At 38.8% G+C, this 71,013-nt stretch overlaps 6 protein-coding genes across 7 annotated transcripts in view; 3 read left to right on the plus strand and 3 right to left on the minus strand.

Moving 5' to 3' along the window:
- The first annotated feature begins 5,761 nt into the window (after window positions 1-5,761).
- On the plus strand, window positions 5,762-12,460 carry LOC115752928 (cellulose synthase A catalytic subunit 8 [UDP-forming]). Of its 2 annotated transcripts, none has more exons than XM_030691350.2 (13): window positions 5,762-6,089; window positions 6,679-6,755; window positions 6,939-6,990; window positions 7,107-7,248; window positions 7,898-8,164; window positions 8,603-8,948; window positions 9,093-9,230; window positions 9,479-9,604; window positions 9,686-9,898; window positions 10,330-10,585; window positions 10,671-10,870; window positions 11,099-11,452; window positions 11,767-12,460. In XM_030691350.2, exons 1-13 carry the CDS (start codon window positions 5,912-5,914, stop codon window positions 12,352-12,354), a joined length of 2,937 nt encoding a protein of 978 aa, XP_030547210.1. In that variant the 5' UTR covers window positions 5,762-5,911; the 3' UTR covers window positions 12,355-12,460. The 2 variants fall into 2 exon arrangements, with proteins under 2 accessions (XP_030547210.1, XP_048141109.1); XM_048285152.1 differs by having other exon boundaries at window positions 6,685-6,755.
- Window positions 12,461-13,750: 1,290 nt separating this feature from the next.
- Window positions 13,751-15,562, plus strand: LOC115752945 (rho-N domain-containing protein 1, chloroplastic). Its single transcript, XM_030691383.2, has 3 exons — window positions 13,751-13,897; window positions 14,412-14,738; window positions 14,934-15,562. Exons 1-3 carry the CDS (start codon window positions 13,783-13,785, stop codon window positions 15,278-15,280), a joined length of 789 nt encoding a protein of 262 aa, XP_030547243.2. The 5' UTR covers window positions 13,751-13,782; the 3' UTR covers window positions 15,281-15,562.
- A 204-nt stretch (window positions 15,563-15,766) lies between these two features.
- Window positions 15,767-17,814, minus strand: LOC115752946 (60S ribosomal protein L11-1). The gene is made up of 5 exons (XM_030691384.2): window positions 17,675-17,814; window positions 17,461-17,568; window positions 17,322-17,364; window positions 16,834-17,029; window positions 15,767-16,161 (listed from the first exon to the last, which is right to left on the minus strand). Exons 1-5 carry the CDS (start codon window positions 17,675-17,677, stop codon window positions 15,963-15,965), a joined length of 549 nt encoding a protein of 182 aa, XP_030547244.1. The 5' UTR covers window positions 17,678-17,814; the 3' UTR covers window positions 15,767-15,962.
- Window positions 17,815-19,062: 1,248 nt separating this feature from the next.
- LOC115752964 lies at window positions 19,063-23,178 on the minus strand. Its single transcript, XM_030691397.2, has 2 exons — window positions 21,876-23,178; window positions 19,063-19,844 (listed from the first exon to the last, which is right to left on the minus strand). Exons 1-2 carry the CDS (start codon window positions 22,541-22,543, stop codon window positions 19,628-19,630), a joined length of 885 nt encoding a protein of 294 aa, XP_030547257.1. The 5' UTR covers window positions 22,544-23,178; the 3' UTR covers window positions 19,063-19,627.
- Window positions 23,179-36,575: 13,397 nt separating this feature from the next.
- LOC115752947 (nucleobase-ascorbate transporter 2) lies at window positions 36,576-41,744 on the minus strand. The gene is made up of 14 exons (XM_030691385.2): window positions 41,174-41,744; window positions 40,890-40,987; window positions 40,000-40,176; window positions 39,771-39,871; window positions 39,609-39,684; window positions 39,443-39,502; window positions 38,929-39,113; window positions 38,186-38,282; window positions 38,010-38,096; window positions 37,756-37,814; window positions 37,585-37,676; window positions 37,428-37,505; window positions 37,158-37,318; window positions 36,576-37,005 (listed from the first exon to the last, which is right to left on the minus strand). Exons 1-14 carry the CDS (start codon window positions 41,271-41,273, stop codon window positions 36,793-36,795), a joined length of 1,584 nt encoding a protein of 527 aa, XP_030547245.1. The 5' UTR covers window positions 41,274-41,744; the 3' UTR covers window positions 36,576-36,792.
- Window positions 41,745-70,772: 29,028 nt separating this feature from the next.
- LOC115752936 (CBL-interacting serine/threonine-protein kinase 12-like) overlaps window positions 70,773-71,013 on the plus strand; it is a 1,676-nt gene continuing 1,435 nt past the window's right edge. The window contains exon 1 of the mRNA XM_030691372.2: window positions 70,773-71,013. This exon is cut by the window's right edge and continues 1,435 nt beyond it. Within this exon, the coding sequence (XP_030547232.2) occupies window positions 70,783-71,013 (231 nt within the window). The 5' untranslated portion in view covers window positions 70,773-70,782.

A 71,013-nucleotide genomic window follows, 5' to 3' on the forward strand; every position in this document is an offset into this window, starting at 1 on the left:
ATTGATCAATGGACTTGACCATTGATTTTTGTTATGATATTTGTTGATTAATAGAATATTTCTGACACATATATCGTTAAGTTAACTTATTCTTCTATTGCTACTGCTTTCTCTTCTCCCCTAGGAGTTGAGAGGGATTCTAGTTGTAAGATATCTAATTATCGACGGCATGTGTTCTCGGAAGAGACCAAGCCTTTGCGCTCCAAGACTGTCTTGAGATCAATTAAGTTGGCCAAATTATATTATTCATTTTTATCTTATATGTGCATTATACGTTTAGATTGAGAAAAAGGGAGTTTTGATACGATTATTATTATACATGTGCACAGTGGATACTCGATGTGCTTAGAAGAGATATGTATTACTCATTGAGTTATGGTTGCCAATTCCATTCATCTTACATTTTTCAAGCTCTTCAGTCAACGGCAAGTAGAACGAGAGCGCTAACATCGGGGACTTTTGGGAGTCGGATTATGGATATGATCTAAAGGTGTTGTATATATGTATGTTGATAGTGGTAGGGTTTAGTTGAGTGGTGAGATGTAAATATTCTTTTTAAAGATTGTAGAAACTCTGATGGAGAAACCAACTTTAGTTTTATAACAAGTTTATGTTGGTTTTCGTCCGAGACTACGTCATTCGAGTATGAGGACAGTTGTGTCATTTCCCTATTCATTGTAATACTTGAGGTGTGACATTTATTGGTATCATCGAAAAGGATGGGAAATCTTCAAGCTAGACGTGGCCAAATTGGAACCGGGGTCCAGAACCGACCTATTGACCGGCCCGGAACCAGCCCGTTGACCGAGCCCACGGTTCCATAATTGTGGGAACCGGCTCGGAACCACCGGTTCCGACCCGTTTAATTTAAAAAAAAAGGCCCGGTAGGGCAAAGAGCCCAGCAGCTTTGCCCCACCCCCCTCCACGGGCTCCACCCGCCCCAAAAGAGCCGTTGCGGCATGCAACGGCCAATTTGGCCGTTGCTTTTTTTTAAAAAAAAAATTTATTTATTTTTAATTCTTCTCTATAAATATATATATCTTTCCTCTTTCATTTTTCTCACAAATCATATCAACAATTCTCTCAATTCACTCAATTCTCTCAATCCCGCCTCAATTCTCTCAATCGGATTTCCAATCAATTCTCTCAAAAATGGCAAGTGGAAGCAGAAATGCTGGCAAGGGCAAGATGATTATGGGAGATTCCGAGTATCCCATTCCTGAATATGATCCTCGTGAATATGCATGTTGGGAAGACAACGACGATAATATCAACGTTATCCCGATTCCGAACGTCGAGCACATCCCAACACAAGAAAGTCTTCATCCTCCTACTGGTGTCGAAGAAACGTCAACGGCAAATGAGCCGAAAAGGAAGAGCCGAGAGAGTACATCCGACTTGTGGCTGCACTTCGACAAGGTACGTGATGAAGGTGAAGGTAAGTATAATATAAATTGTAAATATTGTTCGCAAATATATAAATTTACAAAAGGAGACGGTTACGGAATATTCCGTCGGCATCTGACGAAAAAACATCCAACGCAAGCGGGGATCGACACTACGCAACAATAAATTTCCGGGTACGCCAATTCTAATTCTTATCCTTTATTCCGTTACACTGATGCACTTTATAAACAAACATTAGCTGAATATGTTGCCTTTGATCATGCTCCGTTTACTACTGGTGAAAATTTTAATCTGAAATATTTGATAAATACTGCGTTGGTTCCGCAAGCACCAACTATTCCAAAAATAACTCTTAAACGCGAACTTTTTCATCTTTATAAAAAACAAAAAAAATCTTTAGCAAAATTTTTTGCGGAATTCAATGGACGTGTGCATATAGGTAGCGATATTTGGAGTGATCATTGACAAATTCATTCTTATATGGGTGTCACGTGTCATTGGATAGATGACGACTGGACCATTCAAAAAAGACTTATTGCATTTCAAGTTTTTGATCAAAAACATTCGGCTCATAATATTTATAGAATAATTAGGCAAGTTTTAGAAGAATATAATTTGATAAATAAAGTATTTTCAATTGGTTTTGATAATACCGCTGCAAATGCCGCTTTCATTCTCGAATTAGAAAATATTTGCAAACCCTCTTTACGCGGATAATTTTTTCACATTAGATATGCTTGTCATATTTTAAATTTATGTATACAAGATGGTTTAGAACTCTTGACACTTCTCTCGCTCCAATAAAGGGTACAATTAAATTTTTATGGAGTCGTGCCCATTTTATGAAAGCATGGGGAAAATTTTGTAAACAACATGTGAGAAAGGCAAAAAGATTTCTAAAAGATATTCCGACTCGTTGGAATTCTACCTACGAATTGTTTCGTCAAAATTTTGATTACAAAGATTTATTGTGTATGTTTATTTCTTAAAATATTCCCGAAATTACTTTACTTCTGCAACATTGGGACGTTTGCAAAAAAAAATTAGATTTTTTGAAATTTTTTAATGATGGTACTAATACTTTATCTGGTATTTATTATCCTACTACGCATTTATTTTTAATAGAGTGTGTTAATATTGGTAGTGCTTTTAGTGAATATGAAAAAGATACTGAATTAGCTCAGACTATTTTAGTAATGCGAGAAAAATGATTGCATTATTATTTCCAAATTCCTCTTGTCTATTTTGTTGGTATTGTTTTTTATCCACGTATTAAATTAGACGGTTCACTAGATTATTTGAATATGTATTATCATGATTGTTTACATTTGGAAGATTCAATAGATATTTCAAATATACAATGAGATGTTAAAGAATCTATAGTAGTATTATATTGGGAATTTTCTAGTAGATATGGTTTAAGTGATTTTTGATCTTTACAATCCATCGCCTCATGTAGCGAAGCTGGTAATTCACTTAGTAGAGGGTACAATATGCTCAAGAGTAGGCAAAAAAAATAAAAAGGGGCAACAGGTAGTATTTTTGAATTAGAAAAATATTTAACCACTCAATTTGAGTTTCGTGATGCAGAACATAGTACGGATTTCGAAATCCTAAAGTGGTGGAAGAGTCACTCAATTGATTACCCAGTTGTCACCCTCATCGCTCGCCGGATATTAGCAACACATTCTTCAACAGTTGTAGTTGAACAAGCATTTAGCGTTGGAGGATTAGTTTTGGACTCTCGCCGTTCAAGATTAAGCCTGAAGTCCGTGAAAACTCAAGTTTATGTCGACGATTAGACGAAGGCGAAATTTTGATACCAAGAGCTGGATCGAGAACATGAATTTTTTAGTGAGGATTGTGGAGATACCACCACCACAGGTACCATAACGGGTAGCGACGATTAACGATAAGGTAAGTTGGGGTTATTAAAGGTAAAAGAATTACATGGGCTTTGATTCTTCTATCCCCAAGAAAATATGTAGGTGCTTAATGATAATTCATTAAGTACAAGCTCATTCCTCCTCTCTCTCTTTTTTCCCCACATTTTATTACAATGTACAATTTGATTATATTTTATATTTTATAATTTATTATGTTTATTTTATTATTTATTATTTTAAAAATTAAAATTAAAAAACGGAACAGGAATCGGTCCAGAACCGGAACCAGCCCCTTCAAGGGCCGGTTCTGAAGAACCGACCATGTCTACTTCAAGTCATCGCCATGCTTGCACCACCGTGGCTTTACGCCCGGTTAAGACACTATGAATGATGACCTCGGTCGAGGTTGTCCAAAATTAAGATGCCTTCAAGAACATCGAGGCCACTTCCCAAAATGTATGCAAGACTGAAATCTAAAAACCAAGGCCTTTCGAGCCCTCGTTCGTGGCCGGCGAGGCCGCGATGGCCTTGCCCTGGACCTTCACAACCCCACCGGCCATCGGCGAGGTAGCTCTCGCTAGCAAGGATTTCACGACCGACGAGGGTTGCTGGTAACCCTCGTCGACACGGAAAAAATGAAAACAAAGAAAAAAGGAAAATAAAAATAAATACAAAATCATAAAAAAATATTTCAAAATATTGAAATATTATTAATTGTCCACGTCAACACCGATCGTGCCACATAAGACGGTCGACGTTCATGTCGGTGATTTTCAGTCAAAATTAACCGGATCAACTCAATTGACACAATTGAAAGGTTTAGGATTGAATTGACAAAAGCTCAATAGATTTAGGACTTTTTGGACAATTTTCCAAACCTTACGGAAATGATAGAGTATTACTGCTTATATTAAATTCTTACCCAGAAAACCTAAATTAAATGGCATGACAATCTATATGGCATTGCAATGTCATGAATGTGAAGTCAACAATAGTAATGAATCGGAAAGGAGGGACACAAATGTAAGTAGGGCAAGATCAAATCAAGGAATATGGCTTTTTTCACGTTAATTTATATTTAATAGTTCTTACTACCCTGCGTTTCGTTCAGGTTGATTTCTTTCAATATTGCTTACATTAAAAAAAAAGGAAATACACTCTATCTGTGGACTAAATATGAATTAACGTGTATCATATGAAAACCTTCTACACATCTGATGAAACTACTGAATTTTCTCTAGGAAACTGCAACAAAGAATTTCCATTGCATTGGGGTCTCCAATCAAATTCTTCATTTCTTTAGAATTAATGTCATATTGTGAAGGTCTAAGAAACTATTAAACTCAAACAAGAATTATTGAGTGAGATTCTGAAGCAAGCTCAAACTATTGAATCACCTCTCTCTTTGCTGATCTTCTTTATTATCGCCCCTTGGGTTGTTCATTAGGACCAAATAATTTCATACAAAATATGACTTGTTTGCATTCATTTCTAATGAATGATTCAAAGATTTAGGATGCTAATTGCATTTTGTACACATAGTTTAAGACTTGATTGTGTTTTGTCACGTTACAATATTCGAAATAAAAAGGTTTGTAGCTTGATTATATTTTCTACATTGTGTTTAGGACTTCCTGGATTGCTGCTTGATGATACAAATAAAAGGATGCATGGAGGAATTCAAACGCGTCAGCAACATTGATTGTAACAAATTTATCTCAAACTAACTTTTTCACCACAAAAAGCTCCAAACTAGTATACGGGCGACAAATTTATCCAAAATTATTTTTTTTACCACCAAAAATCTCAAATCGATGCACCTGTGACAAATTTACCTCGTACTAGTACATCTATGACAAATTTATATCACACTGATAAATTTATCACAAATGTACCAATTTGAGATTTTTTTTATGGTTAAAAAATAGCTTTGGGTAAATTTATCACATATGTACTGGATTAAAGTTCGTTGTGGATGAAAAAATAGTTTGGGATAAATTTATTACAAGTGTACTAATTTGAGATTTTTTTTTTGTGGTTAAAAAAATAATATTGAGTAAATTTGTCATCGATATATCAGTTTGAGGCTTTTTGTGATATTAACCTTTATAATAAAATTTTCAGAATACTCGATGAGTATTTTTTTTTTTTTTTTGGCCGAAATACTAGATGAGTATGCTCAACACAAAACAATTATAAGTTCTTCTTAATTGTTTTTTCTCCATTTCTTTTAAGTCGTCCGCAATCTTGGAGTCGCTATTGAAGATGTAACCAGCCCAACAGAAGCCTTTCCTTCATCTTCCCGCGACAGTTTCGTGTCATCTCCCTCCTCTGTATCACGAACCAAACCTCTGCTCTCTCTCTCTCTCTCTCTCTCTCTCTCTCTCTCTGTGCTTAAACACGATGACACCAACATCGCACCCTCCTTACCTTCCCAACCACCGCCATATCATCCCCTTTAAGCATTTCAAAGAACCCCTCCTCCACCGCCTTCTCCCTGAGCCTTCACACTCTCCCTCTTCTCGTCTCCCTTTCTCGTATAAAGAAGTGGCAGAATACGTGAATACTCCACTTGGGTGTCGCCGAGAACTCATTGGGTGTCGACCAGATTGGCCAAGATGATGGAATCTGGGGTTCCCCTGTGCAACACTTGTGGAGAGAGGGTTGAGGTTGACGAGAAAGGCGGGGTCTTTGTGGCTTGTCAAGAGTGCAATTTCCCCATTTGCAAGGCTTGTGTCGAGTATGAGATCAAGGAAGGGAGAAAAGTGTGTTTGCGCTGCGGCACTCCATTTGAAGGTACTACGTTGCTTTCTTGCTTCTTCTTTCATTCTTCTTCTTTTCCAAGGTTAGTTTTGATAGGACAAATGCATGCTCTAACAAATTGTTCTCCTCTTTTTGTTCTATTTATGTTTTTCAGGTGTTGTTTTGTTTAAGCTTGATAGGAATGTTGCCCATTCATGGCATTATTGTTTTCGTAAGACGTGAATGTTGCCCTGGGAGTGATCTCTTGGGTATTGATCATGATGATGAAATGGGAAATTCTAATGGGTTAGAAAAGAATTTGTGACGGTGTTTGGTGTTAGGCTCTACTAATGTATCTTTTGCAAGTTGAAATTGAGTTGAAGATCCATGTCAACTTTGTCTTCGCTGTTCGCTCTGATTTTCACCAAAAAAACGGGCAGATAGAACTTAAGCAGAAAGAAAATTTTAGCATTTTCTGCCTTCATGTTGATAACTCTTTGGATGAGTTAATTTAGAAGCTTGACCTATCAGATGGCCATTATATATACACCAGTTATGTGTTGGGTGTGACTTGATGGAGAGTATGAGCATTCCAAACATGACATGATCTTATCTTATTTGCAATGGTTTCTTTTTTATTCAGCGAACTCGACGGCTGATGCTGAGAGAAATGAACTGGGTAGTCGATCGACAATGGCAGCACACCTGAATGATCCCCAGGTATAAGCATTTTTTGGCAGCTCTTGCCGTTGCTTCTTCAACTTTTAGATGAGAGCAAATTAAATGGACTCTAATATCAGATATGTGATGAATGAATTATTTGCTTTCAGTAGCTTTAACTTATGTCCCATTTGTGTATAGAAGTTCAGAGTGTGAAGACTACGTCTATTTTGGTTCTTACAGGACGTTGGGATTCATGCTAGACACATCAGCAGCGTGTCTACATTGGATAGTGGTACGTACTTAGCTACTGTAAAGGAAATTTTGATAGATATGTATGATATGGTGCTTGTACAGATCGATTTAATGTCAATGTATGTGAAACTATCTTGTCTCATGTTTTTCTTGAAGAATACAATGATGAATCTGGGAACCCTATCTGGAAGAATAGAGTGGAGAGCTGGAAGGACAAAAAGAATAAGAAGAAGAAGGCCCCAACAAAGGCTGACAAAGAGGCTCAAGTTCCACCAGAGCAGCAGATGGAGGAGAAGCAGTGAGTACTAAGAAACCAGAGATGTAAATGCAAAAATGGATCTCATGTACGAGTCAGTTGAGATAAAGCAGAATCTTAATAAAGATCCAAAGGCTCCAAAAATGATGATTAGTTTGGAATTAGGTTTAAGAATTCTTAACAGCTTAAAAAAATCTCACGATCTTTAGTTTGAACAGCGACCTTGGTCCATGAATAGACACTTGTCTGGTTAGTTTTTGATTTGTATTTCTCGATTGATCATCATTGATCGATAGAAATTGCTTCAAAAAAAAAAAAAAGAGACAGTGTAGTTGTCACTTGATTTTTGTTTATTTGGTCGTTAATGTTTCCAGTGTCAGCAATAGGACGGATTGGGCCTAGTATATTTGCTCTCTTATTTATGTTCCTACTTCTCTTGATTGTCCAGATTGGTTAGTGTTAGATAGATCTAAATATACAGTGTACTTTGATAAAAATGAGCTCCATTTTCAAAGTGAACGTAGTTGTTGTTTTAATCTAGGAAGTTATGATCATGCTGACATGGTAACATCACTCCATAGTCCATTTAAATTTTTTTCTCATGCCTTTTATGTAGATTTTACTGATTCCCTGCTTTTACAAGTTTTGTAATAGATTAACAATTCCACGATTATGCTGGTTGCTTTTGCAGAATTGCTGATGCTGCGGAGCCACTCTCGACCATTATCCCCATTCCCAAAAGCAAACTCACACCGTATCGAACCGTGATAATAATGCGATTGATCATTTTGGCGCTTTTCTTCCATTACCGAGTAACACATCCAGTCGACAGTGCCTATGGATTATGGCTTACATCCATAATATGCGAGATTTGGTTCGCATACTCTTGGGTGTTGGATCAGTTTCCTAAGTGGTCTCCCGTAAATAGGATCACTCATGTTGACAGACTATCTGCAAGGTATGCATTTAAACCCCAAAACAAAGAGATGTATGTTAACTTCTTTAGAGGCAGTAAATCTAAACACTTTATCGACATCAACACGCTTTGCTGATCATCAAATCTGCAGAATATGTATCTTCTCCTGGTTTATCTCAAGGTTTATACTAGAAATTGGGCTTCAAAGCCATAGGCCACTGTTGAATAGACAGTTTCAACTTTTTCTTGTTTTCAGATCATGCAGACTCAAATTGGACAAAGTCACAAATAAATCGCCTGACTGTAATTTGGTGACTTTGTGAAGATAATCCTTAATTGATTTCACCAAGGTTTTCTTAGATAGACTTTTATGTGAAACAGGCACATGTTCGTAATCGTCAAAACTGTAAGATAGATATAGCTCTCAAACTTGATATTGAAAGTGAGATTCAGAATTTTTTTTGTTTATTCCCACAACAGGTATGAAAGAGAAGGTGAACCTTCAGAGCTTGCTTCTGTTGACTTCTTTGTGAGTACAGTCGATCCACTGAAAGAACCACCTTTGATCACTGCCAATACAGTGCTTTCCATCCTTGCTGTGGACTATCCTGTTGATAAAGTATCTTGTTATCTTTCTGATGATGGCGCTGCGATGCTCACATTCGAGTCTCTTGTTGAAACGGCCGACTTTGCAAGAAAGTGGGTACCTTTCTGCAAAAAGTTTTCAATCGAGCCCCGTGCGCCTGAGTTCTACTTCTCTCAGAAGATTGACTACTTGAAGGATAAAATTCAGCCTTCTTTTGTGAAGGAACGTAGAGCAATGAAAGTAAGTTTTACCCTGTTCTTGCTTTCGTGGGTTGATGGGGTCAATTCAAAGCATTTAATTTTTGAACAGTAATGGACATAGTTTAACTATTAATCTTTTTTAATTGACTCTCATTTTCATTTGGTATTTGATATGTGGCAACAGAGAGACTATGAGGAGTTCAAAGTTCGAGTTAATGCTTTGGTAGCAAAAGCACAGAAAACGCCCGAGGAAGGTTGGACTATGCAGGATGGGACACCTTGGCCCGGAAATAACTCTCGTGACCACCCTGGAATGATTCAGGTGAAGCGCCCTATTTCCAAATTTTGTCTCCTCTTTCTATTGTCTTGAAATGTTCAAGACAAGAAGTCAACAAAAAAAAAAACTTCATCATTCTCTTGCCATTTGGTAGATTTCATGTTTAAGCAATTGATCCATGTACATAACTGTCTAACATGAAACTTTATCGTTCTTTTGTCAACTTCTCTTATAACTTGCAGTATGGCATTAAAAATAATTATTCTGAGACATAGCTGTTTGACCCATTCAAGGTTTTCCTCGGAAATAGTGGAGCCCACGACATCGAGGGAAATGAACTTCCTCGGCTGGTGTACGTTTCCAGAGAGAAGAGACCTGGTTTCCAACATCATAAAAAGGCCGGAGCGGAAAATGCTCTGGTATAGCAATTTTTCTGCTAGTTACACTCTGCTTTTCGAATGCCTTTTCTGTTACTTATGCTGAAAATTGTGAATGAACAGGTGAGAGTATCTGCAGTTCTGACAAATGCTCCCTACATCCTCAACCTTGACTGCGATCATTACGTCAACAATAGTAATGCTGTTCGTGAAGCAATGTGCTTCCTGATGGATCCTCAAGTTGGTAGGGATGTGTGCTACGTGCAGTTCCCTCAGAGATTTGATGGTATTGACCGCAGTGACCGATATGCCAACCGAAATATCGTTTTCTTTGATGTGAGTTCTAAACGCTACTACTTTACTAATTGATTTAATTAGCTAATTCTTATACAATGTCGATAGGCATTTGCTTACAGCTGCTTTACTAAACCTAACTATCCATTAGTGAGCTATTCAGAAACCTCAGACTTGTGTAGTATCATGTCACAGGTCTTGGGAAAATACTACATTTTAGGATTCAAAATTCGGGAAAATGGTTATTCTCTTAAGCTTTATTGTTAATTGTAGTGAATGCTTCATTCTAAGATAGGACTTAAGACCGACATTGCTTCTACACATTTAGAAGTTGAGTTTCAAGTTCATGACCCTTGTACGTAATAACAAAGATTAGTCAACTTAGTTTGGGGGGATACTTCAAAGCTTAGCTCTATGGCAAACCATGAGTTCCATGCCATGATCCGATCACAACTTTTCTGTATTTTTATCAGGTTAATATGAAAGGGCTGGATGGAATCCAAGGACCAGTTTATGTCGGGACAGGATGTGTTTTCAATAGGCAAGCACTTTACGGATACGGACCCCCTTCTATGCCGACTTTACCAAAGCCCTCATCATGCTCGTGGTGCGGCTGCTGCTCTTGTTGCTGCCCTTCAAAGAAGCCCACCGAAGATCTCTCAGAAGTTTACCGGGACTCAAAAAGGGAAGACTTAAATGCCGCCATCTTCAACCTCGGAGAGATTGACAGTAAGTTGAAAATCTAAGTGCAAAGGTATCTGTGAAAATCAAGTTGGTTTTTGCATGTTAATGCTAATTTGGCCTTCTCTGACAGATTATGATGAGTATGAGAGATCAATGCTGATCTCTCAGATGAGCTTTGAGAAAACTTTCGGCTTGTCCTCCGTATTTATTGAGTCGACGCTGATGGAAAATGGTGGAGTTCCTGAATCCGGCAATCCGTCTATGCTGATCAAAGAAGCCATTCATGTCATTAGCTGTGGCTACGAAGAGAAGACCGCATGGGGCAAAGAGGTACTCACATGGCATATCATCTCAATCTCTATCCTCGTTTTGCATCATGCTGCTTATTTTTTCTGCACCACACTAACTAATTTGGCTACTTCTCAATTCTTTGTTACAGAAATATATTCTCAACCATTCTAATTGCGAATTTTTTTGAATCTCTGGATCTTAATGCTTACTCTGACCATTTTAGTTTTCGCTATTGATATTGACCTTATCTATTTATTCTTTTTTCAGATCGGTTGGATATACGGCTCGGTTACTGAGGATATCTTGACAGGGTTCAAGATGCAGTGCAGAGGATGGAGGTCAATCTATTGCATGCCCTTAAGGCCTGCATTTAAGGGATCAGCGCCCATTAATTTGTCAGACAGACTGCACCAAGTTCTACGATGGGCTCTGGGTTCTGTGGAAATATTCTTGAGCAGACATTGTCCGCTATGGTATGGATTTGGCGGAGGCCGACTCAAGTGGCTTCAAAGATTGGCGTACATAAACACCATCGTTTATCCATTCACGTCCCTCCCTCTTGTCGCTTATTGCTCAATTCCTGCGATCTGCCTCCTTACCGGAAAGTTCATCATCCCAACGGTAAATCATCTCACTCAACCTCGTGAAAGACTTCCTTAAAATACGGTTTATGTAGTAAGCGTCTTGAATACGTTCCCAAGAATTTCAGAAGTATGTGGAATCTGTGCATGAAATATAGCCATGAACTAAACAAAAGGAGACACGACCATGTTGATTCATTGCAAGTATCTTTCACTCTTTTCTGAGGTCATTGTCTTCTGGCATATTAAGATCAACAAGCATATCAGAAGCTGATTGATACATTACGTGTACTCAACGACCTCACAATTCTGGGACCTGATTGGGAAAAAATTATATCTTTTTGGTTTTTTCAGCTTTCCAACTTGGCAAGCATGCTATTTCTCGGTCTTTTCCTCTCCATCATCATCACAAGTGTGCTCGAGCTACGATGGAGTGGTGTGAGCATTGAGGACTGGTGGCGTAACGAGCAGTTCTGGGTGATCGGAGGTGTCTCGGCCCATCTCTTTGCCGTCTTCCAAGGATTCCTGAAGATGTTAGCCGGCCTAGACACCAACTTCACTGTCACTGCCAAAGCAGCCGATGATGCAGAGTTTGGTGAGCTCTACATCATCAAGTGGACGACGCTGCTGATACCCCCGACCACTCTTCTCATCGTTAACATGGTGGGTGTCGTCGCCGGGTTCTCTGACGCGCTAAACAAAGGTTACGAGGCATGGGGACCGCTCTTTGGCAAGGTGTTCTTTGCATTCTGGGTGATTCTTCATCTTTATCCATTCCTGAAAGGTCTCATGGGTAGGCAGAACAGGACTCCGACCATTGTGATTCTCTGGTCAGTGCTTCTGGCTTCCGTCTTCTCTCTCGTCTGGGTGAAGATCGATCCATTCGTGAGCAATGCCAACGCCGACAGCCTCACCCAGAGCTGCATTTCTATAGATTGTTGAATTGCGTGAGCGTTGGCTAGTGTTTATCGGGTTCACAAGCTGTTTTCGCAGTTTTGTGCGTCTGAATATTGGGAGAGACCAAGTTTATGTCGCTGGAAATTTGCTATATAAGAAAGGGTGATTGTTGCATTCATGAATTAATGTTGAGTTTTGCCCACAACGTAACCCTCTATACGCTAATTGTTAAAAATTTTCTAAGGATTTGGACCACCTTATGTAGAAAAGAAATTGATATTTTTTTATGTTATATAAGATGTCCATTCTTAACACAATACTAAAATACAAATATAATATTAGATGAAGTTATTGAGGAAAACTTAAACCTGACAAGATCAAGATTGACACAATTTGACAAGTTTCGACATTATCTTTTTTCCAAAAATTGCATGTCATGTCATCGATAATAACTAAATTTGGTAGCAACACGAAATAAAAAGACGAACATAGGACATAATGTACCATTCCTTGTCTTAGTCGTTTTGCCACGAGTTTTATCATGTAGGTATAAAGAGAGCGATATGCTGCAAGACGTGCGAATCAATCAAGAAAACGTGACATTTCTGTGTATATAAAGATTCAAGACATCCGTTATTAAGTAAAAGTTCCATTTAAAGCTTTGTAATGGATGGACTAGTGGGAAAATTGTCCAAAAAGTCCAAACTTATTGTACATTAGTCAATTCAGTCCTAAACCTTTCATTTCTACCAATTTAGTCCTCAACATTTCAATGATTCGTCGGTTTAGTCGTAAACATTTTCACATTTTGTTAATATAGTCCTTTCGGCCAACTACCAAATAATAGATTTATGACTAAATTAGCAAAACTTTAAAAGTTTCAAAACTAAATTGGCATAATTAAAAAGTTTAGAACCAAATTAGCAAACCGCTAAAAGGTTTATGACTAAATTAGCACAATTAAAATATTTAGGACTGTATTGACCGTCATGCAACATGTTTAAGACTTTTTGGACGATTATCCTATGGACTAATTGAATCTCATCTATCCGGTTCGCAAGACATCTGTGTATGGATGTTCGGAAGATAGATTGTTGATTCACAGACCGACTAACTTTTCAGCCGGTTACGACCTAATTTGGAGCATCTTATAACAAGGATCGATGGCGTAGCTCGTCCATTATTATAACATGCTATTGGACCTTTCATGCTCTTGGTGTCTCGACATGAACATTGATCAGCCTAGAGCATCAAGATATAAGGTAAGAGAGACTCGGGAAAAGATGTGGTGGCGCTTGGAAGATAATGTCGATACATGCATTGCGCTCATGTTTCGAAAGATGTGGTCCAAATATGTTCCGTCCGCTTAGAAGCAACAGCAACCACAAACAGAAGTTGTCAGCCACTGAGAACAGACGAGTAATACTAGGTTCATGTCGAGCGAACCAAGAATCTCAGCTTCACAAACCAGTGATGGATTCAGTAATGTTGAATCTGCATTCTGGTGTCGTCGTCCAGTTTCCTCCTTCAATAGCTGCCATCAAGCAGCGGCGACTCGAGGTCAACACCGCTGTTTTTCCTGTTAAAGGTAACAAATTCGGCCAAGTTCGTCCCAAAAGTATGACCTTCGCATGTTCCTGATCTGCATAGTCCCGGTTCCGTTTTTCATACTGTTTTAGTTCTTTTCAATGGTGCATCGGTAGCTTCGTAGCAAGAGGAATCTCTTCAAGTACCGAGCTGATGTTATTGGGAAGATATTGTGGACCGCAACGTGGAATCGCTGCTGATCAGCAATTTGATAAGTTCTTAATCTCTAGGACTGAATAAGCCTATCGATTATCATCCACAAGTTTTCAAGATTTAGCCCAAGACAAACCAGAGAATACACCAGTAAAGTGGTAAACCGTATCAGTCTTGACACCTCAAAATCTCAAACAAAATTGGCAGTCCAATTTCTTGCAACTGGTACAATGCAAGCTTCTCCAGCTACTCACTCCTTTCATGGACTGTAAACCATGTCTTTTGTCCTAAGTTCTAGTGCTGGGCATCGAAACTTTGAAACTGAGAGGTCATTTCTTGATGCAGCTTGTTGAATTTGGCAGAGAATGTAAATTTCACTTCAGTCTTTAGGCCAAGAAATGAGCACACTGAGACGAGGCCGAACGGAATTAAAAGAAGCCAATCTCCTCGGAGAATTCCTGCTTCAGGAAGAACAGAGGACGATGTCTCAAAGATGCCCCCGTCCTCCGACAAAAAAGTTAGTTCTGTCAAGCAGGAAGAGATAATTTCTCTGTTCAGACGGATACAATCTTCGATCTCAAAGGCGGAGTTAGTGAGTGATGAGAAGAAAGGGACCAACCCGAACCAGAACAAATCTGCGGCCCAGTCGGTCTTGGAGATCATTCGTCAATCAAGGAAGCAAGCAAAAGGTAATGCTCACAGTGACTGATCTACGGAACTTGCGTGTAGCATTAGTCCAATTCCAGTATGGAATTGCCAAATTACATCTTGTCTCTCACAATCTCACTTGATTACAATGAGAACTCCTGGCCTTTCATGCTCGAAACAGAACAAAAATAGTTCCCCAGTCATCTTCTATTTACTATTTGTGATGGTTCGGGCAGACAAAATCTCATTGAAAGGAGGCAACAAGCAGAAGCCAAGGACAAGGAGCATCCCTAAGAAAGAAGAGGATGCAGAACACATTTCGTCACCAGTGACCGACATCAAGGTAACAAGGCCACCATCCAATTTTGTCAAGAAGTCTCCAATCCCATTTCCATCGGCTCCAAGGGAAAAGGAAGAACGGTGGAGTGAAGCATCGCCAGCCATAGCTGGGAGTAACAACTCCACTTCACGGAAAATAGAAGAGATGAAACTTCAAGAGCTCAAGGAGTTCGCTAAATCTAGAGGTGTTAGGGGCTATTCAAGGCTAAAGAAGAAAGAACTTGTAGAGCTACTGAGATCCTGAAGCACCAAACACCTTTCTTCAGCGACAGAACCAATCTCTCTTAAAATTATTGAGGGAGATGACAATGCCATTTGGTATATAACTCTGGACTTAATTGAGCCTTCCCTTTGTTACTTCTTGTACACCTGAGATCACACACAACTTTCTCGCACAATTGCATGATGTAAGAGCGAAGCCTTCTGTTATCCATAATGAATTGATGGTTATTTTCAATTTAGTCACTTGTTGTTTTCCTTTAATTGGTGGATATTTCCATAATATGAAGCACCACCTTCCCAGTCAGATTGAGAAGTCATAAGAGATCCCCATATCCGGAAATACCATCAAACTCTACCTCTCAAAAAACTCCACAGATTCTCAGCAGTCCGAACAGCTTTGGTGCATGGTATTGTGTTAATTATTTTAAGTGCGCGACACTTCAGCTGAAGGGATTACTTATACATACTTTCACAGGGCAGAAGTGGCATGGAGAACAATAATAAGATGTGACCCACACCATTTGCTAAGCATATGAAAAAACCAAAAGGTAGTCTACATGAGAGTCAAACAGTAAATTACCAGAACCTCCTCCTAGACTCCATCTCAAACAACCCTACAGAGGATATATAGCTTCCAATACAAAAGTATTACCAGGTACGAAACAGTTAAAATACTCTGGCAAATCCTTCAACATATGGGAACCCTAGCCTGTGATGTTTTGAGACTTGTTAAGGATCACACCTTCATACTTAACTTGGAACCATTTCATTGCATCCTCTTTTGTAACCCTGTGCTGAATTCCAACACGAGATTTGCATCTCCTCCTACGACCAACACGATATCCAGGGCGCTCCAAGACCACATAGAAGTCCATCCCATAAATACCGGTTGAAGGGTCATACCTAAAAAGAGAATAAACCGTTTGCAGATAAAGTAACATGTTTTCAGGGGAAAAATAACACCAAGAGTGTCATTAATTATGACGCTTACTTTGATGCCACAATTTTTCAGTCGATCACCTAAATGTCATAACTTTCGTACGGTGTTCATTTTGGTGCCTTAACTTTTCAATTGATATCTTGAATGCCATAACTTCTAAAGGCATTCATAACGTTGCCTGAAATTCAACGTGGCATAGCACTTGCGACGAAAATTTTTTAAAAATTATGGCACTCAAGAAATCGATCCAAAATTTGCAGCGCCACAATGACCGTTTTCCAAAAGTCATGACACTCGAGTGATCAATTGAAGTCATGGAAATATTGTAGTATCAGCTGAGTTCAAAATGGAGGGACGATGATTGTACAATATGAAATTTCTTTAGCATTGTCCATCCTTTTTAGTCCACAACAGCCCTAGAACCCAATTATCAGCATTCAGGAGCAAACATCCGAGATGTTGTATTAAAACGTAGAGAAGCCAATAACATCAATAAAAAGAACACATGAATTTTTGCTTTCCGACAGGAGAAAAAATGCAACTTTTCCTACTACACAAGAATAAGTAACGAAGGAAGAATCTTTGTTCAATACTCTACAAGTGCAGAGAAACAGAATAAGCACACACAAACTTACTTGATTCCAAGATCGATGTGCTCCTGAATGCCGAACCCGAAACAGCCAGTGTCACTGAAGTTCCTCCTCAAGAGCTCATATTCCTTCACCTTCAGACCACTCTCGAGGAGCTGCATCGCCTTCTCTCCCCTCACCGTGACGTAGCAAGCAATCTTCTCATTACGCCTGATCCCGAATGACCTCACAGTGTATCTCGCTGTCCAAATCAATTAATCAGTAACAACAAAACTACTCGTGTCCTTCAATTGACCGCAGACTCAATCTTGTATGCGAATCCATGACCGCTTCCGCGGATCAAAATTTTCTCCAGAATTATATAAATTCCCCTAGTGTAACCATAATTCAATTTCCAATGTGATGTTGTATCCGTCGATTTCATCAGAAAACCCACAGGAACGTGAAAAAAGGGAACAATTTACAAATTAAAATGAGAACCCATTTCCGTAGAATCATACGCAGTAGCAAAAGGTTAGCAGAGAGACTCCTACCTTTGGAAAAGACAGGACTCTGGCTACTGAGTTGCTCCAAGACCTGAAAACAGATCAACCTTGTTTGGTTGGCAAGAAAATGAGGGAAAATGGTTCGACAAAACCGGGAGAGAGAGAGAGAGAGAGAGAGAGGGAATACCTTGGCGGCGCGTGTGAGGCGATCGCCACTCTCGCCGACGGAGATGTTGAGGACCAGCTTCTGGACTTTGATCTCCCTCATCGGGTTGGACTGCTTCCTCTCCGACGCCTGAAATTTCTCATGGCTTTAGTCCCAATCACAAGCTGAACACACACACACACACACAGCACAAACAGAGAGAGAGAGAGAGAGAGAGAGAGAGAGAGAGAGAGACCATGACGGTGCAGAACAGTGAGCAGCAGAAGCAGCAGCAGAAGTGGCGAGCGGATGAAAGGAAGGCGCAAAAGCTAGGGTTTTTCAATTGGTGTATGGGCCGCTGGGATGAGAACGAACCGGGTAATTGCGGTGGTCCGACCCGAGCCAGGTGCGCTGGGTTTGACCCGCCCATAGCTATAAATTAGATCGGAGGAGTCGGGTCAGAAATGATCCGATCTGAATAGATTCATTTTATTACAATGCAAATCTAGTAACTCATACCCAACCCGACTCATATTCTTAAATCACTTTCATTTTTAATCCAATTGAGGATAACTCATACCCAAACTGATGTAAGAATGTATAGTGAGTGAGCGTGAGATCAAGTGATTTAGGAAAAATCATACTCAACCCGATACTTGCCCAACCCGATCCATATTCATAAATCACTCCCATATTTAATCAAAGAGATGAAAATGTAGAGTAAGTGAGTGTGAAATCAAGTGATTTACGAAAATTCATACCCGACCCCGACACTTACCCATCCCGTCTCATATTCCTAGATCACTTCCATATTTAATCTAAATTAAGGAAATTAATGCCCAAATTGAAGTGAGAGTGTGAAGTGAGTCAGCGTGTGATCAAGTGAGGACGAGAGACTATGAAAAGAGTGCTGTAAAAGTGAGTTGAGTATTTGACATCCGACGAAACAACGGGTTTACAACATAGCGACCCGAAATATCGAGCAAACCTACAATAGGTTTGTAGCTTTTTTGGTGATTTTCCCTTAAAACAAAAAGCCAAAGTACTCCCAACATATAGATCAAGCGAAAGAGTGAAAATCTACTCAACCATGCCCTCAATTGCTTGAAATCAATGTTACAACTCGTGGCCAATCTATAGGCACCGAAGAAAATTAGAAAGAAAAAAAAAATTCCTATCAACCCATACCATATAACGAATATAGAGCTTGAGCATGTCCAAGGTTGCAAGTAATCAACTGAGATGACATGAATGAATCATAATCCCACGATATTCTACAATATCTGCTAACATCCCTCTAGCCGGGGAATATCCAAAAAGGCATTCGGAGAATCGGTCTAATTATAGCTCTGTTCGTTCCGTTTGAAGAAAGGAAGGATCCTGACGAATCGATCATTCTTTTAGCTGATGAATCTCTTCTTGAGCTTTGGCATAATTTTCCAGTTAGGTCCTTAAACCATGTTTTGTGCAATTAAAACCCTAAATTATCTACCTTTCGTTCAAGTGCATCCTTCCATAAAATTAAAAAGGGAACAAGGCCTTTATATAGCTGCTAAGTGACTCCGATGTATATACTTGTAACCCGCCGATAGAAGACGCGATTGGAAGGAGGCTGAAGGAAAACAGGGTGCAAAATGAACAAAATTTTCAAGTAAGATGCACTATACTTGCTTTCACCATATAAGGATTGTGGTTCCAAACATGTCCACAAAAAAATGCAGCAACTGTGACTGTTGAAGGACGGACGTTCACATACAATTCAGACAAAGCAGTAAAAAGATGCGCTGCAAATTGGAGCAAACATGTCGACGGATCTTGTAACGAACTACGAAATCTACCAACAGAGGAGGATGAAGAGCCAAAAGTACCAAACAAAGCACATCCTTGAGGACAGATAAATATCAAGTTGCAAGGACCAACTTCCCAGTTTTCTGTGAATCGAGAGTTTGCTGTCCAGCTCCTTCTGCAGAATGCAAGAAATTTTGGGAGTATAATGACCCAGATCACTGCAACCGTATCATTTTGACCAAGGGAGTCGATCCACGTTGCAATTTCGATATTTGTAAACTGCAGAAGGAATCGCGGAGAAATCTGGCGAGACTACCAATAGCAGGGGTTCGTGGCAAGAACCCAGAAGCAGCACCGTGCGGCGACAAGTATGGGTACCCAAGGATTTAAAGAATCTCTATATGATCACCCACACCACCTTCTAGAACATATTTACACGGAAGAACCACGGGAGTACGAAAGCTATTACCAGACACGCCATCAAGAAGTTACAAAACGGTTGTCCCCGCCAACACCCCCCTCTTTCAGGCGAGTTGATATTGCCAGTTATAAATCTTCTTTCGTTCCACTCTTCCATAAATCTATGATCTCCAACACCGGAGATATTTTTAGCAGTTTCACAGCAAATTTCACAGAACCTGCAGTGAGTAAAAGTTTTAGAAGAACAATAAGTTCTAAAGCAATTTGCCCTTCATACACCTTGAAGCACCAGCAATATGTTGTGCTTCAAAAAACATCAAAGCAAAAGGTAGTTCGAGTCTAAGAGATGAACTGTGTAAGCTTGATAACAAGCACACATGCATAGATGTGAACTGCAGAGCTCATCTGGAATCTCTAGGACACATGGAACCATACACTTCTTCTACATCTCTTTGCATAGAGAAAAGCTTTACTGCAGTTTTGGCAAATGCGATCGTGAATCATGATAGCCACGCGAAAGCAACAGTGACTTAGTGCCACATAAGAGAAGTCACAATATGGTTAAACACAAAACAACAGATATTTAAGGCATGTGAAGGTCTTCTAAAATTATGAAACAAGACTATCCAAACATGGATAGATTATAAATGAGATAACTAATGAGCAGCAGTTACTACTATAAAAATGCAGTAACCCAGAAGAGCAGCAATAAACCATTTCATTTCTCGGACATACAACTTTACAGAGCAATATAGTACCATTTCAATACTGACTAGAGAGAAAAAAAAAAAAGACCATGAACAAAATAAAAGAGCGTAAGCAAAGACTCGCCAGAAATATCCAAAAAAAAAAAGTATATTGGCTAGCATGTCTAAGTGTGGAAAATATCGAACACAAGAAATTGCAACAACCAAACTGCCACAATAGGAAGCCAAATTAAGAGAGTAGCCTGTCATACTAGATTCCCACATCATTTAAGGCATCTTTTTATTCTCACATCCATAGCTATATTGGACAAAAACATCAGTAGCCATTGAAAGTAGCAAACAGATCGTTGAAGGTCCCATGACCACATGATTAGCCCCATAAATTGATGAGCTGAATCGTCAGACAAAAGCAGTTATATGTCCTAACATGCTAAACCCATATTCTTGACAGTCCTACTTAACCCCACGATTCTTCAACTTAATCCAAAGAGAAAAACAAAAGCAAAATAATGGGAGACAATTGATCATCCCAGTTCATAACAAAGTATGCATGTTCTTATTATTGTGGCCAAATGTATTGTTTTATTGTTAGAAGAACCATATCCTGGAGAGTCTTCACTAATGCCGACAAACTCTCTCTTGGGGCATCATGAGCTGACTCTAGATATATTTGATGGGGTAAGGTGATCTCTTATTTCCGGTATGGTCAGTCAATGTGCAATACCTATAGCTAAGGATAAGAATGTCTATGTTACCAAATTTAGCAACATGTAATTTGGGAAAATACCCCTTTTTTTTTTTTTTGGGGGGGGTAAGGTAAGTAGGGAAAATACCCCTTTTAAGTCTCACAGAATGTAATAACAGCTATTTCATAAGACAGTGATGCAAAAGTTAACCTGATCTACCTCTACTGTTAGTAAATCATGAACTCCTTACAACGCTAAGCTCCTAATCTGCAATTTCACAACGCGTATTGCAAGCTCTATCTATTTGTTATAGTGCTCTAACCGAAAAACCAACAAAAACCCCCATCCAATCTCATAATGTTACCCCCAGTGATTCCAGAAACAAGTTTCTAGCACTATGGCCCAAATTGCAAGCTGAAAAAGCCAACTAAAGGATGATGGTTTTAGATAACCTATTGAAACCTCCTTCCCACGTCCCTGCCTTCTCCTCCTCCACATCCACCTCCACCTCCACTTCCAGTCCAATTATAAAAATTCACAAGTACATGAGCTAAGAAAGTAGTCAAAATGCCAAAATAGTGATGACATATCCGTGCGCATACATGCATGACAATCAAAAGAGCCCATTCCAAAAGAAGCCTTAATCTGACAAATGAGAATTCCAATGGGAAAAATCAAATAACACAGTTATAAAAGGCAGTTTAACCGTCAGAGAAAAAGATGCAGCATTGGACTAGACGCCAGCAACCGCAAGGGATTAATTTGATTCCAGACATAACAACACACATTTCTTTTCAGAAGAAGACTCAATGAGAAATTGAAATCTTCATATGCAGTTCGAAAATTAAACTTATACCTATTCCCTTTCAGTTTAAACCATGCCTCGGCACAGTGACTGTGCACAATCCCGAGCTCATCTTTGCACCCACATCCTAGCTGAATCAATTCGATACTTGACATTGCAGCAGTCATACCATCGCCCATCGTCATCCCGGGAATAGCATCCACCGACTGCTCAGAACTCAGATGACAAATCCTGCAAACTCTCTCCCCTTCACCATTTTCGCCACAGCCACCATGAACATTACTACACTGGATATCAATCAGATACGAATCATCCCCTTTTGCACAGACACTCTTCTTCAAATCCTCCTTCGGTACCGTCTCGGACTTTGATTCCCCGCCCCCCTTTGCTTCCAATCCTTGATCAATACCGTCCTCCTCAGAACATCTACTTGTCCCTTGATCACCCACTTGCCCTAATGACCCATCATTTCTCTCTTGATGAACCCAAATAGCATTATCAGCCACTTCAACAGCAACCCCACTAGAACCCAAATCATCACTTCGAGTCTCCGATTGCCCCACTTGTTGTGGACTTGCCATGGGACCATCCTCTAAATCAATCACAACGCCAGTCTCATCGACAGAATGTTCAGAATGCTCCCTTGTACCAGAATCAGCTTGATTCAAGCTTCCACCAGTTTCTAAATCATGTCTAATCTGATCCATCACACCACACATACCACAAAGCAACGACTCGAAAACTAAAAACAGTCTTCCATCAATGAAATAAGCATCATACTATAAATAAAGCCAGCAACATTATTGGAATGCACTCACAGATCCGTCTCCATATCTACCAATAAACTCTTCCCCTGTACGCTAGTTTCTTAAAATGGATCGAAGAAGAAGCAATTCAACGCAAGAGAGAGAGAGAACAGATAAAGATTGAATCTTTCTCTTGCGGAGAGAAAGTCAATGAAATCCCAAGCCGTCACTGACCTCCACCGATTACTTCTCCCTCACGTTTGCCCGAAATGGCCCCCATCACCCAACTCTCCCCAAGAAGGGTTCATTTTCCTAAAGAACAAACAAATAAACAATATTTGAAGGAAAACACGACATGGGTCGGGTCGCAATTCAACACCTGCACCAAGTCTCTCTCTCTCTCTCTCTCCCGGAGAGACTTCTCTCTAAACCTCACGCACACTCGGAAGCAGAATATACAGTGGCGTCAGGTGAAGAGGAGAGAGAAAGAAGACAGAAACAGAGGAGGAGAAGGAGGAGGAGGAATGAATCGTCTGATCTTGAGTCGGGAGAGACAAGGGAAACATCAATCACGTCATCATGGGGAAGCTGCAAAACAGGACACTGGACAAAAGCGTCGATCTTCAGGCTTCAAACCAAATCCAGCGCATGTCGAATGATGCTGTTATTTTCTCTCTTCCATTAAAGCTTCGCATTACGGTCGCACTCGATTAAAAAAAAAATTACGGTCAAATTTGACAATTTGTGTTTTTGTGTCGTGTCTCTCACTGTACCTTTTTACAAGTTTTTCGTGATGTTTATAAATTAAGCTTTAAAGCGACCGAAAGTTTGTCCATCTTGCATGAGTCGCCGAACACGATCCGATGTCCAACATAAATAGATCAAATAACATAATGGTCAGATGCACGCGGATGCAATACGACAAGCGAGTATCATGTCTTGTATCACGAGATTTTACAAAGATGCATGGAGTAACATGACTTAAAAACGTATCATCAGACATCTTATTTAGAGTAACCTTATTTTTATATAAAAAAAAAAAAGAAACTTGAATACTAATTATGAAATGTCTATGTGAAATTATCGCCGTCGGTACTATTTGCGGTCATTTTCCGTGAGATTATCTTCTTTCATCATTTAACAAATCCATATGTTGATCAAATTTAATGTGACCCTAATCATATAATATATGGCCGGCGCACCACGCAGTAGCTGGAGTTTGGCGATTTCTTGCAATCCAAATAAATAAAATATTTTTATCCAAGCAAATGGAAATTTTATATATATATTATTTTTGATATAGCACGTAGGAGATTACTATGCAGATTAGGGGATGACGTTTTGACTGGGGTGAAGTGATGATATGGGCAGTGTGGATTTGGTGATCAGAAGATGCGCTAGATTGGATTGTGTGACACGTGGCCGCAATTAGACTAATCATGATTTGGGGCTTCAATAATCCCTCAAACGACACATCAATTGGCTTTTGACAATTCCTCTTTATAGTATTCAATTAATGATTGTAACCTTAAATATAGTCACTTAGAATTTTTCCTATAATGAGAATATTGTTACAATGTGGCAACATTTATGGGCAATAAAGTTCATATCATCGCGAAAAAAAAAATTATCGGAGAAATCAACGAGAAACGATAAAGACGCTAAAAATTTGCTTGATTCAATCAGACTGTCGATACCTATTCCACAAAAAAAAAAAAAAAATTAATCGTCGAGAATCAAGAAAATACAAAGTTTATGATTGCTCGATCACTCAAGTGTCTCCTAACCCTAAATTAGATCCAAAATGAGGAAGAAAATTCATAAATGTTTTTTTTAATAATCGAGGTGCCGGTGCCAGCTTGCACGCACCTCGACTATTCCTCAGAGGAGACTAGCATAGCAACCCACCGCCATAACCCCCAACTTAAATCACGAGCGCTTAAACGGGAAATCGAACTTAGGACCAGTGCGCTTAACCACACAATCCCGAGTGCGCCTAACCACACAATCTCGAGTGCGCCCTAATTAATTGAGGCACCCATGGGTGGGTGAAAATTCATAAATGTTATCTCGCAATCTCTCGCAAAAAAAAAAAAAATCGCCCAAGAAATTCACGAAGAAAAAAAAAATCATCAATATTCTTCTTATTTGCTTTGCCGTGTACTCGAATAGAATTCCATCCTTTTGAGAAAATCTACTTAAAACTAAAAAACCACCCAAATAATGAAATCGATGAAATTAGGAAACCTACTCGAGTCAGCTTTCCGCCATAACCTCAAACTCGAGACATAAGCTTAACAATTTAAGCTCGTAGATGATGACAATCATTAGGATTAAATATACTATGAACATTGAGAGAATTGCTAGCACTCCAAGCAAAGGAAAATGAGAGAAAATTATTCTTTGGCTCTCTCGCACGCTAACGAGAAGACCCAAAGAAGACCAAAGCGTGTTCGACTATTCTCTTGGCTGCGATCGCTTTTTTGTTCTTTTTGGGTTAAGAGTGGGGACAATAGGGAAGAAATCAAATTGCATGTGTCTAAATCATATTTATTGAGACATAACTTTTTTTTTGTACTAAATGGTTTATAAGCAATCTAGATCTTTTATATAGCCGAAAAATCGAGATTAATCTTATTCCACGATGACAATGACATAACTGTTCACGACTCTAACATTGTCGATTTAAAGGTTGCTTTCGGACTGCGATGGGATGATGATAGGGAGAGCCAATTTTGTCATGGGACGCCATGAAAGTTTCAAGCGACCTAACTCCCCGTCTAATTCGGGACACGAATCCTATGTGAATCAAGCAGGTCCATGCCCCACTGATCCCTCTGTTCCGCTTGCGAGGTCCATGAATTAGAGAGAGAGAGAGAGAGAGGGGATAAATGGGGTCACCCACTTGTACACGTTAACCACTCCATTTATGAAAGGCAAAAGATAATAAAATCAGCTTAATGCTGACACCCTTTGCACGTGCAATAAAATTTGAAGAACGGAGGATCTTCACACACTAACTGCACTGAGGCAGAACTTAGTTTTGATAGCATGTGAGAATGTCCAATCCCAAAACTCCATTTATGAAAGGCTAAAACAAAAAATCAGCACGTGCAAGTCAAATTAGGAATACCAAGAGAAATTTAACGAACGGAGGATCTCCACATGCTAGATGAACTGAGGCATAACCTAGATCCGATATCATATAAGGAAGTCCAATCCAAAAATTTAAATTGATAGATGGAGGGAGACTAAACTTATACAAGGAGCATACGAATTATGTAGAGATGTGAAGTGAGATACTAATGAGGCCACGAAAGGATAATTACACAAATGATACATAAACTTTGGCCTAATATGCAATGTCGTCAATAAATTTATAATTCCTTCAATTTGGACCCTAAACCTTAGCTCAATGTACAATGTGATCCTTGAACTTTTAATTTATTCAATGTGGTCAATGAACAACATTTAATAAATGTTCAATTTAGTTCATAGATTATGTGAAAATATTGAATGTTATCTTTCTATTAATTCAAGTTTAAAGATAACATTAAACATTTTCAATCATAAGCTAAATTGAACTTATACCAAAAATTCATGGATCACACGGAACAAATTAATAATCCAAAAACGATTTTCAAGTCGAAGTTTATAAGTTGTTTTTTTTTCTCAATCATAAGAGAGAGAGAGAGAGAGTTAGGAATCTCGCACTAATTCTAGAAAAATAACCCAAAACAAATAATCCATACCAATAGAATATAATAATAAAAGAACATAATTAAAAGAACACACTAGAGAATTTCTTATCGAAGTTCACCCAAACTTGGGTTACGCCTCCATGCAGAGTTGCTCTGCGAATTCACTAGTTTTCAAGAAAAGTAGGAATACAACCGATAATCTTCTCACAAGATCGGGGCACAAAAAGATTGAGAACATTCAAAAATACCGTTACGACCTCTTTTTTTTCTTTTTCTCTCTATTTGCTACTTTGCGCTCTCTCTTTTTTCTGCTCTTATGACAGCTACTACCTTTACATCGCTAATATAAGATATATAGCTCTTAATCTAGAGAGAGAGAGAGAGAGAGGGGACAAAAAATTCCTTAATAAAATATTTTGGCTTCACACGCTAACAATTTCCCACTTGAAAACAAATATATCTAATGCACCAAGCAACTTTGCATCCATCCTCTTCAAAAAAAAAAAAAAAAATAGTAACTGGAACTTGTGCCCCTGCGATACTTCTCAACAATTAACATGGAGTAATGCCAATAGTAATAGTGCAGAAAATATGATTCTCTCTGTCTACTACCTTCGTAAACATGTCGGTTGGATTATTTGAGCCATCAATCTTACGTAGCTTTAACTCATTATCTTTCAATGTCGAATTGATGAAGTGGTAACACTTCTTGATATGTCTAGTCCTTGAATGATAAGCTGCATTCTTTACTAAGTGCACTACACTTTGACTATCACTCTACAGTGTGCTTACTAGCTACTTTTGATGTAGCTCCTTCATGTAATCTTGTAACCACATGATTTCCTTAGAGGTTTTCGTGATCGTCACGTAATCCGCTTCTATCATAAATAGAGTCACTACTTTCCGTAGTTGAGATACCCAATTCATTATTGTACCCGCAATTGTAAAGACATATCCAAGAGTACTCTTACCACTATCCGGATCACCCGCATGATCTATATCCACATAACCCCGCAATTCTAGAGATGTATCTACGTAGCGAATAGAGTAATTTGATATGCCTACTAGATATCTCAATATCCATTTTCTTGCATTACAATGCTTTACGCCCGGGTTTTGCAAATATCGACTCACAATTCCCACTGCCCGTGCAATGTCCGGTCTCATGCTCACCGTGGAATACATCAAACTTCCCACTATGACTCATACGGCACTGCCACCATCTCATCTTTCAAAGTATGAATACTTAGATACATATCCTTGGAAAGTTTGAAGTGACTCGCAAGAGGATTCGCAACCGGTTTTGCCTTATCTATGTTAAATCTCTTTAATACATTGTTCACATAGACTTCCTAGGACAACCATAATTTCTTATTTTTCCTGTCCCCGACGATTTTCATAGCTAAAATCTTCTTGGTCTCTTCCAAGTCTTTCATTGCAAACAGCGATGCTAACATCTTCTTTACTTACGCAATTCTCTTCATATTAGAACAAGCCACTAGCATGTCATCAACATATAAAGAGAGATACACAATATCATCATCGCTATACTTGCGAAGATAAACACGGTGATCAGCCTTACAGTGTACAAATCCGTTTTCTTCCATAAAATCATCAAACTTTAAGTACCATAGTCGCAAAGCTTGCTTCCCGCCATACAAGCTTTTATTTAAGCGGTACACCTTGTCTTTTTTACCTTTAACCTCAAAACCTTCAAATTGCACCATATATAACTTTTCATCTAGATCACCATGCAAAAATGTTGTTTTTACATCTAGCTGCTGGAGATGAAGATCCTCCACTACAATTATACTCAACAAACTCTGATTGATGTTATATTCACTACTAGTAAAAATATCTTGAAGTAGTATATCCTTTCTTTTTTAGAAAAGCCCTTTACTATAAGTCTCGCCTTATATCCGATACTACCATCAGCTTTTTTTTTATCCCTGTACACCCACTTATTTAATAAAGCTTTTTTACTGGTGGGTAACTCGGTCAACTCCCAAGTTTTATTCTCAAGTAACGAGCTCATCTCGTCTTTCGTAGCACGCTCCCACTGCATGTGAGATATGTCTTTCTTTGCCTCATCATGAGTCTCCGGCTCTCCCAAATCTGTATATAAAACATGGCTCATAATAATATTAGGCGATGGATCAAAAATTACCCTTGGCTTTCTCACCTTTGTAGATCTCCTCAAAACATATACTTCGGGGTTGTTAGGCTATTTCAAATCACTACATTCCTCTTGAACTACCTACTCATTAATAATGTATTCGTCTTGAGCCTCCACTTCAAGTGCACTTTGATATGCTGGAATCATCTTCATGGGAATTATGTCCAGCTCAACATATTCTGGCTCTATTACCGTCTCATGCTCCATCTAACGATCCTTGTACATCTTTTCTTCATGGAACACCACATTCCGATTGCGAATAACTTTGTTATTCTCATAATCCCAAAGCCTATATCTATACTTATCGACGCCATATCCAATAAAGACGCACTTTTGGGACTTAGCATCAACTTCTTCCTATCATCTTTGTCAATCAAAGAATAGGCAATACAGCAAAAAAAACTTTTAGATACAAATAATTGACCTTTTTACCCGACCATTGTTCTTGAGGTATTCCTCTATCCAGCGCACTAAATTGACTCGTATTAATCAAATATACAATTGTATCAACCGTAGCAGCCCATAAGTGTAACGACAAACCCGTATGTAGTCTCATGTATCTTGCACACTCCAAAATAGTCATGTTCATCAGCTACACTATTCTCTTGAGGAGTTCTAGGAGCAATCTTCAACCCATGTATGCCTTTCCGACGCAAATATTCTACAAATTCATTGCTCGTGTATTTACCACCATTATCATACTTTAGAGTTTTAATCTGATAACATGTATCTTTTTCTACCATGGTCTTCCATATTTTGAAACACCCCGAATACTTTTGATTTTTTCTAAGAGCATAGACCCAAGTCTTTCTTGTCGCATCATCAATGAAAGCGACAAAATATCTCTTACCACCATAAGAGAGTTCCTAAGCCGGTCCCCACATATCGGTATGAACCAACTTTATCTTTTGCCTTTTATTCTATCTCCCATTCAATTAAAAACTAACTACTTTTTTTTTTCTATAAATACAACTCTCACAAAAATCTAACTCAACTTTTTGCAAACCTAGAAGCAATTCTCTTGAGTGTAAATGCTTTACACCTTTTTGACCGAGATATCCCAAACAATAATGCCAAAGAGTAGACAATTTACCAGTAGCACCGTAGTTACAACCATATCACTGATATTGTTTTCTTGGAGAAGATAAAGTGTACATGTACGCTTTTCCTTAGCTACTACTCTTGTCCCTAAGGTTATCTTCCACTCTTCGCATCCAAAAGATGTTACCAAGCCTTCTAGGTCAAGTTTACTAGTTGAAATTAGATTTGTCTTCAACTCGGGAACGTGTCTAGTTTCACACAAAATTAAACATCCTCCACTTGAGATGTTCATAATCACGATTCCTTTTCCGACAATCGAACACATGTGGCCGTTTCCCACAATCACTTGCCCAAAATCTCCACCGATATATTCAACAAATATGTCTTATCACAAGGTGCAATGAAAAGATGCACTAGAGTCAAGAAAACACTTATCCGTCGCCAAATCAAATCCTACAGATAAACACAAGTTCTCTAGCAAAGGTCCATCGCTTATTTCATTAGCTCATTGATTCTCATCTCGTTGCTTCTTTTTATAGACTTCACACTGAAATCTACGGTGTCCCGTCTAGTGATAATATCAGCACTTGTCTTTTGTAACCTTACTCTTCCCCCTCGATTATGACCTACTACGCCCGCTGAATTTTCCTCTGCTTTGACATCTCTCACGATTTTCCATTGTTAATGTCATTGAAGATGTAGATGCCGAAAAATTATCTCCATTTGAGACTTTCCTTCACATTTCTTCATCCATGATACTGCTCACAGCATCATCCAGAGTCAAATCATCCTATGTGGTCCTCGAAATTCCTTGCACCGCTGTGTTGTAGCTTTTCAAAAGGGAACATAAAAAAAGCAAAGCTCGAGCTTCATATCCAGATTTATGCATGCGGATTTCAACCGACCTGTGACATTCGTAAAATTGTTAATATGCTCTACAATGGAACCTCTGTCGGACAATTTCATATTAACCAACTTTTTTAGCAAAAATATCTAATTTGATGTGGACGGTTTCTCGTAAATATTCATTAGAATATTCATGGCTTCTTTTGCAGTTTTTGCTTTCATGATGTGGTATCCTGTCTTTTCCATCAGCCCTAGACAAATCACACATAACACCTTTCGATCGAGAATGTTTTCATCCCGATTTTGCTGTCGAATCCACTTCCGTGAGTTCGGATTTCCAACCCTCAAGTGGTGCATAGAGATCTTTCTGATAAAGATAGTCCTCTATTTGAAGTTTCCACCATCCGAAATCATGCCCATCGAACTTATTCTAATTTTATCTTTTGCCCTACCGTTTGCTTTCAATCAAACGTCATCGAAAAATCCTCGATGTTCTGGATTAGCCAAACCAAGATCTGATACCAGTTATTAGGAATCGCGGACCGATTCTAGAAAAATAATCCACATTGGTAGGATATAATAATAAAAGAACAGAATCATAAGAACACACCAAAGAATTTGTTATTGAAGTTCAACCAAACTTTAGCTATGTCTCCGCGCAAAAGCACTCTGCAAATCCACTAGTCTTTGAGAAAAGTAGAAATACAATTAATCATCTTCTCACAAGATCGGGACACGGAGATTGAGAACACTCGGAATGTCGTCACGACCTCTCTTTTTCTTTTTCTTTTTCTCTCTATACATTACTTTGCGCTTTTCTTTTTTTCTGCTCTTATGACGGCTACTATCTTTACATCGCTAATATAAAAGCTATAGCTTTTAACCTAGAAGCCAAAACAAAAAAAAAGACAAAAAAAAACCCTTAATAAAATATTTTGGCTTCACACGCTAACACCCATATGATGGATAAAGAGGTCATTGCATTAATTCTGCGCCTCATTATCTAAAATCGTGTCAATACAAAGTCTAAAGAATGGAGATATCACGCGAATGATAAAATTATCGACTTCCATCAAATAGATATTGAATACTAAATTTTGATTTCCTTATCGTTTGTGCCGTCTATTCTAGGGAGACTACACAAATCGTCGTCAGTTTAAGTCCTCATACTATATTTTGTAACCCCATCTTATCTCTGGCGGCAATTTAGGGGCAAAACTAAACTTCCCGTCCAAATGTAAAATATGCTGAGTTAGCACTACCAAATAGACATGTGGTGTATTCAAGTGGTTCTTGAACTATTCATAAATGCTCAATTTAATCCTTAAACTGTCAATTTGTATGATCTAATTCCTCAACTTTTCATAAAAAAAAAGGTCAAAAATTTTAAGATGACCTTACAACGAGAGATTAGCGTTTTGGATATCACACTGTTGCTCGGATTTTAGAATGTTGTGTCATTTCAATCCATTTCCTAAATCAATATATATATGGATATCTTTTACTTTTTGCATGTTTAGACCTTCATGAGCATTAGAATTGTTTCATTTACGCATATTTTACCTTATGATTTGCATAATAATAAATACAGAATCTCATTAGAGTTGCATCGAGTTGACATTCATGTTACTTTAATTTGCTAATTTGTGTTTTTAGCTAAACTTGATTAAGAAATGCAAAAAATTGAAAATTACATTTATCTAAAAATTAAGAACATGATTTAGATTAATATAAGTATGAGAATTCTATTGATAGATCGACATTATTATTAAATATTCCTATGCAAATACTTGTTTTAAAAACAAAAGGAATATGAATTCGATAAAACTCTAGATGTTGTTATATTATTATTTTTTTTTTACTATTATGGAGATGATAAAATGAAATGTACTTAAATGAAACTATGATAAAATTGATAAAGATAAAAAAGATGAAATGTAATAAATTGATCCCGCCAACAGTGTAATCATGACAACTTGTGAATACTAACGAATGATTGATTTGACTTTGTCTAAAGGACCGGATTGAACAAATTGAAAGGTTAAGGAATAGTCCAATGACCAAATCGAACAAATAAAAAAATCCAAGAATGACATTGCACGTTGGGCCAAATTTTAGGAATTTTTTGCGTCTGTCTTAGGCCTAATTCCCCAAAAAACCTCAACTTTAAGTCATATCCCAATTCTGCCACAAAAATTTTTTTGTCTTAGAAAAAACTCCAAGGTTTAGGTCTAAGCACAAATCTGTCCCGAATTTTTCTTTGTCTAAAGAAAACCCTTAACTTTAAATCTAGTCTCAAATCTACCCTAAACTTCTTCTTTTTTGTTTAAGAGGAAAATGACCAATCTGTACTCTAGTCCTAAATCTGCCCAGTTAGCCCTCTTTCCAAAAGTCATCATTAGTTTTCCCTAATTATCATAATCTAGAATGGTTTTATTTTACATATAATTTTTCGTGTTGCATTTCTTATGTGGATATTTTATCTACGCGGAAAAGCTGCATCAAATTGGAATTGGACCACAGGGGTATATTAGAGAATAAATTGAAAGTTGGTGATCTATTTTAGACAAAATAAAATTCGGCATAAATTTGGGAATCAACCTAGAGTTTGAGATTTTCGTTTTTCTAATTTCTTTCCGAGTAGAATGTGAGAGATTACTTTTTGATTCACCAAAAGCAGAAGAAGAATTAGTAGTTTTTTCTTAGATAAAAAAAGTTCACGGCAAATTTGAAACTGAACATACAGTTTTGAGTTTTTTTCTGAGAAAAAAAAAAGTTGGGGAAAAAAATTAAGACTAGACCTGAAATTGAAAAACTTTTTAGGGAATTAGGCGGCCCCATCTTTCCAATAACCACGACGTCACGTGAACCCATGACGTCATCGATGTGGTCCTCCTACTTTTTGTTTCGTTATTACTTTTTTGGGGCCCGAAATGTGGTCCCTGCGTTTGAAGGAGCCAAAAAAACGTGTTGGTCACTTCCAAAAAGCAATTAACCTATGATTAGAGAAGAGATTAGGAGCATCAAAATCGTTCACTCCACGTTGTTCATCCACACCAATAATTGATTAGGTGTGGCTTATACTTTTGCGTGCTAAAGTTTGAAATAAATGAAAGGCGACTGAGCCGTGACGAAGTTGGGATTTTATCCGAGGACGGACGAAATTTTAAGTACGATGTAGCTAATATTTTAGCTAATTTTCGGTACCTTAACATAATCAATTTGATCAATTATTAAAATTATAAAAAAAAATCACCAAAATGAAATAAGATTTGATGTCATAGCTTCTAAATTTTCAGAGTAATTTTTTTTGGAAAGGCATCTGTAGTCTTGCTTTTTTTCCCACAATTTGTCATATAAGGTCATCACAATGAGATACATGACACCCCATAAAAGGCATTTACCGACTCACCCCAGATCTGGGTGATGCTCGACCTCTCCCGGCAATGGCGACGCCGGTCTCGAGGAAGAAGAAGAGAAAAAAAAATGAAAGAAAAAGAAAAAATAATTTAAAAATAAAAAAATTCAAAAATATTAAAATATCATTAAGTATTGGTCATGTCGGTGATTTACAGTCAAAATTGGCCAAAAGTACTGAGTTAGCGCAAATGTAAAAAAAATAGGACCGAATTAGCACAATTGTAATAGGTTTAGGACTTTTTTTTGTAATTTTACCATTCTTTGCTCTTTTAGTTTTGAGGTCATTGTGAAAAAAAAAATTATGTTACAATTTAAAGGGCGTTTGTGAGAATTCATAAGAGATGACACATGGTGCTCTATAAAATACTTAAGTATTAAAGTGGTCGGAAGTGCTTCTTTTTGCAACTCTCATCCGGTGTTGGGTGGGGCTTTTTGAAGTTCTGATTTCAGTGATTATAACTATTATAATTATAGTCAATGAGTTTTGCGGACCATCTATATAACTAAGACTTCTTGGCATATAAACCTGAAATTTCAGGGCACGTATGACAACATTTCTATTTTTTTTTTTATTTTTTTATGTTTTGTTACGAGGAACAGGTTTAGAATAGAAATTCGTTTGGTAATAAAATTTTATTTTTATATTTTTTAGATAATTTTTTGGCATAGAAATAGGTTTGGAACACAAATAAGAAGTAGAAGTTTCTACTTTTCTATTTTTGGAATAGAAACAAAAATAAAAATTCTTCTCATTGCTCATCTCTCTCTCTCGCGTGCGGCCTCTCTGTCGCGTCCCTACTACCGATCACCTCTCTCGAGTCCCTACCGCCGGTCTCCGGTCCCCAACTCCGGTTTGCCCTTTGCAGTTCACCATCCACTGGCGTACGCTCTCCATCCGTCGGCCACTAGTCACCGGGTCGAGGCTCGAGGCCGGCAACAATAGAAATTTTATGATGAAACAAATTTCTATTTCGGAAACAGAAATTTTGTGTCATTATCAAACGCATGTCTTTGCTCAGAAATCCGTCCACAAAATAGAAATAGAAAAATCTATTTTTGGTCAGAAATAGAGCTTAGGAAGATAATGATTGTCATTCGCACCCTAAAATCTTCGTAGTAAGTTGTATATTTCTGATCAAAATAGAGAATATAATTTAGCAAAAAGTTTAGGTGACCAAAAGAATGGTTTGCTATGTGATCTTTTTAACCCTCAATAATCTTTTAGGAAAAAAATTATGAACTTGATGTTTGAAAACCCAAATGTCTTAGGGTTAATGGAAACTTTCAAATGGTGATTCAACACCAATATTTGATTAGTGGAGTTTCGTTGGGCAATATTTCAGTGATTGATTAAAATGTTTATGACCCGGATAGGGTCCCCTCGAAGGAAAATATGGGTGGGCCTAACAATTCCCTTCTCGAGACTGACCCCGTTTTGACCTCCTTAGGTCAAAATTTTTGTAATTAAAAAATTAGGAAAAAAATGTCAAAAAAATTCTAAACCTATTGTATTAGTATCAATTCAATCATAAACCTTTTATTGATACTAATTTAATCATAAATATTTTACATTTGTGCCAATTAAGTCTTAAACCTTTATTGGTGCCAATCGAGTCCTAAACTTTTTGCATTTGTACCAATTGAGTCATAAACCTTTTGCATTTATGTCAATTGAGTCAATTTAATCAATTTTGACTGGAAATCGCTGACATGAACGCCGATTATCCTACATGGTACGACTAGCGCCGATGTGAATATTTTTAATATTAAAATGTTTTTCAATATTTTAATAATTTTTTTTATTTTTTCTTCTTTTTTATTATACTTTTTTTTTATTGGGGGCCAGCAAGGGTCCCCGGCCGACCCCTACTAGCCCCAAGCAAGAGCCAACGACCCTTGCTAATCTGGCCAGGCGAGCTCTTCGCGGCCCTTGTAGGGTCGGGGCAAGGTGGCGATACCCTCGCCTAGGGCCAACAAGGGTCACTAGGCGACCCCTGTTGGCCCCCAATTAAAAAAAAGAAATGCAAGAAAAAAAAATATTTAAAAATTTAAAAAAATATCTATGTCAACGTCGGTCATGCCACGTAGGACTACCGACGTCGGTAATATTCGACCAATGCAAAAGGTTTATGATTAAATTGGCACTAATGTAATAAGTTTTAAACGTTTTTAACAGTTTTCCACAAAAAAACATTAGTTTCTTAATCATCATGGACAAAGATGGGTGAGGATGAGGCTCGCTGCTAGATTTGGTCCACTTAGGTCTACTTGATAAGTCAATTACTTAGAAAAATAGTAGATTTTTTTCGATGTATTTTGGTTTAAAGAATACAATTATATTTCAATAATAATTGTCAATCTAGTGGCAACGTGCCGGCAATATACTAGTAATATATGAAAGTACAGCTGACTAAGTTTGACCCGTTCAATAACTAGAAAAAAAATAGATGGAGCTGTTCTCAGCGAGGAAGTATGGACAATCTCCGAAAGCTCCGTGTCAATGTTGGACGCACGTCGGTATCCGACACGTGGTCAACTCTGCCGGACACGCAGCGACATGTGAGTAAAGAATTCTGAAATAAGGTAAGAGCCACGTGAAATTCGGATACATAACCTCTCCAAAGTGATATCTTCACTATTTCGGTAAATCTGTCATTCTAAGCTGAAACCCTTGAGAATAGTTATGTTAACTTATGAACTTACCGAGTCCTCTCCTTTCAATGCAATCACACTTCATTAACAGTTTCAAACAATCACTTCATTTCAATGCAGATCTTTCCCCGTTGTGTGTCAAGAATTGAGACAACAAAGAGGATAGAAAAAAAAAATAAACAAATTTATAGCATTAAACCCATATTATATAGTTGGGTTAAACACATATATAGAAAGTTCAAATGACAGAGAGGCGACCCAGGTTCACATTGAGCTCTGGTCCATTCCATCGCCTTTAACTAGCCCACCACACACAATTCTCCCGACCCTCCAGAAATGATGCTTTTCCAGGAACGGTTTCATCAGCAATCACAGAGCATGTCACTTCACGACGGCGGGAAGAAACGGTTGAGGTTGAAAGGAAGAGTGTAGAACTCCTCGTTCCGGCTGTCTCCTTTGAACGTCCGGAACTTGGCCCACCATGGCATTCCCCGATCTTTGGCGCTGGCCTTGTAGTCTAGAGTGTTGTCTAGGAACACGGCCACTATCAGTGCGACCGTCGGTGACGAGAAGAAGATAGTGTTCAAGAAATCATTGAACTGGAGAGAGAGAGAGAGAAGGCTCAAAAAAGGGAGTCTACTTGCTATCAAGTAATATAGACAACAAAGAACAGTACTTTTTATGAGAATTATCCACAAGTGATTGTGTCATCAAAAAGGTCATAGTAAAGATCCAGAAGATGAACTCTTACCCATATCGCCCTGGTATGAGCAGGACCATGGAGGGCCTTGGATGTGTATTCTCTAAAGTACTCGGGAACAGACAAACCCAAGAAGAGCGATACGCCGACAATGAAGAGATTCCTCATCGAGTTCATGTTTGTGAACTGCAAAAATGACAGCCCCACAGAAGCTGGAAGAAAGCAAATGCAACAGTTCAATAATAATCAGATGCTAAACTTAAAAGTACGAGGATGGTAGATGTAAACAGTTGTGTCGATTATCACTTTGCTTGCACTTACCAACCAGACCAAACAGTACGCAGTACACAGCGGCAAAGATTGTGAATGGTATTGAAGCAAAGAGTGCTCCAAATTTTCCTTCAATAGAAAGGCGAGTAAGTCAGGGAGGGGAGATGAAAATGAAAAAGTCACGATGAATGAATGCTCTATGACTCACCGAGTATTGAGAAGAAAATCATAAAGCCTGCTGAGATCTGAATAACCCTGCGGCTCCCAACTCTAGTGCTTCCAAGGAGACCTACATTTTCTCTGTAACATCAAGAACAACTTAGCATCAAGAAAAGGGTGAAATGAAGGAACTTGATTATCAGATTACAACACCACTTACACTGAGACTGTCGAACCTGTCAATGTCCCAAACATTCCATCCAGCAGTATGCCAATTCCCTGTGTGTGATGAAACCTCGTGTTAGTTCTTCAAAATCAGCTGATATTTTCTGCTAATTGTGATTCTGATGAGCCAACCGTTTGACAAGTTTATTGAGCACTACTTTTATAGGCAGCAAAACTAGGTCAGTGTGCGTGTGTGCGCAAACCATATCTAGGTCTAAATTATGTAAAAAGGCAGGCAACATGCTGGACCTGCCATCCAATGCCACGGCTAAGGACATGAGGTGGAGGCGGTGTCGCACTAGCCAGACGCGATGCAGCCTTGTATGCTCCTGTTGACTATCAAAAAGACAAACTCTTAGGGTCGCCAATGGACTAGTGACATTGAAATGGATTCTGCTAATCTGTGTTTTTTACCCAAATAGTACCTCAATTAATGAGACCAGCACGGCAGCCATCATGCCAAAAGCATGTCCAGCATCAAATGTAGGCGCGCCCCACTGAAGAGGGTACGGAATCTTTATCCTGGCAACAACCAACTCTCATATCAAACATACGTTTCGTGTTCATCAGTCCCGCAATTTAGGACTTCAGCTTGTCATAAGCTTTCTTTCTAAGAGATTAGCTTATCCCAGCAAAATGCCGGTGTGCTTCCCCATGATCATGCTCAAAATTAGACCTATCCGCTATTGGTGCATCACACTTCTATGAAAATATAAAATTGTGAAATGTGTCAAGCATCAATGTAGGAACACCCCACTGAAGAGGGCACAGAAATTTATCCTGATAACAACGAACTCTCGTATCAAACAGACATTTCGTGTTCATCACTCTCGCAAGTTAGGACTTCAGCTTGTCATAAGGTTTCTTTCTACTACATTGGCTTATCCTAACAAAATGCCGGCATGCTCCCCCATGTGCCATGATCATGCTCGAAATTAGACTAATCCGCTATTGGTGCATCACACTTTCAAGAAAATAGTAAATTGTGAAAGGTGTTTCTTGTTTCAGCACTTGGTGTTCTTTGAGCAGCACCTATTATATTCACCCCTTCTAAGTCTCTAAATGCACTTTGTGGAAAGCCAATTCTTTGCTCTCTCAGAGACTGCATTGGTTACAGTAAATGCTTTAGCCTATTTTGAGAATTGAACTGAGAGGCAATGTTACTGACCATGGAGCAGAGGATATCAGGTTGGCCCTGTCAGTCCGGCAATTGATTTGAGTTAACTCTGGATGATGTTTGTATGCACCGCTTGCCGTCAAGAGGTGTGCGTATGCCCATACCACAGTGAGCGATATAAGTAGAGCAAACCGTTCAAGTACAGGTAGTTGTCTTGCATGAAAATTCTTTAAGTACTGTAACAAAGTTCATAACAAAGAAAAAAGATTAGCAGGAAGCAAGATGTGAACCAGTTGCAATACCATATGATGTGATATTTTTTCATAAACCAAAAGAAGATTGCTCTCAGGTACTTTTAAGGAAAGTGTGATGTATATTGAATACTATAACTAAAATTAAATACTTCTTTGACAAACAACTGTTATTCGAATTATTGTTTGAATTTATACCTTCAAACCAGTAAATATCATGGGAAATGGCAAAAACCAACACCACTATTTTTCATATGAAGTAGGATTTATCTGAATTATATCTCAATGAAATAAATTTATTGCAGAGCTATTACCTGGGAGAAAGCTATAAACAAAATAAACATTGGGATGCCAATTTCAACACATCTTCCAACCTGAAAGATGCACCTCGAGTGTAAGATTAGTGAATAAGGGTGATTGTTCGTTGTTGGAGTAATCCACGAATTCATAATCAATGTCAGGAAGAGTGAAGTATCCTACCACGGGGAAACCTCGATCAAACAGACCGAAGCCCACCAATGCAACCACAGGTACCATACCTAGCGGGCTGAAGAACCTGCATAATAAGTTACATATATTAGAGATTATGCTTCAGTTGACTTCATTAGCAGCTGGAAATAATGTTTGGGACAAAATCTATACCGGGAACATATTGCCCATATCTGACTATACCCAAGAATGATTTGGATGCTTGATGCTACAATCAGAGCGCCCTGAACTGCTCTCATCGTACTATGGAATCTCTAGAAATATATACATAGTCATGTGAGCACTTGAAGATGCTTTTTAAGTTTACCCATCAAATCCAGCAGTGTCAACGCTATTTCATGTTGACTCAACTATGTGGGCAAGTAAAAATCTTCTAACTTACCAAATCATCGTCCTCAATTCTTGCTAGTTTGGAATCATGAATTATTGATATAATAGGGACCATGTACGCGTAAGAACCTCCTATAACTGTCGGCAACCGTGTTCCAAATAGCGTCTGTAAGAGCGTATTAATCCCCTCGACAAACAGCAGTGTCTGCACTACTCTCACTTTGTCGTCCTGGCCAACATTGAAACCATAATATTTCAGCAAAATTGATAGGCAAAAATTGCTAATTAACTTTCAAGACAGAATTCAATTTACATTTATTCTCGTGGAACAATCAATTAAACTATTAATCCATCATAATGAGAAAGGAAAGAGAGCCCTTTGGTCAGATTGATGGCACATCCTTTACGCCATTTGAATGAGTGCCTAAGCCAGTAAGTTTTTGTTGAAAACCAGATATTCAAACGTGCACAAACTCTCACTTACAATTCAAAAACACACTGTGTATCTTAGCGAGTGAGTTCACAGCGCTCGTCAACAAAATCTCTGAAATAAGATAAAAGTGGCGCTGACTGCTGTCAAAGTTTCAGGGTAGCAACTGAGAAATCTCTAAATTCTTTGAATGACTTAAGTTATGCTGCTGGGGTGTTCTTATTAGCTTCTTGCAAAATGGAAATGACTAACATTAGAAAATAAACTGATTGAACTCGTCATAAGCATGACATTATTTACTGTAAATCTCTCTAAAGTTCATGCGATACTAGCGAGAGCTGCTCTGCTCGATCATCTAATCCACAGATAAAGGAAAGGCGCATCGACAATATTAATCAATGAACATGCTTGATTCACGTAGCTTCACCAAAGATGGAGTGAAATGATCATCAACATACATTTATAATGAGATCAATCAACGGGGGAAAGAAGAAGAAATAGAATCCACTCACATCAGTGCCTCCCATTAAAGGAACCAGAAATGAAGGGATCATCACTGCTGTTCCCAAGGCCAAAATGTAGTGCTGAAAGCCCAAAGCTATTGCTTCCCCTGGTTGCAACCGCAAAAATTTTATCCTCATCAAGTGCAACAACAATGGGGCATTTCAAGCTCAGAAGATTATAATGATCAAGCAACAAAATGGAGCCACAACACGAATTAGTGAACGATTGCAATATCAACGAGATCATGCGAAAAATAAAAAGAAAACGAAAGAAAGAAAGGATTGGCCAGTACCCCAAGAAGGGTTTGAATCTATGCAATACTCCAAGCCCTGAAGTTGGTCCATTGGGGGGTGGCTTATCTCTTCTGCTTTTGGAGCTGCCGTTGCTTCCATTTCTCACACACTGAAAAACTGCTCCAATGCCTCTATGTCCAAATGGGTGCCCCCAAAATGAATCACAGAGACAAATGGGCACAAAAATCTTGGGCTTCACTACTGTAAAAATCGGAACTTGGGTAGAATTTGATGTCTATCAGTGTGTCCCTCTCTCTCGCTCTCTCTCTCTCTCTCTCTCTCAGAGAGAATGGTACCAAAGAGAGACGCCGATGATAACCCAAAAGAGAAGCTAGCAGAGAAATGGAAAAGCTAAAAGCGAGAGCATCTAAAAGTGAAGACTTGAAGAGTGAAAGAGAGAAGAAAGGATGCAAGTGTGAAAAGTATGAGAAAAAAACCAGCACTTGCCGCCCACTCTAAACCCCTTTTCAAGGACAAAGAACAAGTGTTAAATTCTGTGAGCGTGAGAGGGAGTCACTCTTTCGGATCTGCAGAGAGAAAAAGAACCGTTAGGCATTTGTCCTGCTCTTCGTCCCCGAATTGCCCTCCCCTCCCTTAAGAGGAACTCTTCCAACTCCCGAGAGTCCAAGCTGAGATGTGACCGTTGCCTTTGTACTGTTCCCTTATTTAAATCTCGCTTTAATGCGAGACCCCAGGAGGCCTTTATCATAATATTTTGACCCGAAGAAGAAGAAGAAGAAGACGAGACAACAGCCAGAAAGGGAGGGTCGTGACTTGTTGTGTGTGTCGTGGCTTCCATCTTGCACGAGGCTTTGCTAGTTTTCCTCCTTAAAAGGAGAGAAAGAAGGAAAAAGTAGGACAAGAGAGAGAGAGAGAGAGAGAGAGTCCAATCTTCTTTGAGCCTTGTTAATAAGAGCCCTCGGAGCACTCATTATTCATTCTCCATACCCAAAAAAAAAAAAAAATTTCTGATATTCAATATTTAATTGAAATAATGATATAAATGATTTCTAAATTTTAACTCAATATATAATGTGATCTCTAAAGTTTTAGTTTGTTCAATATTATCCATAAACTTTAACCTAATGTTCAATGTGATCCTTAAGCTTTTAATTTGTCCAATACGAAGACAAGCTTGAATCTAGAAGCAGGTATGTTAATCCCATATGGCCTTTCTATGAGTGACTTTGAGGGATCTGCCTTTTAGCTTCTAAATTCATTCTTGAAACTCAACCCTTAAGACATCGGATGTTTCTAATCCACAAGTTCCACTAGCCATCTAGTATTAAGGGGATACACAATAACCCGATCTCGGATCACCGAGGGGGGGTGCCCTACACTTTGCGTTAATGATATCCACTCAATATCAGAAAAGGGGCCAATTGTGGCAAGTGAAGAGCATACTAAATCAATCGTATTGCTAAATTAACAAAAGGATTCTAACTTTTGAAATACTAATTGAAGAGAAGAGGAGAGGATTTAGTGACTTATGGTTTTGAAATTACACCGATATTTCTGAGGACAAACGTTGAGCAAGCAAGCTCTGCTCAACACATTACATGAGGGAGCCTTTTATAAGCATTTTTACAAAACACTTCTTCACTTCGGATGCTCAATAATTGAGATCCATCGACATAAGCTAGTGGTTCTATCCACCATTGACAACCGACAACAACTATTACAACGACCGTCGCCTATTACAACAACTTTTGACCACAGATGATCAATTATTTCATAGTACACGCAAGCAAGACAGGATAAGAAGGCTAAGTAGGATGAGAGCGACTTTATCACGAGGGATAATAATTCGCATCATCACCGTCAGAGCTGTCTGGTCCATCCTTTTGTTACTTGTAGGCTTTCAACAATTGTCTTTCTTCATACTCGGAGATGAGCCTGTCGGCTTTCGGATCATCCGGGATACCACTTGTTTTAGACGGAAAATCCATAGAACTGGATGGAATATCTTGACTAGGTAGTACTGGTTGAGGTAGATCATAAGGGTCTTGAGATAAAGGACCACCCCATGGGTCATACGAGCTCTATGAATCAACTATATTCATGGAAGAGTCTAGTTGATTTTTCCGGAACTCTTCAAGGACTTGAAATGTGCTAGGATGAGTGCTAGGTCTATCCCATGAGCAACTGTTCGAATAGGGCCAAACTTCTAGAGGGATGACTCTATTTGATTGGCATAGAATCCTTTGAAGTTCCTTATATTCATGAGGAATTTCATGACTATCTTGGCGAAAGTCTAATGAATTCGAGCAACTTGTTCCGGAAGGTCTGGTTTGAAGGTTGAAGTACCAACTTGTGCTGCGTTTGTGCGCCTGTCTCCTGTTGGACCTGTGAAATACCATGGACTATGAAAGATCACGACTGTGTGTCTTTCCGGTTGCGGTCTTCCAACTCTTCGCTGCATTTTAAACAAATTATTCCATGCTTAGAGGGGTTGGAACAGTGTGAGGATTTCCATCGAGTGTCTCTGATCATGAGTTTTGTAATCTCCAAAAAGGGCTCGAGATAAAACCTTGATGATTTTATCTGTTGGATATTCTATGGCCACATGATAAAGATTAAACATGTACCAATACATCCATTTAAGTTCTTTTGGAAATGCTTCATCCGGAGACCAACGAAGAGGTCGAATTAAGGGGTATTCATGGTTCAGTCCTGGTTTTAACATTAAACCATCATAATCTTGAAAGATATGGTAATGATCATGCCAAAGCTAGAGATGGAGGTTTGCAGAGAATTGATTGTATCGAATCAAGTCGGGAACATCATGAGGGTACCGATGAGAAGACTATTGGTGTTCTCTCATATTAACTGTACGAAAAATACTATTTGAAGGCTGTTTTCGTATGTACATGTTAATAGAGGAAGTGGTTTCTTTAGGCATAGAGAAAAAGTCTACAATGACATTTTTCTTTCCCGAAATATGTTTGGCATCGAAATAGCATTTTGAAAATCATTCAGCCCATCTCAAAAGCTGTGGGTGAGGAATTTGCTCTGTTTGAATTTCAACATTTGGGAGAAAGAAGACATATCCATTTCCACAAGAAAATGATGATCAATGAGATGAAATTTGAACTTTTTGATGCCATATTTTACTGCCAAGATTTCTTTGAAAGTGGAGTGATAATGCATTTTCGCATTGATAAAACAACCACTTTTGTAAGCACAAATTCTTCGCTTACCATCAAGTTCTTCAAGAAGAATTGATGCCCAATATTTGTCACTAGCATCAATCTACATAATCCTTTTTCCTGTGGAAGGAATTTGGAGAGGAGGTAGGTTCTGGAGGATTTCCTTGAGATATTTAACAGTCTTGGTCTGCTTTGGTCCCCAAATTGGTGCATTTTTTTCAGTATTTTTTGGAGAGGATGCAATACCTTCGAGACTTTCGTACAAAATCTCTTAGGTAATTAACAATTCCAAGAAAGGCTTGCACCTGGTTGGTTGTGAGATTACTGTCTGGAAATTTTTGCAAATCTTTTGCAACATGGGGTCCTGGGCAGTAGGCTCCTTCTTTGAGATGCATTCCAAGAAACTCTATTTCTTTACGGGCAATAATCATTTTTTTCTAAGAAAGCATGATGCCATATTTCTTGGCAATTTCGATCAACTGTGTGAGGAGTTTGCAATGGGATTCTTCATCGGCTAAATAGAGAACGATGTCATCAATGTAGATCCGGGCATTTGATAGTATAGGTTGGAAGATTTTGCACATGGCCTTTTGAAACAGTGAAGGGGCTGTTTTGAGTCCAAAAGGAAGGATTTTCCACTGGTAGTGCTAATTCGGAATACGGAATCCGGTTTTGGGCATATCTTCTAGGTTAATACCCAATTGCCAAAATCATGCTTTGAGGTCAAATTTGGAATAGATTCTGGCTTGAGCAAGATTGGAAAGTAAGGAATTTTTGTGTGGTAGAGGAAATTTATTATCCCGAAGAAATTGGTTCAGAGGGTGGTAATTTATAACTAGCATGAGTTTGCCACGATTTTGTTTTTTTTTTTTTTTTGGTAAGGTAGTCCACTTGCCACGATTTTGTTCAGCTCTCTTATTAACATAAAAAGCTTCACATGTCCACTGTGAGTCCGATGGTTCAATGAGTCCCCGAGAAAGTAATTCAGAGCATTCTTTTTGAGCAAGAACAAGATGATCGGGATTCATCCTTGAATGATCGGCTTTTGTAGGGTTCACATTTTCATTTTTCTTGAATGGGAGATAGACAAAGAAATCTGAGTTTGTCCAAAGAGGATGAGAACAATTCTGGAAAAATTGGGAATGAGAGTCTGCACAACAAGATAAAAGTGACTGGGTAATCGGATCAAGAATTTCAGGTTGGATGATAAAGAGTTGTTGAATGTCTACGAACTCTTTAAAATGGTCTTTGAATTGGATTCCATTAGTCGCAATTTTGAGTTGTGGAAGTTGGGTCAAAATATCCCAATCAATGATGAGATCTTTATCATGGGAAGGACAACCAAGAATTTTTGTAGTGATTGAACACTGGGAAAAAAGCTAAAGAGTAATTAGTTTGCTGCGAACTTTTGTAGTGAAAGTGTCACTAGAAGCGTAACCGAAATACCCGGTATAGGGTATCTAAAACTCTTCTAGGGGGATTTTGATGACCATGAGAGATGCAGCACCCCCGGTATCTATGAGAGCAATTACTTGGATGGGGCTTTCTTGGTCGGGAAGAAAGATTTGGACTGGAATATAGGGTGAGTGAAAAACAGAGGGTTTTATATGGAGAGAATCTGAAACAAAATTGGGAAAAAATGGCAAAGATATCTCCTGGGACATCATCAGATTCGGAATCAAAGGAATAGGCTTTTAGGGCACAAACGATTTTAGATGAAGGTTCATCTTCAATCGAGAAGATTGACTCAATGTCTTCATCACCGAGGGAGATTCCCGTGGTTTTCGAGATTTTCTGAATCATATAACTTCCCTGGTGCTTAGCATGAGGACAATTTTTTGCAAAGTGTCATTTTTTGTTATAAATGTAGCACCTGTGTGACTTGTATTTCCCTTTCGTCACGGAGGAACAAGATTTTTTGCGTAGGAATTTCCATTTCCCTTTCCATTTCCCTTTGCTTCTTCTTCTTTTTCCAAAAGAAAGCTTCTTGAAGTGGGTTTTCTTCTTATGACCCGCGCAAGATGGATCATTGCAATCTCTCGGGCACTTGATCTTCAAATATGACTTGTCACAATTCCTATCTGGATTATGATTTTCACGAAGGAATTGCTGAAAAAGTTTCTTCCTATGACATGTTTCTTCAATGGCAAGATGAACCGCTTGTTGGATTTCACCTATAGTGGCTTCTGCAATAGGCTTATTGCGGGCTAATAAAACCTTTTCTACTTCATCCGCAACTCTTAGGGAATGAAGGCCATGAATACAAGGTTTACGTCTGCACCAAAGAGATAAAAAAGTTTGATCATCTCACGAAAGTGACGATCAAGGTCTTTTTTGGAGGTGGAACAACATTTTCGCTCAAAGAACTTTTTCTTCTTGAACTCTTTGGCATTGCCGAGCAGGCCAATGAAGTAAGTATGGATAACATGAATGGCTTGGTCAAAATTCAACATAAGGAGAGATATATGGTCTTGTTCGGAGGCTAAATTCCACCAATCTCTCAATGTTCCTGTAAGCTTGTTGGTAAACTCAAGGAGCACTTCCTAGGTATCGTGCTCTCTTAAGTTTCTGTCTGTCATCCATGCATGAAACTCCTGCAGTCTATCGGACCATTTGTAGAATGGAAGATCACCAAAGGTAAAGAAGGTTCTGGAGTTTGACGAAGGCTGGTTTTACGAGGGCATGGTTACTTGGGGTTCCATTTCTTCTTCTTTGGGTTCTACGGGATCGGCCATCATGATTTCGAGAACTGGCTGAATCTTGTCGGGAGAAGTATCGGATGAGGATGATGAAAGGAGATCGGTATTTAGAGATTCCGAAAATGAATCAGAATCGGATGACTCATGAGGAGTAGCTGAATTGACATCAGAAATAGAAGGAATTTGCTGCCTCAAAAAGCCTTCCAAAGGATTAGACACCATGTAAGAATGGGTCTGTGGTTTGGAAGAATTAAGAAGTGATTCTTCAGATTTTAGGGGTGTTGAAGGAGTGGGAGGGGGAGACTTTCTTTTTTGTTTTCCTTTTTCAATCTCTTGCAATTTTGCTCCAAGGGCCAAGACATTTTGTCTTGGGAGAGGGTGGTGCAAATGCAAGAGTGGCTGCAAAAGAGAAAGATCCTGAAAAAACTGAAGTGGTTGGAGATTTTGAAATAATCCGAGATGGGAAGAATTCTGGAAAGAATGGACTTTGTGGAGAAAAACCAGATTGATCTAGATGTTTTTCAAGATGTACCTTCTGGTCTTCAAGAAGCTTGATCCGTCTTCTAAGCTTCTCAATTCCTAGAGTCCGATCTTTTAGGTAATTGTGAGGAATCTACTGAGTGTCAAGCGGATAAAGCCTCTTTTAAAAATCTTCAAGCATCTTCTTGATCAATGTGGTACGCTGATCTACTCGTTCAACCCGAGTGGAAACTTTGTCAAATGCAACATTTTGAGCCAAAGCATTCTCAATCTACCGGTTTAAAACAGTTTCTGCTGGAGTTGGGCCTCTTCTTCTACCATGCGCATCAACATCATGAGGAGTGGTATTTTGGGAGCATGATAGTATTTTTGCTAAGAATCTGAAAATTTTGGCAACGGAGGAAACTGAAGATTTGAAGAACTGGATTCATTTCTTACTGGCTGAAGTGGGGGAAAATCTTCAGGTTGAAACATACAAATGTTTGGCGGAACAGAGGGTAGGTCTATTTTAGGGGCACATGTATAAGGCTTTGGAAGATCAATTGAACAAGATGGGTTTTTCTTAACCCATTTTTAATTGGCTTATAAAATGGAGAGGTAATTGGTTTCTTTGGTGGTGGAGGAGGAGGAAGTTGTTCATATGAAACACAAGGTGATGGTACTGAAATATGAGGAGGTTCGGGTGTCTTGTATTGAACCATATATTGCCATCTTCCACCATCTTCACTAAGGGGTCCGACTATAGGATCATCGTCAAGGTACCTCTGGTACAAAGAGTTTTTTCTCTTCTTCTTCTTCATATCCTGTGCAAGAGGGGCATGCACAATCGATATCCCGTAAACAATGTAGTCACTGAATTATATGTCAATAATCAACATGGCCTTTCCATTAATTTAATATCATGGACAACATGGAACATTTTTATATTATCTAGGGACCATATTGAAAATTGACCATATGGCGTATTGAGTTAAAGTTCATGGATTATATTAAATAAATTAAAAGTTCATGGATCACATTACACATGAGGCAAAAGTTAAGGAAACGTTTATAGCATTATCCCTATTTAATTACATATGACACGAGCGATAAAGTAATAATCGGAATCACAAGCGTTTCTTATATGGGGCATTTAGCAAATCACTTTTCTTTTGTTTAGCCAACAGGCATCTGGATGCATTTATTAAGCATATTCGATTTGAAAAAATGAACTTTTCGAATAATTTTATAATGTCGTACTTTTTTTCCGTGTATCATTGTACTTGACAAGAACATCATAAAGAAGAGAAAAGATAATCTAATTTGGATATTTCACATATAGATACTTTTTATACACTTTCTATAAATTTTCATCGGCTACAAAATAAACAGACATCCAAACAGTTATGAAGCTTATTTAATAAAATGAATTTATTATTAATGGCCCGATAATAGAGGGGGCCGGTTCAACGGAACCGCCGGTTCCGGTTCCAAAAAAAGGTGGAACCGCCGGTTCCGGGGCAGTTCCGGTTCCGGTTCGGAACCGCCGGTTCCAAAGCCCAATTACTCTTTTTATCAAACCTACTCCTCTTTTTTTTAAAAAAAAAAATCGGGTTGGAACCAGCCCGGAACCGGCGGTTCCGGGCCGGTTCCAACAATTTACGAACCGGAACCGGCTCTTGAGGGCCGGTTCCGGTTCCGGGTTGGAACCGTGGGCCCGGTCAATGGGCCGGTTCCGGGCCCACGGGTCCATTTGGCACCCCCTACCCGATAACACGTGGGAAAATGGTTCAATCGAAAACTAAAATTTTCTATTATTTGGTAGTTTAATTGTAACTATTACGAGGAACTTGTGCCAAATGCCCTCTGAACACGAAACAAAAAAAAAACCATAACCTATTGCACTATGCCGGTTTAGCCCTAAACCTTCTTGATAATTTACAAATTCAGTCATAAACCTTTCAATTGTATTCATTAGTCCTAAACATTTTGATAATTTATCGGTTTAGTCATAAACTTTTTTACGATTTGTCAATTTAGTTCTTTCGGCCAAACGGCCGAAAATCGTTAACATAACAATCTAGTTAGCACTGGCCGTTCTAATTTTAAATTATTTTTCTAAATATTTTAATTATATTTCTTTCGTTTTCTTTCCTTTATTCTTTTCTTTTTTCTTCTCTTGGCAACCCTCACCGGCCAAGGACAAGAGCCACAACCCTCGCTAGATCGGAAAACTTCCCTCAATTTTTTAAGGGTTCCTTAGTAACGAATATCCAAGCTCTTATGAAGCCTATTTAATAAATTAATGGACTAATAACACATTGGAAAACTGGTCGGTTGAAAACTAAAATTTTTTTACTATTTGGTTGTTGAATAAATTTCCGGAGTTTCACAATTGCATATTTCTTTGGGGATGGTAATGCTGTGAAATGTGTATTAACCTTATAAGATATGAAGCACATTTTTAAGTTTGCAACTGCTGTGAGAAAATTGTGTCAAATATCCTCTAAATATGTAAATGGATCGAGAAAGTGTTCGATTTTCAAAATGCCAATCGTATATGTCCTGGGAAACCTGAAAATTAATGTCCGAAAATATAAAAACCTGAGTACTATAGTGCAGAATTATAAGTGCCGCATCTATTCGATTCCCACTTTTAAGTGCTGAATCAAAATATTGAATTTTGGTAATTTCACTACGTTGCTTCATCGGTAGCAAAATGGTAATTGAATGAGACTGAATATAATCGTGAAAAAAAATTCTCCAGTTCCATCTGGTATCATGAAAAAATAGCTTTTCAACAGATTACTTAGGTGTTATAACATTTTAAAAAAGTACAATTAAGTGAGTCTAGCAATTTATTTTCGAGTACAAATCTCATGTGATTGATTTTAATAAGAAGATATCCAAATATTCTGTTACCCAAATTGAGCAGTGTTGACGGATGAGCTTGATTGTACTAATTTGACAAGTTACACGTTTTGAAAGTTTTATTACTCAATTACACTTTCGCAACGAGTTTTAGAACTTATTATGCACTTGTCCCAAAAGAAAAATCATATCTTTCTTCTCTAAACCATGGCTCACAAAAATTTTCAAATTTCATGACGTTCCAAGTTTAAGGAAGGCATTATTAGGGATTTCTAACAAAAACTTCCTATCAAGAGCCATAACTTGCAATAATTTTGTCTCAATTGTGAAACCTTAGGAATGCTGAATTGTTATTCCAACTCAAGAACAATTCGTTTATAAAATGAATTGAATGGTGGAACTTCATTAGAAGATCTATTTATACATTGAGTTCTAAAACACCATACTGGCTCATTATGAGAGATTCTTAAGATGTGCATGGCAACACTTCTGTTCTACTTCAGAAATCGGTTAGAAGTTGATTTTTTTACTTCTACTTAGAAGCAGAAGTTGATTTTTGATCATAGAAATTCATTTGGTAACGGTTGAAATTTTTTAATTCTGAAACATTATTAGTACAAAATATTTTATGAAAAATTATTGTCGGCGGTCCAAAAATTTCTATTTTATTTTTAAACTTTTTAAATTTCTTTAAAAATATTTTTTAATAATAAAAAATATTTTTTACTCTGATAGCCGAAAATGGAGTCTCGGTATCGGCAGATATAGGCTGCGGTGGCAAGCGGCGCGGTGGTAGAAGGTTGGAGGTGGAGGGTAGCGATCGCGGGTGGCGAAGGTCGGCGATTGACGGCGAGTGGTAGTGGTTGCGGGTGGCAATAAGCGGAGGTATGCGGTTGGAGGCGGTAGGCGGAGGCCATCGAAGGTTTGCGGTGGGTGATAGCGAGCAACGACAGGCGGTTAGCGGTGGTCACAGGTGGCAGGTGGTGGAGGTTAGTAATGGGTTGTGGCAAGCGGTGTTGGTGATGCACATCGATGTGCGGTGGCAGAGGTAGGTAGAGACGGGCGTGGTCAAAAAAAGGGTGATGGCGTAATGAAAAAAGGGTGAGGTAAGAAGACTTCTTGTTTTTTTTTTTTTTTTTTTTGTCCGAGAAGTACTTTCTTGAGTTGATAAGCAATTTTTTTTAACTTCTCAAATTGAGGAAAAAACAACTTCAAAAGTGAAAATTTACTTTAGAAGAAGAAATTTTTCCAGGCAATTTTTTTCTTCAAAAGTTACTTTACCAAATAGACTTCTAGAACACAAATTTACTTTCAAAAGTGTTACCATGCGCACCCTTAAGGTAAGAATTTTGACGTGCTAGTGGTCCTAAATATTTGAGAGCTAGTAATATAGGGGGAAAAAAAGAAGGAAAAAAAAAAGCAAGATTGCACTATTTAAAAGCTTATTAAATTAGGCACAAATCCATTAAAAAAAAGTTGAGTATATTTTCAATTAATTGTAGAAAAAATTTCAAATAAAAGTCTGAAATATCCCCATTTTCATAAATAAAAAATAAGGACTTTAAGCTGGTTAGTGAGCATGTGACTATTTTTGTTTTTTTTTTTTTTTTTGTCAGTAAATATGTGAGAATGTAACTATTCTAACCGTCGGAAAATGGGTGTTTTAGTCAAAAATAATTTAAGTATAGATTTTTTTTATTTTTTATTTTTTTTCTCCTTCCTTCCCTAGCCATCCTTGCCAGCATTGGGCTAAAGTGTTCCTCGTCAACAACCCTAGGCCTCGCTCGAGTTTGACGACCACCGTCGGCCTGGCTCAAGATCAGTAGAGAAAAGAGAAAAAAATAAAAATAAAAAAGGACAAAAATTCAAAAAAAGTAAAATAATAAAAATGCTCTTGATCGGAGAGATCAAACATTTATTTGAGCCTGATATGATCGCTTCAGATATTAATTTAAAATAAAATCCACTCTATATCATTATTTAAAATAATATTCTTTTTATATTTTTATTTGAAAAAAAAAATGCGACACTTCAGACAATCAAAACAAATTCATGAATTCATGTTAATGATAAAAGAGAACGAGTTGCATCATGCATTTGCCAAAAAAGAATTAGCCCCCACAAGAGATAATTGCTCAGTATCCGTTCCGTGGGTCCCATGTTTGAAGTCATGATGCGTTGTTGGACCAGGACCACTCACTTTTGGTTTCTCCTTTTTCATTTGTTTATTTTTTTTGTATCGGGGTGGGAGAATATTTGTCGGGACATCATTTTCCCGAGAAAATCGGCACTGAGGAATGCTCATAAATTACCTCGTTACTCAACGGACTGTCACGGACCGGGATTGACTTAGGATCGTTCGGTCTGTCATTTGCCGGAGGGAAAATTGACTTTATCAATTTAAAAAAAAAGGTCTAATTCACTAATTGGTAGTGACATTTTCATCATTTATTATTATTTTGTATTTTTTCCTTTATTCTATTTTTCAAAATTTTAAAAAATAACTAAAAATGAAAAAAAAAAAAAAAAAGGAAAAGAAAAAGAAAGCAAACACAAGCGGTTGGGAGGGTGTGGCTCCTGCCTTACCGGCCAACGAGCTCAAATCTTTATTTGAAACAGTTATGGTCACTTCGGGCCGTTGTTTGAAATAATGAGAGCACTTCAGATTTTTATTTGAAACAATGACAACTTCATACTCTTAATTGAAAAAAAAATGAGAGCATTTGGGACCCTTATTTGAAATTTTTCTTCCGCCGAAGGACTTAGGAACTCTAAAAGCCTTCATACCAAAGTCAAGATGTTTGGCAACATAATCTTAAAGGAAAATTATAAATAAGAGCTTGAAATGTCATCATTTTCTCAAATAAGAATATGAACTAGATATCATTTCGAATGAAGGTCCGAAGTTGCCAAATCCTCTCAAATAACAACTTTTGGCCGGCTGGCGAGCACGTAACAATTCAAGTTGTTGAAAAAGAGGCATTTTAGTGAAAATTTATAAGTACATAATTTTTTTTCATTTTTTGATTTGTTTTACTTTTCTTTTTCTTTTTCTTTTTCTTTTTCTCCTTCCCTCCTCGCCACAGGTGACCAACATCGATGTCTAGAGAGGGTCGCCTTTGCCTAGGATGGGCAGGTGAGAACCGGCAAAGGGAAAAGGGAAAAAAGAAAAAAAAATCAAAAAATGAACAAAAAAATCAAAATGATGAAAATGCCCTTCAAAGGCGTTGTTGAGAAAATAACCAATTCGTGCCCTTATTTAAAATAATGTCCACTTTAGACTTTTAGTTGAGAAAATAAGGACACTCTAGGCCCTTGTTTGGAGTTTTTCCTAATTTTAAAATCTTTGAGCTAAAATTAGCATTTCCAAAGTCCATTAATCCAATCCAAATCCCACCTAGTATTAGCATCAAGTATAATCGGAGTGCCACCTCAAGGGCTAATAAATTTTTTTCATTTCATCTTTGCTCTCGCTAAACTATCTAAATTTCAATTTTACCCTCGTCCTCGCTTTCTTGTGCAAATCCGACCTGCATTATGCAACGTTGACAGTGAGGCAAGGTCAGATCTAATCGCCGCGAGGCCTCGGCCTTTTCCTAAGCCGAAAAGTTTTTCATGCTTCATTCGTTATTTTGCCTCTTTTCAAATTAACTTTTTTTGTAGGGCTTTTTAACATACGCGATGGAGAGAGGGCATGCTCTCGTTGGATCCACCGGAGAGGGAGAGAGGGAGCAGGAGAAGAGGGCGACAATCATGGTGGTGGGTCGAATTCCCGGCGAGTCGATGATCGGTAATGTCCTTCAGACCCGACACCATCGACGGTGGCTTCATCGAAAAATCTACTTCTTTCCATCGTGTGGCTCGTCTCCTCCGTTGCGGATGGTTTTAACGTAATTGGTCTAATTTGGCCATCTAATTTTTTTTCTAAATTCGTAGTTCACCAAATAGTAAATAGGATATGACAAAATTTTTAGATTTCCTATCTTAACATATATAGTCATATTTTAACTAGAAATTCGAACGATGAAGCACAATACTTGGTCTAATTTTCCCATCTTTCAGTTTTTTTTTTTTTTTTTGGTCTAACTTCCAGTAATTTAAATAAATGTATTACCAAAAAAAAAAAAATAGTCTGACTGACTGGACCCCCTACGTGTGAATCGCCGCATTGCCAAAATCTCTCTAACGACTATTTTCATTACCCTCTGAGGCGACGGGACAGACGAGCAGCATAGAAATGCGTGCCCTCGCACTGGTACGGATCGGGCTCAGAACAGAACCGTCGGCTTGTTCACCTGCGCATGCTGCTGCATGCATCCCCCCCACGGTTAATGCCATTTCTCTGCCCAAAGATCTGCGTATCCTCTGCCCTCTTCCAAACGTTTTGAATCGTAATAAATGTCGTCATGCTAATCGTCCCTGATCTTACGCCCCATTTATGATATTTTCGAGATTAAAATCTAAAAATAAATTAAAAAATATTTTTGGTCATTTAATAAAAATAATTTAATTTAATTTTAGCGCTTTCGTTTGATCGAAAATTACTGACGTGAACGGCGGCCGTCCTACGGGGTACGGCCGGACTTAAAGTGGACAATTATTATAAATCTAAAAAGATTAAGATTTCCAATAATTCTTTTTTTTTCTTTTTCTTTTTCCTTTTAGGCAAGCTCGAGCCTAGCCAACCTAGGGAGAGCAGCTTGCCGGCCAGAGTCTGTGGTCGGTCGTCGTTGTTGCTAATGCCCGGCCACTGGCGGAGGAAGAATGGAAAAGGAAAAGAAAGAAAAGAGCAAAGAAAAGAAAATTAAAACTAAAACTAAAAATTCGAATTCGAATTCTTTTATTTAGTTTTAGTAGAAAAATATTTTCCGTTGACTCATTTTCCTAAGCAACTGGCGCTAGAAAGTGTGGAAAATATTTTCCCAAAAAATATTTTACGTGAGTCAAACGGAGCCTCAAATATTCTTGTCGATACACGATTTGGCTTGGACGAGCGTAAGTAACCAGGCTCGTGCACTATAGGCTCAAAGCATATTTCGAGCGGGTCCAAACGGACCCGACGGATCATCGGGCTCATTATTAGGTATATTTCCAACTTCGGTATGTTTAATTTTTAGGTAGTGAGTGAAATGTAGATTGGTATCAAATGAAGAACTAAGTCCAAATTCGACGTTTTAATAACTTTTAAGGGATATTGATATAAATGATTCATGAAATTTGGCCAAATTTGTAATGTGTTCCTTGAATTTTTAATTTGTTCAATATAGTTGAGTAATGTGATTATTGAATTTTTTTTTTAATTTGTACAATATGATCCCTGAAATTTTTGTATATATTTAATTTAGGGTGACAAAGACAGTAATGCTTAGTTGGTCTTTTCGGATGATCGGCCAAAATAGAATTGAGCCATATCCCGAATTCCCACGGTAGGCAGCGGTGGGGAATCTTGGACATGGACGAAAGCCCAATCTAGCATTACCACGTCAAAAATAAAAGTTTAGGAGTCATATTATATATTGGACCAAAGCTCAAGAACCATTAATGTTGTTGTCCCTAACTACTAATGGTTTTTGAATTTTGCATCCAAGTTTTATGAGGAATTCAACCCTTTTTAATTCACCCATTGTGTGGTCCTTCCATCACTAACAATTACTGGGGAAAAGTACCCAAAAAGTCCTAAACATATTACGTCGGTGCTATTTCAGTTCTAAATATTTTAATTAGACCAATTTAGCCCTAAACCTTTTTCATTTGTGACAATTCGGTTTATCCAGCTGATTTTGGTTGAAATCGTTCGTGGACATCGACCATCATATTTAGCACGACCAATACCGATGAGAAATTTTTAATAAAAATTTAACATTATTTTGAATGTACATATTTTTTGGGTTTTTTCTTTTCCTTTTTCAAGGCTAGGACCCCCTCGCCTAGCCTAGATCTAGCAAGGGCGTCGCAGCCCTCGCCAGATTTGCGCGAGGGCGTGAGTGCCCTCATTGGCCAGCAAGGGACACGGCGCCCTCACTTTGGGCTACAAGGATCCTTGTTGTTGCTCAAGGTTATGTTTGCCAACTTTTGGAATAAATGACTTCAATTTTAACAAGGAATTAAAGCTTGATTACTATGTATTGTTCAATTTTAACAAGAATTAAATGTAGTATTGCAAATGCTTTTGCGACTGGGGTCAATTTTTTTTCTACATTTTTTCACTTATACAACATATATATATATATATATATATATATATATATATATATATATATTTGACCCCAGTAAATTTTGTGAATGTTCAATTTGATTCCCACTAGTCTGAAAACCCATGCCACGACCAATAAATATATCTAAAGTATGAAGTTACTCGACATTTCAAAAGCTTGAATTGATAAATAGGAGTAGAACAGTGAGGTTTTTCAGCCTATGAACTCCTTTTTTTAGGTGATTGTGGCCATTAATTCTCATTTGTCTTGATTTTGAGTCCTCGATCATTATTGCTCGTGACTTGAATTTCAAGAACGTTAAAGCTAACGTTGGATCGACTCAGCAGATAAAATGTACAATCATTTTAATTTAGTTCAATGACTGAAAACCGTATTGATACTCCCAAAAAGTGGTAACTTATTGCATTTTGCTAATTCAGTTCTAAATATTTTACTTTTACCAATTAAATCTTAAATCTTTTCACCTTTTGCCAATTGAGTCTATTCGATTAATTTTGATCGGAATTCGTTAACATGATGCTGGCGATCCTACGTGGTGGGACCGACGCTTTAAACCAAAAAAAAAAAAAATCAAAATCAAAATAATATTACAATATTATTAAAATTATTCACGTCGGTACCAACCATGCCACGTAAGACGACCAGTGTTCACGTTAGCGATTTCTGGCTAAATTGGCAAAATGGACTCAACCGGCAAAATGTGAAAAGGTTTAGAATTTAGTTGGCAAAATTAAAAGATTTAGGATTGAATTGGAAAAAGCGCAATAAGTTCGGAACTTTTTGGACAATTTTCTCTAAGCTCCACAACAACATTTTGGCCTGAATTTTGTGGATATGTCAAACTAAAACATTTCCACATTGGTTATTATGTCAAATCGGGAGAAATGCTCGATGCAAATGAGTGTTGCGGATCAAAATCGCGCATATGTGGATGTGCAAGGATTAAATCTTTAGAGATAGTGTTGACGGACGAGGGTCTCGCCGAAGCAGCCGGCAAGGATAGGGTCAAGCTCGTCAAATTCGCCCGAAAATAGAACTTCTAACAACAAGATTGATCGGGGGATATAAAGATGACTTTGGCTCAAAGTGCAGATGAGGATGTAAGCTTTTTAAGAGCTAAATAGAGTGGCTAAAAGGGTTTTCGATGAACGGTGTGCTTATCTTCTCGCATGTTAATTTATTAGCAAACTTTCTTGAAAAGGTGGCCCACTCAACTTTTTTTTTTTATAAATCAATATCTAAAGTTTGATGATAGTCATATGAACACGTCTCCATCGAAGGAAACTTCCTCCGATCATCTTCCAATTTGTGGGTTACAACCGAAGACATTACCCGTGTTTATGTCGAGTTGAAATTTTATGGAGAAAAATATCAAAAAAATCTTAAAATTATTGCAATTGTATCAATTCAATTCTAAACTTTTTTATTTATGTCAATTCAATCCATTCGACCAAAATTGGCTGGAAATAGATGGAGTAGTAGTGTCGGCGCGAATGTGGCAAATTTTACTAATTTTTTTTTAAATATTTTTACTTATTTTTTCTTCTCAATCTTCTTCTTGCTCTAGCTGGCCACCGAGGGTCGGCGACTCGCCGGCCTCGGATGAAGCTTGCCTTGCCCGCCCCTCATCGACCGATTGGAGGAAGAAGAAGATAGGGAAGCGAAAAAAAAAATCGAAAAAATTATTAAAAATTGTCACGTTAGCGCCAGAAGCACTACATCGTCAATTTGTTTAAAATTGATCGGATAGACTGAATTTGTACAAATGAAAAATGGTTTAGGACTAAATTGGCAAAAAAAATATTTAGTTGATTTGGTTTAGTTGTAATAGGTTTAAAACTTTTTTGTTTGTAGTTCTTCCAAATTTTATGTGAGAGGGATATCGATATTCATAACCCCGGTAATTGAAAAGACGGTTTTATCCAATTAGGGTTTCTATAATGCGTACGCTTATTTCATATTGGATTCCTTAGGAAGCATGGCATCGAGGTGAGCTGGAGAGCAAAGTCTGGTTCGTGCTTTTTCCATATCCCCATCATCCAACGCAAGGCATGACTGGCTTTCACATGCCAATCCCGCTTAATTTGGGCTGCGAAACCCGAGAAAAGAAGTTGAATTTTCGGACAATCATGGCAAAAGTTCAACAACTCAAATCGACTTTGAAACCTTGTTTCCTTCGTGTAACTGTAATAAAAAGGTCACGACGATTGTCGGGTCGACAGCAAATTTAGGATCCTAAGTTTCCGGATACGTTATCCATGCTCGTATTTACAAAGCCAAAAAGGTTACTTTGCAAGAAGCTTTTAACAGCTCTAGAAATGCTGGTGGGTATTGGGATTGATGCTGCATATTAATGAAGAACGTTTGATCAGATATACGATGCCATGTATCTTGTGGACGTCCGATATCGATGAAGAACATCATTATGGATCGAGATGAAACATACGAATAATCTTACAAAATGTAATTATATTTAAGTATGAAAGATCTACATATATCAAGGCTCCGTTCGTTTCGTGAAAAATAACTTTTAAAAAAATGTTTTTTGTATTTTTAGGTATACGTTTAACTGAAAATAAATGAGTTAATAAAAATATTTTCCGCCCTCTTTCTTTCACCTAGACCAAGCACGTTCTCCTCCGTGCACTCTTTCTAATCATATTATTTTTATTTTATTATTATTAATTTTTTTTCCTTGTCTTATTTCTTTTCTTTCTTTTTCTTTTTCCTTCTTCTTTGGCTGGTCACTGGCCACCAGTATCGGATGAGCTCGACCTCGCTGGTCTATGGCGAGGCTCAAGCTTACCCGCGGTCGGTCCTCAGGTGGCTAAAGAAGAAGGGAAAAAAGAAGAAGAAAGAAAGAGAAAAGAGAAAAAAAATACCTATAAATTTTAAAAAATAAAATAAAAAAAGGAAATATTAAAAGGAATGCAAGGTCCTTAAAAGGAAGGTCTACAATAATTAAATCAAATTTTCATATCAAACGGCGAAAAATATTTTTTAGTTCATTTTTAGGTTTCAGAACACCGAAAGTTATTATCATTTTCCTGAAAAATGACTTTCTGAAAAATATTTTTCAGTAACATCACATTGCCAAGTGTAATGTTATATTACTGTTTAATTCGATAGCAAACAAGAAGTGGGTTGGCGAGAGAGAAGACCTTAGTGTTGTTAACTAATTGTAATGGCGAAATATAACACTGAATTTTTAAAAGAATGCTCTATTGGCAGTAGCTTTCACTAAATAAAGAGATTTTTCAAAAAAAGGGAATAAATTCATTTGATTTTAATTTTCGAGAACCCAAACACTATAATCTTCTGAAAAAATAAAAATTTTCGTAAGTCGAGTATTTATTCCTCTATGTTACTCTTGAGTAATCCTTTTCAAGGATGAACCAACTTAGATTCGAACTTGACTGATTGCAAGTGACATATATAACTTGGGATGGTGACAACTAGCATTGTAGGTACCACGCTCGAGGAATTCTACATTCTTGGCTTATAATATGTATTTGGCTATAGTCTCAAAGTATGGTGATAAAAGATTGGAAAAAACTTGGTCGAGAGGCCCATTTATGGGTGACAAGCCTTTATATGATGTGGGCTTCAATCAAGCCGATGATGTTAGAGAGGTGATTTGTAGTATTAAACATAACACTTAGGTGAATTTATGGAAATTTGACCAATACTTGCTTTCTTACGGAGATCCAGCTCTTAATTGAGCTTTACCACATTCTTAGAATGCTTATAATTCTTCAAACAAGACATGTTAGAAATCAAAGAACGCATGAGGAGGCCGCCGAAATTTGTCATCTGATATCAGCTTACCCTTTAAAGAACTTTTATGTGGAGACAAGGAGAAACCATGGTTGCTAATTGCCAATTTGTTTAGATTTATGGTCAGATTCCTCTTTGCATATTCGACGTAGTCCTTTCGCTATAAATATGCTCTCGGTCATGCATTTGAGATTCGAAAATTCATCATCCATGCACTTTGTTTAGCATCTCTCCTCGTTCAAAAGAGATCTACCTAGCGCTTTGCGATCGACGCGGTTCCATCTTCATCAAAGAGCCCACCAAAATTGCCTTCCATCTCCTCATGCCCCGACTTCTTCCAATTCGCATCCTATTCATGGGATTTTAATCGTGCGTAACAAGTTAATTGTGGGTATCCATGTCAGGTTATTGAAAATAAGAAATATCTACTGGGAAGACTTCTCAAATCATGAAGGTCAACATGATACGTGACCATATCTGGGAGTTGAATGACAACATCAAACCCATTACAACCTTTCAAAGACATAACATCCCAGTGGATGTTGTGTGGATAACTAGGACTTCCAAGACAATCCCATCCCGGTAGAACTTGTCATGTGGTCTCTCTAGGAATTGGCAATCCCCTAAGCTCCAACCATTTTGTCCAGGCGTTTTTCCACACTGTCTCATCTTATCCAAGAGTCCGATTTGACCGCACAAACGACTTGTCTATTCTCGAATTCAATTCCCTCCCAATCCGCCATGCATCCCCAACTCGAGCACAAGACAATTTGTGTACCACATCACAAGTTGTTGTTGCGACATCTAAGCCACCTTACTTACCAAAGAATACCGATAAATTTGAGAAATATTTGACTAGCAGAAGTAGACAGAACCGCCATCCGATACTATAGCACTTTGCTTGTGGTTGTGTTTTGTTGCGGCCGTACCATAATCATTTATGACCTATGTGCTTGGCAACATATTGTAGTTTTGGCTACAGTATCTCGAAACCAGTCGGGGAGCCTTTATGAAAGGTTGCTTTGGAGGCATTGTAGCCCATGGCGGTGCTATTCCGCAATGAAGACAACGGGGAACAGGGAGTCAAAATTTGTGGGAAAAAGTACACTAGAAGTACCATAACTTTTGTACGGTGTTCACTTAAGTGTCATAACTTTCAAAACGTTCACTTAAGTGTTATAACTTTCAAAAATCGTTCACTTGAGTGCCATGTTGACGTGGATGCCGGAAAAGCTAACGTTATGCTTCAGGGCAAACTATAAATCTGAATGTGGCTAATATTTTGAACCAGTACAGCTATGCTTCAGGGAAAGCTACAAATCTGAATAAATCAGGCATCTACTTTAACAAGGGTTGCCTAGAAACTTTAAAGAGGAATCTGTCAAAAGAACTGATAGTCAATAATCTTGGAGAAAACAGCCAAGTACTTAGAAATCCCGTCGGATTAGGGCCCTACTAAGAAAGATATGTCCAGCTGGGTGCTTGCGAAGGTTAACTCGAAGCTAAAGGGGTGGAAAGAAAAGATCATATCAAAAGCTGGGAAGGAAATTCTTATCAAGACAGTAAAACATTGCCGCAGTATGTCGTGTTCATTTTGAAACTTCCCACGTCCATATGCAGAGCAATCGAGAGGAAGATTGCTTCCTTTTTGTGGAAGCAAAATCTAACAAAGAAGGAATTCACCGGAAGAAATGGGAGTACTTAAACATCAGTAAAGACATGGGTAGATTAGGATTTAAGGACCTGATCGCCTTCAATAAAGCCATGCTCGGTAAACAGGCTTGGCGCCTGCCTCAAATCTCCTAACTCACTCTGGTGTGAGATCTTGAAAGGAATTTACTTCCCTAAAGGTGATGTTTGGAAAGCAAAGAAAGGCTGGCCCATCCTAGGGGTGGCAGAGCCTATTAGCAAGAAGAGACGCAATTGAACCCAAGACTAGATGGGTAATGGGTGATGGTAGAAGGATAAAGGTTAGAGAGGACAGGTGGCTCCCCTCCGGTAAATTCTAAGGTCCAGCGAACCACTCAAAACCTCGGGTGGTTGCAGGCCTTATTAATCATAAGACACACGAATGGAATTCTCAGCTAATAGCAGAGCTTTTCAATGAGGAAATGGCACAGGAAATTATGGCAATTCCACTCGGTTATAACCCCCCAAAGGACCGTCTAGTGTGGATCGAGAACAGGGAAGGAACCTACTCTGTTAAAGCAAGATACAACAAGATCCAATTAGCAGAAAACAAGGTTTCTAAGGCTCAGGCGTCCACATCTTTTAGCCCCCCAAAGGAATTTATGGACCAACCTATGGCGGACCCAAACCCATCCAAAGGTACGCTTTTTTCTCTAGGGCACTTGTAACAACACCCTGCCAACTAAAGATAACCTCTTCAGGAGGATGATGACCCTTGATACCCTATTATGTCCCCTTTGCAACAGTGCCCCGGAAACACCAGAACATCTTTTCTTGCTGTGCGAATGGACAAAAAGGGTGTAGTCAGACAAAAGACTAAATGTTGATACATCACCAACCAGAATTTCAAGAATAAAGAATTGGATAGCCTAACCTCTCTATTAGCGTGAACCTCCCACTATCTGAAGCTCCTCCCTCATTGTCAATACTAGCCGAGATACTATGGGCCATTTGGATGGCGCGCAATGCTTGGGTCTTTCAAAAGCGAAGACCTCTACCCTAGACAATCGCCGACGAAGCAATTAGCTCTTTTAAGCAATACAAGAGATGGAAACCCAAGCGAAAAGGGTGGACAAGCTGAGCAGAGAGTCCTTCACCTGCTCGATGGTGTTTGCTGAATCAGGGGAGTCTGAAACTGAGCGTAAGTGCATCGTGCTGTTGCGAAACAGTGGAGGCCACATCTGCTGGAATACTCCAGGATGCCTTTGGGATGGCTAGTATCCGGCTTCGCAAGGAAGTTTCGAGCGCCTTCTGCTTGTGTAGCGGAAATCCTAGCAGTGAGAGATAGTCTAGAGTTTCTAATGAAAGTACGACGCGCAAAAGTAGATGGAAGTCTCGGCGTCTTCGGTGCTCCAGATCTATAAGTGGTGCTAGAAATAGATTGTGTCTCTATCGTACGGTGGGTTATGGGCCAGGAAGAAAGCCCGTGGTCTATGCATCCAATTATCTGTGACTGTAAAGTCATGCTTAACCAACTTGAACGAGTATCCCCAGCCCATTGTCCTCGTTCCGCAAATCAAGCTGCCGACTGGGTGGCTAAGGCCCATCGCACCAATTCCCTCAATCCGAAATGGCCCTTAAAGCAGCCTCTACACTTATGGTCTTTGTTATGCTTAGATTATGGAGAGTCAAATGCTATCCCTTCCCATTATGAATGGAAGTAGCATGTTTTCGTTAAAAAAAAAAAAAAAAAAGACTTCTAGGATGGAAGTTTCAATAATTCGTGAGCTGTCCAACCGGGTCCATGCTTGCTAAGAGGACCACATTGCCTTCCTAAGTGGTCCACCCATGTTCTTAAATCGACTCAGCACAAGGTCTTTTTAGCTACAAATCATGAAAGGCGCTGCTTTTGCGTACTATAATTGAGAAGTGGGTCTGATGTTCTGCCAATGCTGATTATCAATTCGTTTCCTTTTGATGCTTCCCAAGATGATGCAATTGTCAGAGCTCAGAAAACTTCAAGCCCAAAGTTGCCCCAAAAAAATTTAGAATTGAGGGTGTATCCGGGCCCCAAGATGATGGTGGATTTTTTTTATTTTTTTTTTGCATTGCATGAATCAAATAAGTTGTTGTTGATTTATGTTAGAGCGAATCATCACACGTCTCATGTGATATACGGTCCATTTTGCAAGGGACTCCAATTAGTTGTAGTCTCGTCATAGCTAGGGATGTGCATCGGCTAACACTCCTGAAAAACCGAATCGGACCGGATCCGACCGATTGGGTCCGAATGATTCTTATGAGAACCGATCCGGTTCCCAGTCCCACAAATTTGGAATCGGTGATGACCAGGTCGGTTTCTAGTTTGTCGTAGGAGCGAGCGTGGTTTTAGAGTAGAATAGTGATTGGTAGGAACCGGTCTAATTTCGGGTTCTATGGTAGGTTTCGGGTTTCAGAAATTAGGGAATCGGCTCCACGAATTGCGTTTATCTTGTTCTATGTCTTCGTACGATCTTGCGGTATTCCATGATATTCGATGATGAGTATGTGATATATAACCACTAGTCCGAGCTTCTAAGAAAACGAATTTATAATAAGCCAAAAAAGTAACTTGGCATTATTTCCTTAAAAAATGAATAATTTGAAAAATATTTGTTTTGAAAAATGATCATTTATATCGTTTGAGATAATTAATAAAAGAAAAATAATTTCATCATCGACATCAATTTATATACTAATCATTTTCCTAGACAATGAATATATTTTTCATTTTTTTTTTTTTTTTTGCACATGATGGAGTTGATCATTTTTAAAAATATATTTTTTAAATCATTCAAATCTCACGAAACAAACGTACCCTTAACGAGAGAGGATCCAACCTCACCGTGGAAGCCCTCGCATGACTAATCTCTGTTGAGCATCACGGCTCGTTTTCGATGTGCAACCCGACAATCATCAAAGCACGCGAGTCTTCTTAACGAGTGTCTACGGTTTCAAAGCATCTTACAATCGACTTAATAAGGAATTGTTTTCATTTCGATGCATCGATTATACATAGCGTGGGGAAAAAAAAAGGGCAACAAATACACTGAAGATTACAGATTCGTAGGCATTTTTGGTCGGATTAAGAATGTTTCGATTTTCAAAGTTGTAACTTGTAATCGCACGCAACACCAGGAAGATTGGAAATTGTGGAACTTTCAAGGCTCTTCTCAATAATATCATCTCTTTTTTTTCATTTTTACAAAATTCCGTTCAATTTCTGACGTGTCTCCAAATCACAGCCGACCATCCGGTTGACTTTCTCCACGCCATCAAACGGGCGATCTGCTCTCGAGATCCGTGCGCGCGAGTGTTCACACTAGTACACGCAACGCAACCGCCAAGCGCCGCCCTCGTCGTTTTTTAAAAACCGACGAGCGCGCCACGTGATGCGCCGTGACGTCAGCGTCTGATATCGCGACCTCCCCGAAACTTCAATCCCGATCCGACGGCGGAGATCCCCGAGCTCAGCTTCGCGTACGCCGACCGTCCGATTGCGCGAACGCGCGTGGGGAACAGATGGATCGCACGTGGCGGTCAGATGGGGCGGGGGCGTTGACCGTCGGTTCGGGGAAAAAGTGATTTCTGGCCACCAAATAGAAAGCAAAATGAAATTCGAATTTTTTTTTTTGACCAGAGTAGGAAAGAGCCGTTGCGATTGATGACGTCAAGGGGTTGGGGGGTCCATTCGGGGCAATAAATAAAAATACCAGCTCTTCTGCGAATGCTGTGCCACGTCAGCAACATTATTGGAGACAATACTCTTTTGGCTACCGAATGCTCGGGAAAGGGCAATCCTATCCCGAACAAAATTGACTTTTCATCCTCTTATTTTCAATTTATAGATTTAATCCCTTGACCATGACTTATTAGCAAGGGGGATGTTGATTTTTTGGCGGAATTTCTGAAATCGTAAAATGCTTGCAAAATCAGATGTTTTATTATAATATAGATTGCGTTTACAATAATTTTTGGCATTTATTTTCAAGCATTCTTGCTGCTTTATAATATGTACAAAATAAAATCGGGAATCTTAGGAAAGCACATCTGATAGACGGTGCTACACATGAAAATTACAAGTTAGAGTATATTTCAAAGAAAAGGGGCCGTCGAAAAACCTTCTTTTTCCCATTTTCTAAAATTCCGCACCATTTAGGAAAATTAATCAGCAAACGACATATTATCATGTTCAACAAGAATTTACATGTAGTGTTTAAATATGTGAATCACGGAGGAGTTTGAAAAATCTCTAGAAGAAGGGCTTGTTTGGAGTGAAGGAAAAAAAAAAACTTATAACTTTTATTTCTAATTTTTTCCCTTTAAAATTAATTACTTTGAATTGATAACTTTTGTAGTACTTGTTTTTAGGTGATTTGTATTAGATAAAAATCGAATCTAAGAGCCATAAGATTTATAAAAAGTTAAAAATTGGAGCCACCTAAAGTCATGAGTAGGGAGATAATTGGGAAAGTGAATTAGTCTCCATAACAACAGGATGCACAAGTAGCTTCAAATGTTAGTCATTTCTCCACTATCATCTATCCAATAAATTAAACATAGTCGAGGGTACTTAGTCCAAAAAGAAGTTTTTTTTTTTTTTTTACTATTACGTGAAAATTATCCAATATCATCATTTATATTCTTTAAAGGCATGGCATATTATTATTTGGGACATAACTTGTAAGAGGGTGCACACTTATATGTGTGAAATGTCAAAGTGAGATTACAAATTTGGGAAATTTTCAAAAAGGGGTCTGCAGTGGCCTCGTTTTCTCAAAAAAGGGCCTAAAGTGAATATCGTTTGAATAAGGGCTGAAGTGCTCAATCATTTCAAATAAGGGCCTAGCGAAGGATAATTTTGTCTTTTTAACTTGGCCTTTTCTTTTTGTTTTCTTTTTTCTCCCCTCCCCTTCCTCCCGTTCATCATCTCTTCGACTTGAATGCACGGTGGTCTTCGTCGCCATCTCGCGCACTCGGGGAGAAAGAGAGAGAGAGAGACCAAGGGTTGGGTCGTTCCTTCATTTCTTTCCTCGCGACGAATGGATTGATCGGAAGTGAGGCTTTGGCGATTTTGCGGAGGGATTTCGTTGGGTGTTTCGAATGGTGGAGAGATTTTGTGGACCGGCGATAAAGAAACCGTAAAAGAGTGTTCGATGGTGACCAATAACGGTAACTCATCGGAGATGCCGGAAGAGCCGAGCATCGGCAGACAAAGCTCAACTACGAGATCTTCTCAATCCTCGAGAGCAAGTTCCTCTTCGGCTACGACGACCCCAAGCTCGGGTCCCCAAGCAAATGAACCCAAAAACCACCCGCCGAGCGACGCGGACAATAACAACCCCTCGCCATCAAGAACCGGCGAGGCAAAATGCATCCTTGTTGTTGTGACATGCGGGGCATGACAAAGCCCTCGCCTATCGGAGCGCACCCTCAAGTCGAAAAACGGGCACGGGTGTAGGTGGCATCCTTACCACCACGCTCTTCGCCGCAAGGACCACACCCGCGATTTTGGGAAAACGACATGTGGAAGTTTCTCGCCGACCACGGCCAGTTCTCGCTCACGGCCGGTCTCCGGCTCGGGCGGGTTCTGGGGGGCTCCGCTCCACGTCGTCGGCGCGGCCGCACGGAGAGGCTCGTGAGGGAGTCCTTCCGCGGGCCGGAAGGAGGGCCGGCCGAGGCACGCTAGGCCGGTTCGGTGCCGTGCTACGACTGACAAGCTCGGCACCACTCCTTCTCGCGTGCGACGCGTTGGAAATGGACGGGTTCGACTAACCGGCTCGGGAGGTGTGCGGCCCGTCGGCGGAGCCTAGCGTCGGGCGGTGCGGATGCGGTCGGTGGCGGGCGGGCGCGGTGCGTGGTGGTGGGAGGGCGTTGGCGATGAGCAACCTCGCGGCGCGGCGATCACGCACGTCTTGCCAACAAGTGGGAGTTCGGTTGGTGCGAGGGATGGAGGACTGTCGAAGAAGACGTCTTTGGAGGAGGCGATGAACGGGGGGGAGGAGGGAAAAAAAAGAAAATAGAAAAGAAAGGCTAAAAGATTAAAAGACAAAAATGTCCTTCAATTAGGCTCTTATTTGAAACGATTAAAGCACTTCGGGCCCTTATTTGAACGATGTTTTAGGCCCTTATTTGAAAATGAGACCATGGGCCCTTTTTTGAAATTTTCCTCAAATTTAGCGCTTGAGAGAGAAGAAATGACAGAGGAAGAGATTGGCTGATTGAATTACCCATCTAGATCGAATCAATTTAATAGCTTTCGTATTCTTTGGTAGAAAAAAAAAACGGACATAGCGTAAAAATTACATAGTTATGTTCCTAACCAAGGAGATATCAGTTCGATCATCAAGGGGGTGCATGAAAACATTTGAAACAATTTACGTTTCAAATCTATTTTGGGCAATCCGTTTGGTAACGCAATTTATTTTCTATTTCGAAACAAAGAGTTTTTTGTAAATAGATTTGAAGAAGAAATGTGAAACAAAAATTTTCTACTTTTCCAAGAAACAAAAATAGAAATCTCATTTTTTCTCAAATACCTTGTCGCCAACCACCACCCGGCCGCGGGGCGCCACCGCCGCCGCCGGTCGCCGCGGTCGCCGGCCGCCGTCGCCGCCGGTTGCCCGCCCGCGGCCGCCGGTCGCCGTCGGTCGGTCAACATATATTTGAAGTAGAAATTTTATATCGTTATCAAACACATTTTTTGTTCGAAACTCATCAAAAAAAAAAAAATCGAAATCAATTTGAAACGGAATGGTTATCATTACCGAGTAAATTGAGTCGAATACAATCAAGTCCATCTGATAGCATATCGATCAAATTTGCACGACATGCCAAAAAGTAAACATTTGTAGTGCTGCTCGAGCGCCCAATTAGAAAACGAATTATTGAATAAATAAAATAAAAATAAAGTAAAAATATGGAGAAAACCACAAAAAAAAAAAGCTAGAATAAAAGAAAAAAGAAAGAAAAAAACACTAGGGACCGGTAGCAAAACCATGATTTTTTTTAATTTTCTTTTATCTTTCCCTTAGTATGTGTTTTTTGGGTTTTTCTTATTCTTGAATTTTTTTACTTTCTTTTTTCTAACGTGGCATCACATCAGCGCCACATATGTTTAAAGTTATAAAAAAAAAAAAGGAAAGAAAACATGCAACGTTAGATTTCCGTCACCCCTAGACCAAAGTGGCCAAGAAAACACGTAACATTAGATTTCCGTCGCCCCTAGACCAAAGCAGCCATTGGAAGAGCTTGATTACACAAATTCGAGACATTTAGAATTGGTTGGATTTTGGTTGGATTAGGAAAATCCAACCAAAGTGGCACATTTGTTTAAAGTTATAAAAAAAAATGGAAAATAAAACACGTAATGTTAGATTTCCGTCACCCTAGACCAAAGCGGCTGCAGGACTTGATTACACGAATTCGAGACATTTAGAATTGCTTGGATGTTCTTTTTAAAAGGTTAGGATTTGATTGCACTTTGGTCGGTTAAATTTTCTTAATTTGGTTTTAGTTAATTCGAGGCTCATGCTAATATGAGAACACTTACTTTTCTTTTTAATTGTTTTAGTTGACCCCTATGTCCCACACTTCCATGGCTTTAGGGTTACAAAGTCATCCATAGTAACCAAGCATTGCTATGGAATTAGTAAGAATGAGAGAGAGAGAGAGAGAAATTAATGGTATCAAAAGAAAATTCTAAATAAAGACATGAAGCATAATCATTTTTTTTTAAATAAAAGCATGAAGTGACCATATTAGTCTTAAAAAAGGGCTTGACCTAATTTGTTGGTCAATAACATTTTGTTCTTTCATTTTTTGATTTTTTTGATTTTTTGAAAAATAAAAATACAATCGAACTAGGGCCAAGAGCAAAAAAGCCTCTTTGCAAGTTCCACAAGAAAATCATGAGGATACAATCCGTCATGGAAATCGGGAACATCCACTTTGATCTCACAATCTCCTTGATCTTGATGTCCTTATAAGGTCCGAGTCATGAAGCTCTTTGGTACCTCAACCGACAAAAGAAGTGGAATGCTCAACATGTCTAAAAAAAGCTGCCTCTCTCTTGTAGTTGCCACCCCACCGCCGATGCAACGTTGGTAATAGCCGGTGAGGTTGTCGGCGCCTTCGTGAGGACCGACGATCCTGCCGACTAGAGGCGAGGGCCAAATGGTAGAGGGCTGCGACCCTCTTCCACGCGGACACTCTTCCCTTGTACTTTATTTTTTAAAATTTTTAGTTTAACTAAAATTTTGTTAAGCCTTTTCTCTTAACGAAAATGCCATTGATTGTTCGGAATATTTAGATGGTTGGTCGACCTGAAGGCGAGACCCGTATTTGAAACAACGAGTGCGGCTAAGAATAAAATCTAGAAATTGCCATGTCACTCCCGATTTTTGTTTGAAATAAAATCTATTTGATATTATTATTTGCGATGATGACGATACTTCGGATCTTTATTTCGAGTTTTTTTTTTTCATTCTACGAATTAAAGAGACAAAAAAAAAAAAAATGAAAATAGAGGGGGCGGGGGGGCATTAAAACCTAACAAAAGCATCGCTCTCTCACGACACTCCCAACCTCAAAACCAAACAAAAAATCTGTCTCTCCTCTCTACACCACGCAACAAAGAAACCCCCCAACGACTCCAAAGAACGAGGAGTGAAATCGCCATCGCCTTCGATTCGAATGGCGAATCACTGAAGCGGCTCCGGCACAAACCCTAGCTTCCCCCCCCTCCACCCCCACCTCGCCCCGAGATCCCATGGCCGACACCGGCAACGCCCCCAGGACCGCCGCCGGTGCCGGCACTGCCGCGGCCAGGAAAGACAGCCAGCAGCCCCTCCTCCTCGGCCGCTACGAGGTCGGCAAGCTCCTCGGCCACGGCACCTTCGCCAAGGTCTACTACGCCCGCAACGTCGAGTCCGGCGAGGGCGTCGCCATCAAGGTCATCGACAAGGAGAAGATCCTCAAGGGCGGCCTCATCGCCCACATC

This window comes from Rhodamnia argentea, chromosome 9 (assembly GCF_020921035.1).
Source record: "Rhodamnia argentea isolate NSW1041297 chromosome 9, ASM2092103v1, whole genome shotgun sequence".
In the NCBI taxonomy this organism is placed as follows: Eukaryota; Viridiplantae; Streptophyta; class Magnoliopsida; order Myrtales; family Myrtaceae; genus Rhodamnia; species Rhodamnia argentea.

Bases quoted from the DNA above. Each gene is read 5' to 3' on its own strand.
- LOC115752928 (XM_030691350.2), top strand. From the start codon at position 5,912: ATGATGGAATCTGGGGTTCCCCTGTGCAACACTTGTGGAGAGAGGGTT. The intron at 8,165-8,602 runs GTATGCATTTAA...TTCCCACAACAG, and splicing joins GTTGACAGACTATCTGCAAG to GTATGAAAGAGAAGGTGAAC. The intron at 9,605-9,685 runs GTATAGCAATTT...GTGAATGAACAG, and splicing joins CCGGAGCGGAAAATGCTCTG to GTGAGAGTATCTGCAGTTCT.
- LOC115752945 (XM_030691383.2), top strand. From the start codon at position 13,783: ATGGATTCAGTAATGTTGAATCTGCATTCTGGTGTCGTCGTCCAGTTT. The intron at 13,898-14,411 runs GTAACAAATTCG...TGAATTTGGCAG, and splicing joins CGCTGTTTTTCCTGTTAAAG to AGAATGTAAATTTCACTTCA. The intron at 14,739-14,933 runs GTAATGCTCACA...TGGTTCGGGCAG, and splicing joins ATCAAGGAAGCAAGCAAAAG to ACAAAATCTCATTGAAAGGA.
- LOC115752946 (XM_030691384.2), bottom strand. The intron at 17,030-17,321 runs GTAGGAGTCTCT...TGATTTGGACAG, and splicing joins GAGTCCTGTCTTTTCCAAAG to CGAGATACACTGTGAGGTCA. The intron at 16,162-16,833 runs GTAAGTTTGTGT...TTCTCTTTTTAG, and splicing joins CACATCGATCTTGGAATCAA to GTATGACCCTTCAACCGGTA.
- LOC115752964 (XM_030691397.2), bottom strand. From the start codon at position 22,543: ATGTGTGGTGTGATGGATCAGATTAGACATGATTTAGAAACTGGTGGA. The intron at 19,845-21,875 runs GTATAAGTTTAA...TACTCACTGCAG, and splicing joins TTTAAACTGAAAGGGAATAG to GTTCTGTGAAATTTGCTGTG.
- LOC115752947 (XM_030691385.2), bottom strand. From the start codon at position 41,273: ATGGAAGCAACGGCAGCTCCAAAAGCAGAAGAGATAAGCCACCCCCCA. The intron at 37,319-37,427 runs GTAAGTGCAAGC...GCTTTCTTCCAG, and splicing joins CGTACTGTTTGGTCTGGTTG to CTTCTGTGGGGCTGTCATTT. The intron at 37,006-37,157 runs GTAAGAGTTCAT...CTCTCTCTCCAG, and splicing joins CTCATACCAGGGCGATATGG to TTCAATGATTTCTTGAACAC.